The sequence below is a fragment of the Necator americanus genome, chromosome V, assembly GCF_031761385.1.
Source record: "Necator americanus strain Aroian chromosome V, whole genome shotgun sequence".
NCBI lineage: Eukaryota > Metazoa > Nematoda > Chromadorea > Rhabditida > Ancylostomatidae > Necator > Necator americanus.
In genome coordinates this window covers 27,389,395-27,440,536 of record NC_087375.1, presented here as the reverse complement: position 1 = coordinate 27,440,536, position 51,142 = coordinate 27,389,395, and the positions used below count along the sequence as shown (strand labels likewise).

Below are 51,142 nucleotides of genomic sequence, written 5' to 3'. Positions count from 1 at the left end.
CACGTCAGTGTTATGAATTGGCAAACTCTGAGCAAATGTATAAGTTAAGACGTGTTTCCAACATTCATTGTTATGCTTTTGAAATTGAAATCAACCACGATCGCGACTGAGTTACAAATGTTTCATGATTCTGCGAGCATAACTGTACTGTCGTATCGGAGTCGTAGTTCTTAGCCTGTTAAATGAAAGGAAATGTTTCGCACACAATCCTTAATTCCAGAGCAGTGTTTCGTGACGTAACGTTGTGATGCCAATGCTTTACTTAAGACAGGTCGAAAGGGACGCGAGAAATTTCCATAGATTTTCAATTTAGTCCTTCAAGAAGCATATAAATAAATAAATGAATTTATATATGTTGAAAACTATGAATATCTAGTAGTATCATTGATACAATGCTGAAAAACTTTCTAAAATCAGAAAATTAGTGACCTAGGGGAGGCTTTTTTGCTACCAATCGGAGAAAAATCCAGCTGTAATAGTGGCTAGGCAAGGACCAGTAATAAAAAGAGATTGCAAAAAAGGTGAATCGATGGTGATTCCATAAAGCATAGATGATTACCTAGATGATTGTTGCATCGTTTGCTCAACACAGTCGGTGTGGTTTAATCTTCTCAACCAGCAGTGTGCACATTAAGTTCACAAGAAAACTATACAAAAGTGATTGAGCTATATGAATGTGTCCATCTATTTACGGTCTGGAATATGGAACACTAGGTGGTGTCGCAAACCCACTAGCCACATTGAGGTCCACGATACCACAGTTTTTTTAAACGCATCCTAGCAAAGCGAAAAACTTGTTCATAAGTAATATGTATAGGACTGCGGCAAAAACAGTATCATAGCCAAAAAACAGTCCGTAGACCTGGCCTATAAGGCACCAATATCTAATAGATGTCCGGCTAGAAGTTGTGCCCTCCGACCAGCAGCAGGAGCCTCCTCTCAAAGATCCAGCCTCATAAACGGTCCTCAACGTTTCATTCTGTTCACCTTTCCTTTTTGACGATGTCTGGAAAACAACACGGAGCTATCTACGTCAAAATAACGTGAAGGTTGTGGAAATATCATTATCAGATTTCAAGCGACGGAGAAGGTAAAAGCACGGAAGTGACCCACGTGGTGATTGTGTGATGGGTAATACACACAAGAAACTGTGCACTCACCACGTGTTCAAGCAAAGAAGCATCTAGCGTTTATATCAAAACTTTGCACTCTACTCGAAGCTGACCGAAAATTGACATACCTGATTTGTACGACGAGCGGAAGTTACAGCTTAAAAAGTCTATCCGCATCTTCACCGAGGTGAGTGGTGGTCAAACTGGTGGTGGTCAAACAACGCCTAGTGTCCTCACATGTTCTTCTACCTCCTATGTCCAACCTTTGGCAATTTGCCGAGGGTAAACTCGCAGCTGAAATTCTTTGAATATGGTGGTCAACCACAAGCGCTTGCTAAAAGGTTTAAGTTCCAAAATGGCTTTGATGCTTCTTCGCTGAACTCCCCTCTCGTAGCCGTCTTCGTTTTCAGCATACAGCATAAACGACAGAGAATGAACGACATTAGCAAGTTCAACAGACTGTCTGTCCACCCTTATTCCCATGGAGTGAACGACAAAAACAGGATCCACATCTCCTTGCATTTGTCAGAAAGTCGCATTCCGTATGCTGCAGCTAATTTCGATACAAGGTTCACAACATTTTACAACTTTGCGAATATTATTACATCGTCGGCGTACTCGAGTTCGACCAAAGAACGGTGTATTGGTGCTAAAAATACGTCATAAAGACACTGGTGGCGAAGTTGGAACGTTAGGGAACATCTGGTTGGTGTTCGAACTGCACCAGTGTTCTCCTACTTATATCGTTAACCATCATCTGCATGGGTTTCGTATACCGTTGCCATATTTCTATCACTCTCTTGGCGATGAACACCTGGTCAGTCATAGATAGACCGAGACAAGACCCGTTTCGTTCATCACGGATGGTCTTGTCGGGATGTTTGATAAGGCGATCTATGATGATCCTCAGCAAGACCTTTTACATTACAAGCAGCAAATCTTCCTTCGATTTTCTTGAGTTCTGTGACGTGGAGATACTTTATCGTCATATCTTTATGTGGAGCGGAATGACGATAAAGTATCTCCACGAGTGAGGTATTCTTCCCTCAACTTATTTTGGACGGATGATTTTCGTCTTCTGACGAATTATATAAAGGAACAAAAATTTTAGTATTTTTGAACCTATACCATTGTCCTCACCAGACTTTCTATTTTCTCTTTTTCTGATACAGAGCAAAAGCTCTGACACGGCCGGTGGGTTACTCTCTGACCGCGGTGTAAGTCGTTTCTACGTTGGACGTGCACGGCTCTGGTCAGTTCAGCATGGTGTTGAAATTTCCTCTCCCGATGAGTAGAGTTGATTTTTCGACGGCGACTCTGACCTGTCGACCCAACTTGCCGCTACACTGCAATTGTGGAGTATAGGCTTTCGTCGGATTCCTATCTTCCCATCCTTTTCAAACCTTTTTGCTCTTGGCGCCAATTTACTCGCACGATCACGTTTAGCTGGATACGCAACTCCCTTCTCAGGTGCTTCCCCTAGGTAAGCCCGCAAGTAATGCGGACGAAACAAACAAAATTGTAGTTGGATATTGTCTCTGCAGATGCAAAGGAGAACTTCTTCTTCGATGTTAAAAGCGGGAATATTTTCCTTGTCCTGGATAGATTTGGTGAAAGAGTTGGCGTCATCCTCTTTCTTCCTGGTCCCTACTACAACACTAGTCACCACTCGTTGGTTCTTTCCGCCATTCATTACTTTTCACTACCACTTTGTGCTCCGATTAATATAAACTCTTTAGCTCCATTTTTGAAACCATGCCGTTGAGCTGAGAAATAGGCATTGGTCGGAATGTGACGTCCCAGAGAGCTCTAGATTTTTGAATTTCCTAAGGTCTACTTCTTTTCAGAACTTAATCGAGCTAAAGTTTAGGAAATCGCTTTTCCCCTTGCGCTGTTCTTCTGGTGTTTTCGCCACGAAAGCTGACGGCGTCGATGATTTTTCCTCACCGTAGATGCAGTAATGAAGCTCACAGCGAAATATGTCTAAGAAACTCCGAAACCGAAAAGCGTGGCCTTCAAGCTTTCAAGAGATTATATAACAAAGAACATTGGAGGCATTTTGGATGAATGCTTAAAAACTAAAAATGAATTGGAAAAAGGTGAGTAACAAAAGTAACACGATATCAAAATCCTCGCCGATTCTGATTTAAAGACAGGGGGAACCTTTCCGGTCCGTCGTAAAAACTCATGTGATTCATGTTTAGCTGTGGAGCGAGGTGGTCTGCTGTGTTACCATCTCCAATCACATGCAGTAAGCACTAAACAATATGTTGCTCGCTGAGTCGTTAAGCAAACACTCTGAATGCTTTCTGTACGATGATGATTGATTTGGAAGGAAGAGTGACTCACTGCTTTGAATTCTCCAGGCTCTGACGACGGCGACAATGTCGAAACGTTATCTGCTGGTAAAAATCGCAGTTCAAAATTCAGTAAGAGACAACGTATTCCACATTCAAATATTTATGGCCAGTCGGACATGGAAAATCCCATAGACATCCAGCATCTTCACTTTTTCAATGGGGAACAAAAAACGCACTGTATAAAAATAACATTCATTTTCAGGCTCATCAATAGACAAAAACCATGTTCACCTACACAACGTTCACCTAAACGTTGTTCAATCTCATTAATTAATGTTGAGTTTAAATAAGAAATGCAGTATGTACATATGTCTAGTGAAATTCGACGGAAATCACTAAAACACTCTGACGCCAGCTGTTGCAACTACAAAAATTATGGTCCCCTTGTTCCCTGCAAGATCTCCGAACATCCGTTGGTCTCCAGCTGGCAGTTTGGTCTTAAACAAAATGTGACAACATCCAGGATTTTAGTAATCGATATTCATCAGTCAACGTAATACTTAGGAAACTAGAAAAATAACCCACTAGATCCGTCCGATGATTGATCCGTGTATTAGTGTAATAGATTTGGATTTTTTGAAGGGTAGGGCTGAATGGAACAATAAATCGTATGGATGGCGATGCATCAAAGCAGCACATCTTTTATTTTTATTAATATATCTGCAGCTGGCCGCATTAATCAAAATCGGCGAAGACGGTGAAATAGAGTTCAAAATTAATGGAAATTCGAAATTAGAATAAATCTTCGCTTTCCCTCCCGTTCCGCACTAAGCCACAGCACGAGTTCAGGGTCTTGGTGGAAAATTTCGCGAAATGTACACGGTCAATCAACGAATTCACTATGGAGAACTATGCAGATAAGAACCTGCTCGAATTCACCCTTAGACACAAAAAAGTCGTTAGTGGTTAATTTTAGGTTCTCTTCTCCAAAGCATCTCAAATCAACGTTGATGACCGTACAATCGCTTAAACAAACTGCCATGGGACCTATGGGGCCATCAACTGGCATAGATCGTTGCCTTGTTTACAGGTGAAAACTAGCGCTGATCTAAGCTCATAAGTTGCAGAAGAACTAGAAAATACTTACAGTTCTTTCTCCAATAATGTGTAAAGACTACCAACATCTCGGTTTGACGGTGCTTCAAAGTCAATTTGTCGACGAATAATGCCAGTATGAACCTATTATTCTCATTATTATTCATTGTTTTTAAAAACAATGAATAGAGTAGTAACTACTCGCTTTAAAGACAGCCTATTATGGATGTTAGGATTTCTGCACACTAGATAGGGGTACGTTTTAATCTCACGAGTATAAGAGGGATCACATTCGATTTTCCCTACAAGTTCAGAATAAAAATGCGTGTGTGATGTGTTATCGTCTCCTAACGACGAAATTTATTAAGCGGCAAGACTCAGGCAACCCAACCCTCGTCAACTGCTGTAACTCAAATACGCAACAGAAGCTTCAACACCTTCACAACCGAAGATGCGTTGTAAATTGCCAGCTTCCTCTCACCGGTAGTTGTGTAGACGGGATACCGCAAATTTGTTTCACATGTCGTTTTCTGGATTACTAGGCAGAATTTAGAGTGATTACTTCAATACTCGTGTGCTAAACCGTAACTACTACTTACTCGTTCAGAGGTCTCGACATTTAAGAATTTTGTGGTGCGCTATCTTTCAGCTGCGAAACGTTGGATCACTGGTTTTGAAATGTTACGACATCAATGGTTTTTTTTTTTCGTGAAACAATGTCCAAACAAAGCTCTTTTTGTATATCTCTTTACAACTCTCACTTACTGAATCACTGCCATCTTGTATGTTTACAGAAATCACTCCCAGCACTGTTACGGAGTTCTCTTCCGAGACAGCGTATCATGAACGTGAAGTGGTACGGAAACCACGAGGAAAACGTCGGGTTTGGGTTGCAGCTTACGGACGCAAGAGTGGCTACGCTCATCTCCTCCAAGTCGTCGTAAAAAAACGAGGACGACGTTCTTTGCTACAAAATCAACCCCTTTGCGCACGCGCCGCGTTCGCGAGCGAGCGGTCGAAGACAAATCGAGTTATTTCCACCCCCTATTCAGATAAAAACAATGAATATGCTGCCGAGGGAGCCGGAGCGTGTAGAAAGGTTCGCGTTCTAATGTGCTCCGTAGGAACTGAAGCGGTTCCGCGTCGTTCTTCAGGACAATTAGAGGGAACTGGGCGAGCTCACGCTCGTTTCCGTGGTGTACAACCAGCGTTTTTCTTCTCTGTTTCTCAGAGGTATCCATACCACGTCAGTTCCGTGCCACGCTGCTTTTAACATGAAATTTTTCGTACCTTCGCCAGGATGATCACACGTATTGACAGCATCTCCAGCAAACTAAACCAGGGATGAGGATTGCGCTAAAATAAGGAGAAAAGTTGAACAATTACATATGTCTAGTCGATTCACAACTATATTACATATGTCTAGTCGTTCACGATTAACAACTTGAATACGGTGTGGTTGGGTAAGCGACCGCGTTCGAACCGACGCGAAGTTTGCGATCAAACTGGGACTATCGCAGTTCGAGTGGGGTTAGAAATGGTTCCACCTGAATCGCAACCGCTAGCCCTATCGCGCCGCTTCGATCCTACTGGCATACGCAACTTACGCAGGGCTTTTGACCCAACTACATATCATACTACTTGGTCAAGGAATGAAGGGAAAAGCACGGTTCAAAGTCTTTTTAAAAGAAAAATTAGCAAAAAAAAAGTGTTGAAAGTGATGTATTTATAATTTACAATTTCACTTTCGTCAACATTAGTTTTGGATGTAGTTTGATGCACAATTTTGTTTTTTTCTGAGAATTTATTTGCTTTTCCAGACCTCAGTTAATGATTATATAGTCATCCGGGAAAATACATTAATGATTCAGAAGGTGGCCATAAGTGCTCATTAATAGCAAATAATAGTAAGTGATGGAAGTCGCAGCTACTAATTATACGTAACAATTTTTTAAATTTTATTTTTTCTCAAGCCGAATCGCTAACTCTTGTACTGAAGATTGAATCTCCCAGCAAGCGAAATTCAAGAAAGTATTGATACATTTTTTCGCACTGCTATGAAAAGTCAGCTGGGAAAATTTTGCGCCGAATTATTTAATTTAACTTATCTGTAATTATAATTTATTTATTTAATTCTAGAGATCTTTTTCGCTTTTTAACTCGCGGGACTACATTAGCAACACTGCATAGACAGAAAAGCAGGTTTGTTCAAGATTGGAGGAGGTGGCAGTACTACATGGATTCTAAAAAAAAAATCTTGTAGATACTTCTCTTACCTTTCTTCTACCTGCTCCAGAACGAAAAAGAACAGAACCATTTGATTTGTTTAAAAAAAAACAAGTCAAAAAATTTTAGAATTTTAAAATTAAAAGAAATGTTAAAGTGATTTGATGTCATAGATGTTCACCTGTGTTACTGTGGTGGATGCATAACTATCCGATAGCGTAGAACTGCCAAAAGTGGTTCTATCACCAGCGGATGATATCCTAAAAGAGGGGCTGCTGGTTCATAAGAGATTCTCAACTCAAAGTTTAGGCTATTTCAGCTGACGTTAAACAGATTAATTTGGTAATTTTACAAGAATGAAAAGAAAGAGCACGTTCAAGGGCTATCAGCGAAGGACCTGAAGACTAAGACGGTTTTAAAAACTTGAGATATAACGCTTAGAATCACTCAAAAAACGAAACAGTAGTTATCGAATGTTGACAGTTCTTCCATTGGAGAGCGAAAAATGAGAAATCCATTCATTCCATCCTCGTACAAGCACCTTCTCCCATAAGAATGACGAACACTTTTTTGAAGAAAAATCAGAAAATCTTACCGATCTCTGCTCTGAACCACCAGATTTGTTGTCGCTGCATCGAGACTTGCACTTGGAGTACCGGTAGGATTATCTGCAAAATTATAACGAGCAGGGGATAAAGTGCTCAGCGTTGATCAATCTTTCTGAGATGCAGCAGTACTGGAAGCTTGACTTTGGTTAAGAATCATGGCAGTTAATCAACGCATATGCGGCCTTCATAGTGACATGCGGGGAAGTGGGATGAGATCTTTCCGGATGTATTGAGTTGTTTTTATCTTCTCAAACAAATTTGATATACAGCCGATTGGATTCTCTTTCCGTGTAAAAGAATTTAGTTGCACGACACGTCATCGCCCACTACTGGTTCAAAAGTACAGAAGTAGGGTAAAGCATGCGCAAAATTCGCACCTGCTTACCAGCTACCGCACTTTTTAATTTACTCTGGGGATCCTGTTTTTAAATTTATTAAAAATTAAATTGAATTCAATCAATAATCTTAGGTATTACTCCATAATTTCTAGCCGCCTGTACCTAAAGAATTTGCATTTCTACACACATCGTTTCACGAATGTATTCGTCGCCACGGCTAGTGCAAGAAATCAGATAGATTACAACGGGCCCCAAACAGTCTTCTCGTTTAAAGGCTTCACCCCACGAATCTGGAGTAGTACGGATTTCCGGTTGAGTATTCGTATACGGTATCGTGGATTATTGAGAGAAGGATGATTCCGTACATTTCTTCCTAATTGTCGTAGAAAACGGCCCGGAAGATACGGCTTCGAGCGTTTCGGCGCACCATTTTCCACAAGGAGTTCGATTTTAGCGCGCCAGCCTTGAGCACGCACGCATCTTCCGGGCGGTTTTTTACGGCAATTAGGAAGAAATGGACGGAATCACACCCCTCTCCATAATCTACTATCCCGTGTACAAATACTCCACCTGAAATCCACCTCAGATTCGTGGTATGCTGCCTTTAACTGTGGGACAAATAGTACAGTCTAGTGTCTGGTTGAGACTACCTAATCTCCCACAATTCTTGTTACGAACCTTCTGAAGGCCGCACTGATTCTTCCAAGCTAGCACCAATGTTCCCCCACAAGGTTTCAGCGTAACTTCTACTGGATACGGAACTGCCGTCGTTTGCATTGGAGCTACCTAAACCGAACGTAGAAGGCTTTTCGACGATGAAATAAATCGTGGAAAAACTGATGCAGAGAAATTTACGAGGATTTGTCGAAGAAGATGTGAGCTGTCGCCAGCGGTCAACCGCTCCCTCGTCTTCACTTATCCATTTTGTGTTGACAAAATATTTGCACCTGAAATCTCGCTATATATACACTTACATTTAGATTTATATTTACTGTTACCCGAGCAAATATAATATAAAGAGAATGGAGAGATGGTCTTTGTTTTTTTTCCTAAGATTTCGCGAACCTGAGATCGCATCTAGTATTTTTGTCTTAAGCAAATAAAATACGATGAGGAAAAAACCATCAGCCTTATCCAACTTTGGTGCTCAATACTACACATACTTGTCCATCCTAGACTCGGTGCAATGGTATTCCTCTGCGAGACACAAGCGTTGTCGAGTAAATGTAACCCACCAGAGTGTGTATATACACTTGAATAAATAATACTGGATACGGTATCTTCAATATATGATGTTACTAAGTGGCATCAAGGGGCCATGTATGCAGTTCCTATTGTTACCTGCTCGTAGTGACCTTGTTTTCACCAAACGCAATCAGGCACTTGAGTGTACTACTTGGGAGAGTACGAGTTATATAACCTGCACTGCTATATGACAAAAGCTTTCCATGCACTGCAAAAAGGTGATGTCGTCCAGCGCCATGTCAGTGCCCACACCCTGAGAGGTCAAATGCCTGAGGGAAACATGAAATCTTTGCCAACAAACAACCGTCTCGTATCACTAAACTGGCAGTCGTTATCGCGTGAACTCCAACAAGGCGCGCTATCCAAATTTCTGCGATCTTCATGCGCCGTACGCTGCATCGCTGGAAACACACATCAAGGATCACCTCATCTTTGGCATCGACAGTTATTACTTACTTACTTAATCGGCGGGCTGATGTCATCGCCTGACGCGATTACCCGCATCTTCGCCGAGGTGTGCCGTCCTTGAACACACCTCTGTCCAAACTTCTCGATCTTCTGCGAGAGCTTGCACAAAATCAATAAATTCGTCCATATTCTGCGAAACCTTACGTCTCGCCTGAACTGCCTATCCACGCCGAGTGTCCTCAGGTCCTCTTTCACCACCTCAGTCCAGAACTTCCGTTTTCGGCCGTGGCTTCTTCCAGCTCGAACCCGACGAACTCCTCAGAACTCGTTGAACAAGGCGTTCTGCCGGTCTCCTTAATATATGACCAAAAAAGCGAAGACGATTTACTTTAACCACTTTCGATGGCGGTGCAAGATGTTGATGTCTTCCACGTGTCATCCGCCGGTATACCACATCAATTTCTACGTAAAGATCTTCATTGTGACATACCCTAGGCCAAAAGTAGCCAAGTAGCCGTCTAAGCAGCTTTCGTTCCGTGTAGTCAAGCCTCTTCATAACCGTTGATGGTGCTGCCCAAGTCTCCGATCCGTACATCATGATGGGGCGAATTGCGGATAGGTAGACTCGCAGCTTGACTTCGTTAGTGATGGGGGTCGACCACAGGCCTTAGCGCATCTTTACTGAACATCTCTCTCGTAGCTGTCATTGTTCTTCAGCGTACAGCCTAGGTAACAGAACTCATCGACGAGTTCTATCTGTTGTCCGTCCACCCTGATTCCCGTTCGAGGTCTCGAAGAGATCCACATCTGCTTGCATTTATCAGGGCGCAGACGTAGTCCATAGGCTGCAGCCAGCTTCGATACAAGGTGGACAACATGTTGAAGTTTCGTACTGCTTTCCGCGAATATAACAACATCGTCGGCGTACTCGAGGTCAGTAAAAGGGCACCCTGATGGTGCTAAGACAATGTCGGCAGGACACTGGTCGACTGTTCTTCGCATAATGTCGTCGATTGCGAAATTGAACAGGAAAGGTCCTACCACTGCTCCTTGTCTTACTCCAGTTACCACTTCAAGCGGTGTTGTACATCCGGCTGGTGTTCGAACTGCAGCAGTTGTTCGTTGATTCATGTCATCAAGCAAGCGAACGAACTTTCCTGGTACTCCATCGGCGCGAAGCGCGTTGAAAAGACGGCCTCGGTGGGGAGAGTCGAACACGGCCGAAGCAACGCTAGTTGCATTGGCTTCGAACACCGCTGCCAGATTTCGATCACTCTCCTGACGATGAACACCTGGTTAATCGTAGATCGGCCAGGACGAAAGCCAGCTTGCTCGTCGCGCGTTGTTTCTTCGCGATGTTTAATGGGTCGGTCCAGGACCTTGTAAATAACACGCAGCAAAAAGATTCCTCGATAATTCCTTGGGTCCGTGACGGATAACTTCTTGTGGAGGGGAATTATGAAAGCGTGCTTCCACGAATCAGGTATCCTTTCGATTAACCATATTGAACGGATGATCTTTGTCATCTCACGAATCCCAGACGGAGGACGATATTTTAGCATTTCTGCGCTAATCCCATCGTCTCCACCAGATTTTCCATTCTTCATTTTCTGAATACAGACCAGGACTTCCGACTCGGTCGGTGGCTCCTCGTTAACCGCATATGTCGGTCTATGAACGTGTTCGAGTTCAAGAGCTGACGGTGCTAGCCGGTTCAGCAAGGTCTTGAAGTGTTTTTTCCAAATTGGAAGGGTTGCTTCACCGACAGCTACCCCGTTGGCAGTGTTGAGGACAGGGGAACATCCTTTCATTTTGTCGCTATACTGTTTTAGTAGAGCATAGGCTTTCCGCGGGTTCCTGTCCTCCCACGCCTTCTCAAACTCCATCGCTCTTGATGTCCACTCGTTATCGCGGTCTTGTTGCAGTTGACGACGCAGCTTCCTTCTAAGACGCTTTTCCTGGTTGGAGTCACCAGCACTGCGCGCGACACATACAGAATTGTATGTGGATTTTGTTTCCGCAGATGCAAAGGCAAACTTCTTCCGCGGCAATAGAACCGGGAGCGTTACCCCTGCAGCGTGCTGGATGCACTTTGTGAAGGAATCCGCATCGCTAAGCTTCTTCCTGGTCCGTACTCCAACATGAATAGACACACGTTGGCGGAATTTTGTTCTGCATTCATCGTCTTTCAGACCTGCCATGTCGATTTTCGGTTGAAGAGAAACTCCTTGGTTTCTCTTGTGGAACCGTATCTTGAAGCTGAGAAGAACTGGGCGGTGGTCAGAGTCGAACGCGACGTCCCAAACAGCTCTAGGTTTTCGGATATCTGACTGAGGAATGTTCCTCGCCAGAACGTAGTCGAGCTGAAGCTTAAGAGTCCTCATCTTCCGCTTGTGCTTCTCTTCAGGCGTTAAAAGGGTTGACCCCTGCCACGTGAGCTGATGGCGTCGATGATTCCTCTTAAACGTGGAAGCGATGATGAGGCCCGTCTGTTCGTACAAGTCAACCAGAGGGTCACCGTTGTCCGACGTGCGCTCTGCTGCATAGTATCATTTTCCTAGCACATCAGATTGCTGTTCGAATCCCATCTTGGCATTTGCGTCGATTCCGACAATGACCACCTGCTGGCCTGGTATTTTAGACACCAACGCATTGAGTTCATCATAGAAGGCGTCCTTACTGTTGTCCTCAGCGGTTTCCGTAGGTGCGTGAGCACTTACGATCCAGAGTTTACGTCCTCTTTTACGTCTGCGATCCCGCAGACGTAAAAAGGCGCATCTAGACGACGCTGAGCCAAATTCCTCCACCAGATTCTTGTAATCGTTCCTCACAGCTATCGTGCAGCCACCTACTCTGTTCTCATCAGCATCGCCGCAGTATATGGTGTAATTTTCGATGCTGATGACGGACCGATCCCTCATGCGTGTTTCCTGCAGTGCAGCAAAAGGCACACAGAGATGTCGCAGAAGTCTGGATAGAGCGGCTTGTTGGAGTTCACTCGATAGTGTTCGGCAGTTCAGCGTGACGAAACGAATGGTTGTTGTCAAAGATTCCATGCTCCCTTCAGGCGGTTGACCTTTCAGGTTATGGGCTTTGGCGGTGTGCTGGACGACAGCATCTTTTTGCAATGTATGGGAAGCTTTCGCCATATAACAGTGCATGTTATATAGCTCGTACGTTCCCAATGCGTACACTCGAACGCCTGATTGCGTTTAGTTAAAGCAGGGCCACCACGTGCAGGTAGCAATCAGACTCGTATACGCTGCCCCATCGACAGTTATACCATCTACAGCGGCGATGCTAATGAAAAGGAAGCAGGAGGCTGCGCCATAACTGTGAGGAACGACTACAACAACTAGGTGGAGTAATTTGGATCAACGCCGTCAAAATGCGCCTTTGTATGATTGCAGGATCGCAGGCCGATGGTGTGCCACAACGAAGAACTTTACTCGGAAGTGTCCAAGTTGTTCCGGGGACGCTCCGAGACTAAAGATTCTGCGAGCTCTTGCTGGAGATCGAAAAGGATGGGCTCGGATACGTTTAGGAACGACACGTTAGGTCGCGTTAGCCGCGTTAGGTCGCGTAACGTGCGCCGGTACACGCCCACTCCAAGTAACTCCACTCTCAGTCGCGTAACATAAATGGCATCGTTATATGACAGACAGAAACGAGTCCCTATATGAATTTATCACCACCGGTGGAACACTGAGTAACAACTTTGGTTGTTTTCATGGACTGTGCAGCTAAGAATGGCTGTGCTGTGTGAGCCGCGACGCGTCTTTTGCGCACAGTGCAATTACTCTCTTCTGCCCAGTAACCTCAATGTCGACATGTCCAAATCATACACACCACATTGTTCACGTTATCGATATGCATAGAATGTATTTGTTCTTATTTTTGCCCAATGAAAATCTACACAATTTCAACGCATGTAACTCTAAGGAAGTTGGAATCTGAAGAAGGCAAAAACAAAAATTAAATGGATTTTGGCGCACATCTGGTATTTTTCCTAATGTATTCAAAATTTCTGCACCTAACAGTGACACCACATGAGAGCACATAACACGTGCAGCAAGGTTAGTATTATCATATTAATGAGTCAAGTTCCGATTCCACTCAGACGTCCGTTCATAACAACTCTGAGGATAAAAACAAGAAACAGTTGAGATGAGATGACCTGTTCCTTCCAGTGGCTGGAGAGCAGTTTATGTTCACCTCTTGCACACGCGCATTATTACCAGCGAAATATGGTAGATGATCTTGAAGTGAGCTAAAATAAAAAAAAACACTGGGAGAATGAAAGATTGTAACTATTTAGAATGGAAGAAAAAGGGAACATAAACAATCATTTCGAGCCACCACCCACTATCGTTAACAAAACACAGGACCTAACTTAACTTTAACTGGTAACGTACACTCACTGGGATGATTGAATGGTATTTGTTTCAATACTTTTTGCACCGCTATAAAGATGGCAACTTTTCCTAAAATAATTCTGTTACTTATCTTCCCTATGATTATGTGAATTATAGCATACTATATTCAATCACTACGTCATGAAGTTCGGTGCAGTTGCGTAAGCAGCTACGATCGAAGAAGAGCGACGGATCTAGTGGCTGGAATTTAGGTGGGACTATCGTGAACTGCACAAGTGATGGAATAAATGGTACTAGAGGGCTGGACAACATTTGTGCATCAAAGCTCGTCGGCTTATGTTTAAAGGATCAGAAGGTGCATGAACGCACTGTGCATGCTCCATTCCCCTCAGCAGCCTATTCATTGGTTTTAATTGAGTAGGCTTGTGAGGAGATCTCATTAAAGGTGTCATCCCGCAAATCTGTGGTGGTATGGATTTCTGGTGGCTAAAGACTATACGGGGTCGTAGATTGCAGAAACCGGTGGAATAACGTTCATCTTTTTCTAAGTGCAGTAAAAAACGGCTCGGAAGATGCGGCGCGTGCATAAGAGTGGCGTGCTCCAACAGAACTCGCCGTAGAAAACAGCGTTCCGGAACGCTTGAAGCTCTCTTGGAGCGCGCTTTCGGGTCCTTTTCCACGGTAATTAGGAAGAAATGGACGGAATCATCCTCGTCCCCATAATCTGCAACATCCTATAGGCATAAACCATCTGAAACCCGCACCACCTCAGATTCGTGGGATGATGCCTTTAATCAGTGACCGCTTACTCGCGGGAGTGGCGTATGTATGAGGGTAGCGCGTTATGAGGTATCGTAGAAGTTTCCCATGCCGTTTCTCGGGTCTACTAGATAGACGTGAGCGTGAAGACGCTCACAATCATGATCTACACCGTTAACCCCAAATTGTCCATAGGGGATACCAACGTCGTCCATATTATGACTTTAATCAACGTAGAACGCTTCACTGGTCATCCTTTCTGAACCACACCTATCTGCGAAACAATGGAAATCTGCGCAAATATTAGGAAAAGACTAAAGCTAATCCTCACGCGTCCAACCCCACTTGCCACTTTTACATCTCAATTAAACTGCAGGTTCTTTTTCCACACGCTGGTCAGAAATTCGCGGTCTCCTCACTGTGCTTCAACGCGCTTCGATATACAATCGACGCAAGGTGGCGCTCGCATAACTCTGGTATAACTCTGGTGAGCAGCAGAAGCTGCTTCACCTGCGCAGTCACAGACCCGTTGTGAATTGTCCGTGTTCTTTTACCCGTAGTAGATTGCGCCGTTGGAAAGAAGGGATCATACCGGTCAAAACGACATGAAGTTTTGTGGCAACTGCGATCGGAATGGGAGCCAAGATAGCACTACTGATCGCTGCAGTTCGCGATGGTCCCACCTCGATTCTAACCGATAGCGTCACCGCGCCGCTTTGAGCGTAGCCGCTTATGCAACCGCACTGAGCTTCATGTGGTTTTGACCCGACTATACTTTGGTCGATCTTTGGGTCAACATCGAGAATGGAATGAAGGGTACATGGGTCTTTACCAAACAAATGACTTGCTTCAAGATAAAGATCCGCCAAAAGACTATTCTCATAGCTCGCTCTTTTTTTTTTTTTTTGAAGAGAAAAGTGTTTTTTGGAAGTTGGTAAAAGTTTCAGTCTTTTCATGACTCTCAGCAGATATCCTGTTGCAAATTTTAAGTCGAAATGGGGCCGATGGAGCTGCGTGGACGGCTGCGCTCGAAGCGGCGCGGTGGGAAGAGCGGTTGGAATCGAGGTGGGACCATCCCGAACTGCAGCGATAAGTGGTGTATCGCGCTTCATTTGGTTTTACCCTACTATAGTCAACCCCATGCAATGGTACCCGCAGCGTCGACAAAACGAACCTTCTCCTTTCAAATTATGCAGGCCCAACAGACCTACCGATCATTAGGCGATTCTTGAGAAGATCGAGGTGTTGCTCTGGAAAATGGAGGTTCCTCCAGGTATGTGAGTTCGATTCTGAAAAGGTGAGTTGACTTATGGACTATCTAAAATCTGGAAAAAAAATGTGAGTGAAAGAAATTTGCTTCTCTTTCAAACACAGAAGAGAAGAGAACCGAGGTTATTTAGCACGGCCTACACCTTTCCATACAGGAAACATTCCGGAACTGTATCAGCTAAGGGTACTTTCAATCCAACGGCGGTATTCATTTATTGCGACTTTGCATTAAGGCTCAGAGTTTGCAGAAACGACACCTGATGGCGTGTCAACCAATAGGTGATTATCGATTGTGCGATGCGATAGCTCCTGCAAGCTCTGTGCACAGCCTAACTCCGAGAAAGTTTATCGTCTACTCACCCATCGTTACTCGACATTCTCGAGTGCAACACTTGATAGAATGATCCTACCAGTACCACTCTGTATAAACTTCAGATAGTTTTATCAAGTGGAGAATCACAACTCGCAGTATGTTTACTCAAAACATCCTCAACAGCTTAGTGGAATCTTTATTCACTACTAAAGGTGAAATCGCCTTCAATACAGTTATTGCGGAGTGCGAAAGCTCGACCTTCCTTGAATCTTGGCATAATGACTGCAGCTTATCTAGCTTATCGTCACTGTAAAGCAATATCCATTTACAAGAGCATCTAAATGAATGTTACACTCGAATGCAGCGATCGCTCTCGGATCTTATTGCAGACAATGTCACGAAAATGTTAATTCCTCCATATCTGCCACGATCCTATCGTATGAACCCAAAATTTTGTCTCTCGGAACTTTATAGGCGTTTTGGATAAACGCAAAAGGTCCAGAAAATGAATAGAAAGGAAGATTGTATAGCCGTGACCAATGAGCTGACTCTGTATCAAGACCTTTGCCGGTTCTCATCTACGAGAACATATGCGGGTCGCATCTTTGTTTGTACTACCGGGGTGTATTCCCACCACGCGGAGGTCCGCTAACATCACGGAACGCGGCTGCTGAGGTAAGCAAAATGATTTGGGTTTTTTTGGTTCTTGCTTTCGTGTGTAATTTCATAGGGGAAATATCTTGTTCTGGATGAGGATATGTTGTAAATGTCCTGACTTCCCAGGCTGCGACGAAGGCGACAACGCCGAAACCCGTAGCCGTGGTGGAGACAGTTAACAATCTTGGCTCTTGCTTCACGTTGACAGCTGACAAGTTACAGTTACTGTCGTTTTCTACTCTACTTACAAGTTCTGTTTGAGACTATAGCCACGAAGAAGAAGAAGTCGAAGATTTCTATGTGGACCTGGAGAAGATCTACAGAGCAGACTGTTTCTGCTAGAAAGCATGAATAAACCCTTTATCAAATTGACAATCGCGCCCTTATTCAAAGTCAGATCAAAACGAACTGAAGCTTGATGCAATTGCACAGGCTATTGTTGGTGGTGCGGTGGGTCCGATGGGACCCTCGTTCAGCTCCACAGCCGATTGGAGCTTGGAAGAGTCCTATCGCGAACGCAACCGCTTACGCAGTTGAACTATGGCACTGCTGATTCTGGTACGCTTGTAGCTTCCGTAAAATGTACAGCAAAATAGTGTCATTGTTGATCTCTCGCATTGAAAAAAATCACTACCGGATCGTATTGTTCACGGTGGCAGTGTTTTCTCCGGGAAAAATGTAGTTGGGGAGGAGGGTGGGTACTCATTCGCGTCCTTATTTTCGGACACTCTAACTTACTTTTTTCTTCTAGCAACTTTAGTTTACATGTCATAAATCCTCTAAGACTAATGCTGCTTAGGCCTTAGGGCCGCAACTGGTTTCACTATTTACTTCGAGATATAGGGGCGCCACTGTGTACCCTCCCTCCAACTACATTTTACCCTTTTCCCTGCTCTTCTTTCTTCCTTCTCTTTTTTTTTTTGTTTTTCAACCTTTTCTTTCAAGTAAATGAGTGGAACTGCATACACAAACACATACATTTTACGCAAAAGTTCACATGTGGATTCAAATGCGGCAATAAGTTACGTGAATTGATGTGGAATTCCCTTACAGTACACTGTTATTCCCTAACGGCGATGAGCACATGATTTCGCGCCCTGTTGCCGCAGATTACGTGATACTCAGCCGAAGTTGGGATACGCAACGAATTGGATTAGCACTCTCTGAATCTGCATGTGAATGAGTTCTAGATCTATTGAGTTCTACCTTTTTTTCTCCGTTCCGGGCATTTCAAATCCTGTTTTCTTTCTTTTGATTGTGTGGAGTTTTATGGACTAGAGATGCAGAATTTCAATGTTTCCCATGCCATCGTCATTTTTGTTTTTCTTTTTCCCTCCAAAGCTCTCTTTCTAAGCTTAATTTCGTGATTATATTTTAAAGAAAGGCATCTTATTTAGATGTGTCATTGATTAACAGACACTCATGAAGCCTTCAAATGCATCAATTTTGCGACAATAACTCTGAAAGATTTGTCATGGATCAATCACAGGTGCACTTCCTAATTTCTACTCCTTTATTGATTTAAGTAAGCATCTAGTAGGGTCTTAGGTACTGTCTTCCTTGTTTACTTTCTCAGATGTGACTGACTATAATTCATTACTACCATACCATACTTGCCTACTCTGTATAAAGAGAGAAGGTATATGTGTGATTTATTTTATATTTATTTATTATCGGTGCAAATTTAAAATGGTTGTGATATAGCTCAAAGTTCCTCACACATCCTAAGATAATTTTAAAATTCTGAGTCAGCAGAATTACATCGCGAACTAGATAAGCGTATAGAATTCGCACTTGCGCGAAAGTCGAACAGCACTCCACACCCTGTACCGTTGTTTTACCTCAATATAAGTGCAAACGCAACAAGGAATTAAATGGAATTTTTGAAATTGTTCATATCAAACCGGTAAAGGAAATAGAAGGGCAAAAGTAAACGTAGCAAATGCATCTAAGTCGTAATAATTGAAAAGAACAAGGAAATCCACGTAAAGCCGCCATATGTTATATGTTTCGAAATATGCAACATTATATAGTTTGCAATTCCACATACAACATATTTTGATATTCGGAATGTAACCTCGGGAGACTTTTAGCGGGTGCGAATTCTATAATTCTCCACGAACTAGTACTCTTTCAGTCGGAATTTACAACGCTGGTCACAGTGATATTTTTAAAGTATTTAATTATGAAATCGAATATTCGTTATGGATACTCCCTTTCGTAGCGTTAGTTATACGAATTCGGTACAGTTTTAGCAACCAAATGGTGAAGACGAGGTAGTGAGCGGGTCCGTAGTGACCCGTCCCCGAAAGAGTACTTGGCGTCCACTGCCTATGGAGGAAGCGTTATCAATAATCGAAAACATTGAAGTACCTAAATTCGTGAAATACATCCCTGTTCCGGCAGTGAGGGTTGGTAAGTTTTTTTTTTTTGGCTGTTCGTGACCTTTTTCTAAAGTATCTTGGCCTCTTCTTCTTGCCCTATGACATAAAATTATTATTACGGAAATGAGTTCGAGTTTTTGTTTGTGAATGTCAAGTCAACCTTGTTATTATTAAGAACTTTGCTGTCATTCTATAAACGCTGTCAACCTCCAATAATATATAACCACTTTTGTAATATCAAAATTAGGAAAGCGAGAATTTTTTCTTCTTTTGAAATCCAAGTGTTATGTTCTTGCAGGACAGGTTCTGGCCGAGCGGATTGTAGCAAAAGAAAATGTACCGGAAGTGCGGACTTCAATCAAAGATGGTTATGCAGTGTTAGGTATCATTTCCATTTTTACATTCTAGTTTTTTTTTGGCCAGAATTTTATGAGGCGTCCATTTTGTTTGATTTATTTTGCACCAAGCTCATCTGTTTTCATCTGCACTTACTTTTCTTCCGAAATTGAAGCAGATTGTCCTTATTGAATGCAATTTAGAAGAGCACTGCCGTCTTTTTTTTCGATAAGTGATCACTGCATTCAGCAATTGATCCACCTGGTAGACGCATAGTTATTGGCTCGTCAACGGCAGGGGCGCCATTTGAGGGAGCTGTCAAGAGCGGCGAATGTGTTCGTATCAGCACGGGAGCAGCTGTACCTGATGGGGCCGACGCTGTTGTGATGGTGGAAAATACAAAGCTTCTAGAGCATAATGTAAGTGATAATCAACTTAGCCTTTCTGGACATGACTGACGTTTAGAATGAATGTCATAAGCCCAGTGTTTTTCTTGCTGTTTTGCAGTCTATTTTGCGCTACAGCTATACATAATGATGCATTGATGAGACTATTATTCTTTACGTTATTTTTTCGCTATATTCAGAGTGTTGAGGAAGTTGCCATTGCTGTTGACTCCACTGTTAACCCTGGCCAGGATATAAGGTTCCGTTTTTCTATAATATCTGAGCGCTTGTGTACTTTGAAAAAAAAAACATTTAGAACTTATGGAATTTCAGAATGCCTGGTACTGATATTAGAGAAGGAGATTTATTGTTGGATTGCGGATGTGTGTTGGGATCAGCAGAAGTAGGAGTCCTTGCCGGAAGCGGTAGACGCTGTGTGCTCATGTATAGGAAGCCGAAAGTTTGTGTTCTGTCGACTGGAAATGAGGTTGGAGTTTCCTCATTTCCGAAGTTTTTCCTTCCAGCCAGCCATAGTTACGATTAAGGTTTGGGTTTGGGTCATGGTTTGGGGAATCCAAGGTGTCTGAAGAGAATTCCTAATAGAGTTAACTTTGTGCAAGGTGGCTCTACATACTATGAAGTAATGGGAAACTGCGAGAGAGATTGGACCTTCTGGAATGTGTTATTTAAGTTCAACTTCAATATAAATGTCTAATTGTTGAGATCAACCCTTATATATTAATTCGCTATGTATAAGCTTAGTTAAAGATCGTAAGAAACAGGTCTTATCTGAAAGCAACAAAAAACTGGTTTGTGTCAGTATTACAGTGATGCATCACTTTTTTTGCGCAACACAAAAATGAAAACTTTTGATCTGCATTTTGATTTGAATTTGATTCGTATTGCTCGGAATGTGATAAATTTGAGGGTTTCATTCAGTAATGTATACTGCAGGAATGTTTCATACACGGACTAAAATACTCTAACCGGTATGAGTTACTTAAATTGTTGCAAAGTCAGCTGCACTATCTCTCTCTAGGCTAGTACTCGGTTGAAGATAGTGTGCTCATCTCTATCGCAACTGTGTTCCTAACCTGTCCGCTCATGCCCATCAACCTTTGACCGCTTACGTTCCCAATCAACTCTTTGCTTCTTTCTTCAGCTCGTTGAGTGCACATCCGATGAAATACCAAAGGGACACATTCGAGACACCAATCGTCCACAACTGATTGCACTATTTGGTTCTCTTGGATTTAAAGCAATCGATGCTGGCATTGCTGCAGACAGGTACTATATTAATACAGCTTGATTTTGTCAGTGGCCTATTTCCTGCTTTTATTGAAGTTTTTACAGACGCGAATGTTTGGTTGAGGCTATACGTATTTCGCTGCAGTATGCTCACGTTCTTGTTACCTCTGGCGGTGTTAGTATGGGCGAGAAAGATTTGCTGAAGGATGTGCTTGTGAGGGACTTTGGTTTCGAGGTGAGTGATAAATATAGCAACAAATGAGTTTTTAGTTGTCAATGTTACAAATGTTGAAGGCTGTTTATAATCACTGATTCGAATTACATATCCAAATATTTCTTAGCATATTTATCACTACTGATACTGCTCATTCGCTAAAACAGGTGAAACGGACCTTTATATTTGAAAAAAGTTCGAATACTAGTCGCGAGAAGTACACGAAGATGCTGGTGTCATTCCATTTTATGTCTGTCTTGTTCGCAGCGCGAGCCGAGTAGGTCTTCTTCGTATGTTCTTCGCTCACGTTTGCATTGATGCTTTTTCCGTCTTCCCACAACATCATTGCAGTGATCATTCCTTCGATAAGCACAGAAGAAGGCAATGAATTTGAGAAATTCCAAAAACGAATCTCACAATACTGCTGTAATCTACGTCTCATTTGAGATCATTTACCTTTACTATTGAGAGTAAGGTAAATTGTTACTGTATTTTTATTCTAGTACACTTTCGTCGCTTCTTTCCTCTTCACTCATCTCGAGGTCCGAAACTTTGAATTCGAATTTTTACGAGACGATTTTTAAGCCTCGAAGAGTTTCACTCATAGCGTACAACATTTTTAAAGATCGCTCTCATGTTTAGCGCGTATACGTACATATTTGCCCGTGATTGAGAGTCCAAAAACCGGTGGGATTTTCCGCTTAATGGTGAAAGTGAGCAGACTCGGTGTACAAACAATTAGTTCCACAAATGGAGAATCCGACTATTTCAGACCATTTAACTACTTTCTTAGGGATCAGGTAAACAAAACTGGTAAAATTACTTCCTGTTACATTGTGAAGGAGGTGATCTGCTTCTTTTTAATTCGTTATTCTGGTTAGATAATGGTACTTTTGTTAGTCTATTGCAATGTATGCCATTATAATTTCTTCTGCCTTTTTTTTCTGGCTATGAAGAAATTGGAAAACTGTTGAAACTGACAGTCTTTATTAGCTACTTCTGCAGATTCATTTTGGACGTGTGTGGATGAAACCGGGACTTCCTACAACATTTGCTACAGGTGAAATAGATGGGGATAGAAAATTTGTCTTTGCTCTTCCAGGTTTGCCTTTCGTTCCTTCTCTTTAATTGTTTGGTTTTTCTCTATAATGTCGCTAGAATTTGCAGGGAATCCGGTTTCAAGTTGGGTTGCTGCGCAGCTTTTTGCTGTGCCTCTGTTGAGGAAGGCAGCCGGTCATACGCGAATTTTCCCTCATGAAATTAAGGTTCAGGTGAGGTGACACATATTGGTAAAAGCTTCATTAATTCAAACTGATACAGCTTGCCGAAGATATGACTTTGGATGCTAGACCTGAATATAAGAGAGCCTGGCTGCAACATGGAAATCCCGTGCCACTTGCAATTACAACAGGAAATCAGTTATCGTCGAGGTACTGTTAGTGTACTTTTAACTTTCTCAAAATGTTGTCGGTGTTAGAATTTGTCCAAAGAACCTTTTCCAGGCTTATGAGTTTATGTGGAGCCAATGTGCTGCTAAAAATTCCCAGTAAATCCAAGGATTGCGATATCCTCAGAGTTGGTGAGGTAGTGGATGCGCTTTGGCTTGGTGCTTTGTAAGGACTTTCAACTGTATTTTTATTACGATGTGATTTCTTACTGGTGATAGCATTATTTCCATGTTTTATATTTTCTCAACTTTCCTTTCACTTCTTAAGAAAATTCAATATATCTACATATTCTATCATACATAGTAGACAGATATTAATATTTCGTTAGCATTATAAATGTAGGCGCATATTATTTCAAACAAACACCTACGAGTTCCTTTGTACAGTCCTCCTTTTTTCTTTCTCATACCTTGTGCTTAGTTTCATGTTACGAATCCCCATTCTTCTGTGAAAAAAGAAAACTATCATCCTTTTTCATAGAGCCTACGATTAAAAAGGCCAATTTTTGCAGAATTTGAATAAGACTTCGCTTTTTTTATCTACTTTTGATTGCAATTATCGTCAGTTTTGATTCACTTATTATTTTACGGAATGTTTTATTCTATTTGTGTAGTGTGTAGGGGCATAGAAATTATCTTATAGTCATATTTACTTGACGAGAAAAAACCTTTCTAAGCCCCATTTCTCGCCTTTCTCAATTTTAGTTGAATTTTGCAAGATTTCACGATAGCTATTGATACTTTTATGATGTAAAAATAGTTTCCAACTCCGGAAATTGGGTCCACTTCTTTTACAACTTTCTTAGCGTGGATTTCGGGAAACGTGCCTGTGTACGTATTTTCCGTATCCTTTAAAACACCTCTGATTCGCCAATTCACCATATTTTTACATTTTTCCTAGTGTCTCTGTGATACAGCTGTGCGCTTGTTATACTGTTTATTTTCTTAGTGCTTATTGCGTGTTGTTGCTTCTTCATAATGATGTTGGCTGTTTTGTGATGTTATGTTAATTTCCGGTGGATGTGATGCTGTTTCTAGTTGGATCACTTTATGTTTTCACAATTGATAATCCGGTTATGTGTTTTCGGTTCAACAAACTGTTAGTGCCTTGATAATGATGATTAAAGCATTTGTTTTCTTGAGATTCTGTTATTTGCTATATGTGTATGCTTCAGTTCGTACCTACTTCTTAATGCCAACATTTTTTTGGTTGCCTACCGTAATTTTGCTTTCGGATGGCTACGGAGGCGTTAAACAAGGACATCGAGCGAGTGCAGGAGAAGCTGCGCGAACTCGAAGGTTCGATTGCAAATTTAAGGCCAAGTCGAAGAGAATATGATAGGTATGCTTTGACGTCCACTGCGATTTTTCTAGAACTGTTTTATCATTCTTACTCCTTACGACACTGATTGCTTCTGTTTTAAATTGATATTATTGTGTTGTAGCGGTATTGGTCTCAAGCGTCGTATTTCTCATGAAGGTTTTGGAAATGATCGATATTCTAATGGCAGGTTAGTGCGAGGTTTTTTCATCTCAGTTTATCACGTAGTATTCCAATCAGATGTGTATTTGACTGTGATTGCTTATCGTAATATTCTTTTCATGATTTCGAATTTGTGTTGTTTATACTGTACTTTTCACTGCTGTCAACCTCAACCTTTATCAAAAACAACTTTTCAGCGGGCGTGTTACTGTTGTTAGTGATGCTTCACCGATGGGGTTCAATAGACGTAGAATTGAGTGAGTTTCATTTCCATTCAATTTTATCAACAGAAGCATCTGAAAGCGATGTGTCACACTATTACTGTTGCCGGGAATTCTCAGAAGCTACACAAATTCGCTTACTACCTTTTTCAATTAGGATCCCAGATTTCCGGGGGAAAATGAAAATGGCAATCGGAAAGTTGTTTGCAACAAAAATAAAGTCATGTTACTGCGTCATTGTTAGCACAAAACATTGGTTTGGGCGAGAGTGGTATTGAAATGTATGGAATGTTTCAGGATGGTTCGTAGCGATGAACGCCCTGGAAAAAGGCAACGCATGGATTACGACGATGTGGAGGACGAAGATGACCGCGATGCTCGCCCTAAAAGGTGCAGGTCACTTTCTTGGTATGGTTTCGTGTGGAATTCAATGTCGTAGAAATTCAGGACATTAGCATCGACGGTGGTGATGCCGTCAATCGAGACGAAGAGCCGCGAGGAGAGGATCGAGGAAATGAACAAAACTGAGAAGAAAGAAGTTACTACTAGGTGGGATGATTTTATATTATTTTATATCCTATGGTCGAATAATCTTCTTCTTGTTTCTTCTCAGAAACTTTTAAGAAGTGCAACTTGTGACAACGCACGCTCCTTATTCGCAAGTATTTTGTTTTCCTAACATCTTGCATTTAATCTAACTTCAGAAACCGTCGTATGTTCTCGAACCTCCTCATGGGCACGCTCACTCGTTTTCAAAAAGACGAGAAAAAAATCCAAAGTGTTGAAAAAATCCAGGTGGGATTTCCCTTTTTGCTTGAAATGAAGACTCCAGATAGCGATATATAAATTACATCATTACTTTAAGGCTGAAAAACAAAAAGAAGTTGAGAAACGCCTGGAAGATAAGAAGCGCGAAGACCGTGAAAAGGTGCTTTGTCTTTCTTTATGTCTTGCATTCATTGTGGTCACCGTGCCGATTTGATAACTAGCAACTTTTTAGATCATGGCTGAGCGCCAGAAGTTGTTCGATGAACGTCGTGAACAGGAGAAAGAATTGCGTGCTCTGCAACGTAAAAAAGCGTTAATACAATACGTTAGTTATTCGTTAGAATAGTTTGTTTTTAGTGTTTATGTGGTAAGCTAGCAAGTTTAGGCAGAGGCAAAGAAAGAACATTACAAATTGCTGCGTAACTTTATTCAAACGCAAACGAAGCCTACATTATTCTTTGTGCCGGCCAAGCATTCCATGCGCTCGCTCGAACTGCTCAAGGCTTCTGAAAAGGCCATCGATGGTAAGATACTTGCTGAATTAGATTTAGTTTGGTGTCTCTTCGTAAACGACTTACGTTGCTGTAACGTTGCCTGGAGTCAACGATTGAACTAAGCCTACCTTCTTAACTAACTTAGTTTTTCTCATGTTTTCTTATTGTCATGAGGCGACGTTTGCGTGCTGATGAAAAGTTGCATGCTCCTCTCTTTCTAATTGCACAGCCTACCAATTTGGTTATATTTATTTCTTTGCTGGGCGGGTATAGCGCAGTTGGTTGGAGGTCCCACTACCTGCACGATCGATCGGAGTTCGAGTCCGCTCACCAAGCACTCCCTCTAGGGTCGATAAATTGTTACCAGACTTGCCTGAGAGGACAAAACCACTGACTTAACACATCGGCCAGTCCCCGCAAGTCATTGTATAGGCCACTTACACGTTCGTGAAACCTCAAACAACTCTGAACTGAAGTGAACGTGGTGGCACATGCCAAGCATCCTCCTCAACGCCAGACACCTCGTCCTTTTTTGCGTTTGCTTTTTGTGTTTGCTAAGAACGTGGAACCTTCTTGTGAAGTGATTTCAAAGGCACTTTCTAAAAGTAGCGTATCACAAAGTCTGACGATGTTGCGATTTGAGGGCGAATGTATAGCTCGGAGTGTAGATTGCGAGTATGAGCTGGCCTCTTTCTATTTCTCCTAGTTGTTCTGAACAATGGCGTTGGAAACGGTATCTGTTTCTACGAGGTACACTCATCCAGACACAGCTAAAATCAACGTCTTTAGCGGCATATTCAGTTAAAACGGATGAATAGGCTGCTTAGAGAAACGGAGCATTTACAAGTGCGACGCATTCTAATGCACCTCGTAGAAAAAAACGTTCCTACGCCGTTTTCTAGAAGGATTAAGGGACATCGAGTGGGACTGCGCTCATCCTCGAAATATACACACCGAACTCTGCATTTGCTGACTGAGACGACCTCAACATCGTCAGTTTCATGATACGTTGCTTTTAATCCGATTTCGAATTAGGTTTTTTTGTCCCTTGCTCAAATTCTGCTAAGAATGGGTTGCCTCACATTTAATGGACTACTTACTACTAGGGCTATGGTTAATCCTTCTCTCTGGTAGGAGCTACTGGTAGTTCACATGTTCGCAGCAGAAAATTTCAATCCGCATATACATTCCTCTATGTGCATGCTACTAACTGCAGATTAAAATCTTCAGTACATTACTATCTAATAAATGGTATTAGAGAATCTATGCCTCGACCAATGGCGAGGAATCTGTGCTAAGTGCACATTTCTATGTTTCCAATCTCATTGCAAACGGTATTTTCAAGCACTGCCGCGAAAGATTGAAAACTATGTTTCAGTAGTTCCGTCGTGAAACGCAGTTCGAGTACTTTTTGACCACAACGTGAAATATTTCTTCCCAGAAATGTGTTTTGCGACTGCCTGTATTCTAATTTATTCCTCAGCAATTTTGGGAAACAGAAACATGTTTGGTCATGGCAAACCAATTACCAACACCTAAACAAATCTCATGAGTTTTTCTTGAGACTCCTACAAGACAGCGTGATTTTTCTGTCTGTATGACAAATCAGGTCCATGGTTTCAAATGCACTGTGTAGCCTTTCCCCCTGTCATGATACCTTCCTCAAAGATACTTTCGTTTTCTTAGCAGTAGTTCATTAACGGATAATAATTTCAGGTCTTATGGAACTTCGACAGAAGGAATTAGAGCGTGAGCTAGAGAACTCAGTTGAAGATGATCACCAGGAGCATAACACTTCTGGAGCCAATGACGCAGTGGCTGGCAATTCCAAAGAAACCAACTCTAGCAGAAGGCGTCGTGATCGCAGCTACTCTCACAGTGGTGACGAGGACGATCGTGAAAAGAGTCCGGAACAAGCGGAGGAAAAGAGCGCAGACCCTGAGGAGGTTCACGAGAACAACGACGAGGATGATGCGATGGGCGAGGAGGAGAGAATTCAGCCAGATGAGGAGCCAATGGACAAGAACGACTAAAAAACATAGGGTGAGTTCTAGAATTCAGTCGTTTCGACAGGTCATTTTCGTCGTTGTTCTGGGTACCGGCTGGGAACAGAAGCGTTACTAGCGCTGGTACTAGTAGTACTGATCTCAGCCGAAATTTCCATGCTTCCAAAATTTTGTTATTATTTTTTCAATATCATCTGCGCGTCGCTGCTTTTCGAGTGGTCTAAATTCACGTACCGTTTAATACAATATTGTTCGCGTGACGTAAAGATCTGTAGCAAGCATTTTGCGCGCTTTACTCCATTGGTTATGTGTGAAGTTTTCTATAAGAAATGAAGTGTTTCCTTGTGTACAATAGCCTAAATTATCCACTATTTCATTTTCACTCCATTATGTTGACTGTTGTTCATTGGTTCGTTGTGATTTGTTGTGCTACATATAGACAGCCGTTACAATAAATTATCAACGTTTAACCAGACAAAAACTATTTACAATAGAATAGTGTGGTCAAAGATATCACAATTTCAATGCTTGAAGCAAGTTATACTGGTTACAGTAATCATGCAGCACATACACATGAAAAGGCGAGTTGACGAGAGATCTGAGGTTTTAATCCTAGCGCTACTGACATCAAAATATTTGTTCGAAGTGGCACTAGGAGAACACGCTGTTAAACAAGTCTTAAGTAGTATGTCGACGGAATGAGAGGTGTGAACTCAAAAAGACCTGTGTTCGAAAATTAAAAAAAGGAATACAATAACCTGAGTTAACAACGGAAAGGAAAGTGAACAGCAGGTTCTTTTGTGAACTAAAATATTATTTACTAAGTATTGCTACAAATTTATATAAAACGAGGACATCGTCAGAAGGTATTGTTACAATATTTAACCGAATTTAGCTTTGTTTTCGTATGAATCCACTTGGTATTTCAGGAAGGACGAAGGAAAGTGTGTTTTTAATGGACTTCACTTAATTACCCAGTCTGAAAACTTATGTTGATAAGACTTCGGATTGTTGGGGTGAATTACTCCCAAATGCCTTAGAGACTAGGTTTATTTTGGCGAATTGTAGAGTAATGCAAAACAATGAGCCATAAAAATTACTGGACCCTTGTGCAATTCAAGTTTTGCCGGTTTTCCCGGTACAGAAACTGCCCAGAATGTCTGGCTAATTTCATTTCACTCTATAGCATTTTAGACTGCACCAATCATTTATCTGAGTTTTTTTGAACCCGACTTTTCCAAACTGATTTCAAAATTTGCACTTATCCGGATAATCTGTTGGGCGGTTGTTGCGTTAAGTCTTTTCTTCTCATCTTCATATGAGTTTGGAATAGATTTTGGAATGTTTGAGTTTTGAATTGTTTGTATTGTTGACTTTGGCCAGTGTTACCCAAGAAATTTTGATATTTGGAGGTGTGGTATACCTGATATTGCATATGCTTCTTTCTAAACCCGATTGTGTACTAAGTTTGACTTCAAATGTCAAATCACAGTGTGAGGTGGGGATGTATGATTATTGATCGCTTGCGAAACAAGAGGTGTATGCTCGCCGTGCCTTCGTGGTCCATTTGCTCGATGAGGTTGTTGTTTGACTTGATCCACCGATAGCACACCTCGTCTCTTTTTTGGCATCTTCGATCGAGCTTGTGTATGTGAGTAGAACATCGCAAAGTTCGATACGATGACCTGAAGAGTAGGTGGTTTCTCGGATAAGAATACAAGCGAAGATCAGCGGCCACATTCACTATCTAGTTTGCCCCTGAGTAACTTTGGTAATATCTACTGATCTTTTTTGAGTCATACAACCTGAGTTTCATGACTCAAGACCAAGGATCTACGGATCAGTACTCTTTAGTCGAGTTGGTTAAGATGAACTCAATCATAGATGCGACCTTCGAAATTTATAACTCACAGGCACCGGCAGCGCAATCGTCAATACTCCGGCCAGAGCACAGATTGACCCAATTAATCGTCCTAGATACGTGTGAGGTGTGATGTCGCCATAGCCGATGGTGGTCATTGTTACAATCTTCAAGAAAATATCTTTGAAAAGTATTGCATCATTTTTGCAGGGAGCAACTTTTTATCTGTATTAGTAGAAGTGCAAGAGCAGAATCGGTCAAGCACTGCAATATTCAAATGCCGGGAACTCCTGTCTCGGAGATTTTTTCCGCTAGCAGACGGGTTTCGGGAAGATGGGTTTCAAATATCGTAACGAAAAAGATCGAATATCGTTCATAAAACTGGGAATGAAATAATGAATTAACGGTTGAATTACCACAAAAAAGAACTATTTACAGCCGTACGAGTAAAGAAATCCGCAATCGCGCTTTCATTTCACTTTTTGTACAGGCGTAAAGAGTTGTTATCCCCACGTAACTTGAATTCCTGATGCTAATCATCTGCCTGCTCTCCCTAGTCTACCCTATCTGTGATGGGTGCTTCGTGATCTCGTTGTAATACCTACAAACTACGTTTTGAAGTGTATTGGTCACCTGGAGAGAAGCCAACATCGAGAACTCCCAATGCAGCCTTTGACCCCAACGAATCAACTGGTTACTAGTACCGGCTAAGACTGTTTCTCAGCTCACAAGGCTGTCATGGGGAAATTTTTGCGAAAGGTAGCATTCCAGGGTGTTGTGGTTTAAAATGACAAACAGAGCGAATTAAACAATTATCAGCACTCACTGCCCACCACAATCCAATCGGTATGCTCTGGAACTGATTATCCGGATTCGGTTCGACCCTCTCTGCATAGTAGACCAAGGAGGCGAACACTACGACACCCAAAACGAGGAAGAATACGAGAAGCATGAGTTCCTTCGCAGAGGCTCTGAAATAGCATTTTGATGTCGCGAAACAATTACCAATTAACTTTAAAATGAGGAAATTACGAAAGTGGTTAGGGCAAATGCCAATCAAATCATCGGGATCTACGATAGTTTACGATTCTTCCAGCTAGTCTATACGACGATGGATCAGTTACATGTTAACGTCGGTAAGCTACTCAAAACATTTTTTTTTCGGAATTTCCCTGTGTTATTTCCACATATCTCTGCATGATTAGGATCGTAGAGTCCTGACAAAACACTGCTTCGTTAATTTCTTGTTTTGCTCCTTAAAGGCCGCAAAGAGTTAAGTTTCTGAGAATCAGACTTTTGTACCATTTTTTCTTGTAATAGTGCATAATTAGTGTTCTTGGTAGTCGTTGTTCCCAACTACGACCGCGAGAAACCCTAATCGTGCTCAGTGATACGAAAAAAGTGGGAAAAATCCAAATTCCATTCTAATCCATTAATGAAATCTGAAGTTTCAGGGGAGTCTTAACAACGGGACAATACTGACGAAAAAAGTTTTTTTTAAGACTATATAATCGTACTGATAAAATAATATTACATAAAATGTATGAAAAACCATCCAAAAAACAGACGAGAAGTGGGACTGTGATAGTGATAAAACTGTTTCTCTTAAGAATAATTCCAAAAGAATCTACACAGTTGCAGAAAACGAGAACTTCACCAAGAAAAACCGCTTCAACTCAGTAAAGCAATGAGATCACCTGAACGTATGCATGAGAATCTTCAACCCGCTGTTATGATGAGTGAGCTTAAATAATCGCATAATCCTAATAATAGAGAAGAATTCCAAATCCGCTGAGGCACCAAATGTGTTAAATAATACGTCCATATAGAATGTAACCGTAGCAACGATGTCGATCAAATTTACCGGAGCCTAAATTGACGTTCTTGTAGTGAATTGTTTTATCACTTATGAGTTGCCTGGATCGGTCTCACCTTCAAATATTCCATGCGTGATGGACAACATATAAACCGGACTAATATTTCAATTGTGAACCATACATTACACAACGTCTCAACCATCTAAAAAAGCTTAGGAGTGAATAAAACTTGAATGAAGTCCTAAGGAGAACACGAACAGCGAGAAATCACTGCTAAAGAGCAGGTGGGTCTGAAGTATGTGCTTGTTCGATGATCTAATTTTGTTGACGGTAAATACAAGTGCGAAATTTGTGAAGGGGTTTCATCGAGGAGCTCACCATTCATACAGTAAGAAAGTTACTTCAATATCCAACATACCATAAACCCTGGATGAGCTTTGGAATTGGTTTTGTCCACAGTGAGTGAGGCCGGCCGATATTTGTAGTGATTAGCGGCTCTTGCTTCTCGTGACAAATTACCAATGCCGGAAATTTCGGATATTCGAAGACCTGGATGGGTTTTCAAACAGAATACCAGTATAGCAGTAATTAAGAAGAATACAGAGATTATAGCAACTATCTGAAACTGGCAAATTTAAAATTTTCGGATCAGGATTATCTACAGAATGTAGGTGTATGGAATATGGTTGCAATATGTCGTAGTGAAAGAAAAATCCCTATTAAATCGAAATTTGCGCAAAACTGGTGGAAATGTTGCTTTTACCAGTATTTTTTGCTATTTATCGTGTAAGTGTAAAGAGACTGTGTGGATCTGTGTGGATAATGCCATATTTGCAGATGCTTTTGAGGTGAACACCACAATGGGTCCCATCGATTTTTGAACGAAAAAAAGTGAGCGGAAGGTTGACGAACTTGGACATGATCCGACACTTGAGGAACTGTAAAGGGATTTCAGTAAAATTTGAAGCTGGGTATTAAACCCCTGTGTCTGGTAATTAAAGACGAGGACGTGTAGGGCCAGCATTGCAACTCTTAACATGCTCACCTTTGCCGGTCTGGATGAGCCAGGCTCGTCGAACAACCGCCAAATTTTTGGCTTAATTTTTTGCCAACTGCTCAAACTATCATTATGGTAGTCATCCTCCCATCCAAATCGTTGATAGAGTTCCTGGAATCGCAGCTCACTAGTGAATAGAATTCTTGTTGGGCGTTCCATGTATGCCCTATGAATAGAGGAGCACTCACTGGACCATCGGCATTATCGACCTCAATATCCAGTTCATCCAACGTCTTCAACACTTCCTGGGTGTCTCGTGTCCCCGATAACGTCATCCAACAACATGGCTCGCATTCATTTGAGTCAAGTCCCCAGTACTGTAAAAGGACAAATGATCGATTCTATTACAGATTTTCAAAAGTGCCTTTCAAAGGTTTTCCTGTTTTCAATGCCTCTCTTTTGGCCCTGAATTTCATCAGACGAAGAAAAGCTCAAAAAAGAAAATCTAAAAGAAAGCAAATGTCAGAATAATGTCAGGTTATAAAGAACAATCTTAATAAAAGGAACTGTGAAATTCGTATCGGGAATCCCTGTGTAAAATCAGGGGCGATTTTTGTTAATAATTATAAATAGGAAATGGCTAGAAAAATGTTATCCGCTCATATAATAACATCCTCAAACTGGATTTTTGGGGGATACATACGTCACAAGAAACACCGTACTCTTCATTTAGTGCCAGAAGGATGAGGGAGCAGAGTCGAGAGTAGAGAAGAAGGCGGATGAGTCTCGCTCACACGGTTGAACATAATCTGTGCCGACTATCCATGTGACTTAGGACGGATGGGAACGTTAAGGTTCAGAATCAGAATAAGGATCAAGATAGTTTAATTATTCCTAATTTTCTTCTTGTTAACGTGTCATGGCGGTGTTTAAACATCCATAATGATAATTAGTGAGTTAAGAGAAACCTTTCGTTTGGATTTATATCATGTGCAATATACATGTGTACAGCAATTATAATAACAATAACAATAACATCACTTAAAGATAAATATGAAGAAGAGAGGAAGTTGGAAGTCTCGTCGATGTCCTCGAAAGTATGTGAATTGATATTTCGAAAATCTCCTTTTTTTCGTTATGTGGTGTATTTTCCATTAAATCCCTACTTACAAATACTCATTTTCAATTTTTTTTTGGTTCTTAAGATTGCAGAATCTCTGACACGACCATATCCTTTCAATTCGGGCGTTTTTGCGTTTGGTTTCTCTCCCCTCTACCTGAACCTAAGTAGAATAAACCATAATGAGTATATGAGAAACTTAGAAAATCTTTACGAATAAAATGTCAACACGACAGAAGTCTGGCGCTGTGTTATTTTTTCTAGTCCGGAATTGTATTATTACCCCCTTATTCTTCAGTCTACGATCAATCGGCGTTTGAGGCGACGATCAATCGGCGTTTGGGGCGTACATATGTGTGCTGAAGGAGGTCGTCTCGAGTTTCATTTGTGTAACCGCACAGTTTTAGCATCAGCCATCAGGGATTTCAATTACAGCGTTCCAATGTATACATAGTGTTAATTTTCCCCAGGAACTGGAAGAAAACCTCGAAATGTAGAAGATGGAGAAGTTAAGAATCATGAAAAAAGATTTCTACCGCGCAAATGTCCCCAAAATGTTTCTGGTGTCCAATAGGAAAAGTCCGTAATACTTAATACGAATTTAGTGATACATATTGGATCATCTTGTGAAATATGTAATGTTCTACACTTCTTTAAAGTGTTTTTATCTTCCTGCAGTTCTTTTGATCTGAACCTCAAGAAAGGGATTCCTTAAGATTTTTCGAAGTCCAGAATTGAAAAAAAAACTTTTAAAAACTTTTTAGTGTATCCACCTTGATTTTCTGCAGTTTTCTTCCATCTTTTTGATGAAATTTCAATGTTCCTCTTCCAAATTCACTTGTCTGTGACGAAAAATAGTATAGCAGTGCCGTCAAGGATACTGTATATTCATGGGATGGCCTCATACAGGGAGTAAGGATAGCTTCCCTCGCATGATATCGTCCTTCCCGCTCTAATAATTTAAAAATAATTGGAAATAGGAAAGATGAAATAGTTTTTTGCTATTTCAGCGAAAAATCATCTAACTCAGAATGAGTCGAGATCCGAGATACTATCCTTATAGGACGGTGTTATGGACGGTCTATACTGTAGTTATGAGCGCAGCCACACAGCCTTCAGATGATCGGAAAGTGAGTTTAAAACATAGCAAGCATACTTCGACTCAAAGCATAGAAATTGTGTATTCAAGGACAATGCGTCTACTCACATCAAAGCATGGATCAGAAGAATTCCCGAATCGCTCACAAAACGTAGAAACACATCAAATCTCACCTTTAACTCTTCCTCAAACAATGGACCACAGACATCGAGAGGATAGTGAAGTTTCCCAGTACGATAGTAGTTGAGGATCTGTGAGAATACGCCAGGATGTCGATCAAAAAAGTACTCATTTAGAACAGGATCGTAGTTTGCGAGATTAGTGGTTAATCGGGAAAGTCTGAAATTGAGGAATTCGCAAAGAGAAAATCGTAGAAGACCCCTCAAAAAAATAAGAAAGAAAGAAACCTTGTGGCGGGAATTTTCTTCAATGTGTGCTTGTAGGTTTCATGTCTAACACCGCCAACATTCAGTATTATCCTATATTCGGAATCCATAATGGCGTTCCTGAAAAGAAAACACAATGCATCTACGCGTTTGATTGATACGGTAACAGGGTCAAATAAAAAAGAGCAGGTTTCTACTCAGGAAGAATAGAAAGAGCAAGAATAAACGGGAAAAAAGAGGTTTTAGCACTTAGAACTGCTGAATTCACCTCACTGTCCTTGTTAACGAATAAAGCGACCTAATAAGTACACATAAAAGCCTTCAAGCACATCCCGTTGTTTATCCAAGGCTCTAATCCGTGATATGCGCCATGTTCTTAGGCCAGCTGCTAGAAAAACCCTCCACTTAAGTTTATGCAAAGGAGAGCAGTTAAGTAAAATGTCTGTAGCAGAAGTGGCTGGAAAAACTTGGCTTTCTCCGATTTCTAGAGGTATCTCGCGATAAGCTTTCAAAATGTGGAGGACAAAATGTTGTCATCTAGCTTAGGGAAGAGAAAAAGAGAGAGAGAAGAAAACGAGAGCACTCAGTGACACGCCCACGTTCATACTTAGCTGAAAGGTGAGCCTGAGAGATGAGCCGGTGACACCGTATGCTAAGGACATGGTAATAGTAGAATCGGAAAGAAATTGGTTGTTTATGAAGAAAAACACGATGAAATGTTCGATGCAGTGTATTTTTTTTTTGAAAAATTCCCTTTTTCTCCTTTTCCTCTGACGATTTCTTCATAATCTTCTATAAAAAGAGGTATCTTCCCGTAAAAGTACCGTACTTTGAACTTACTAACTCATCATTTTTGTGTTATTTCATGGATATACACAGATACGTGTACAGAAAACGGAAAAGGTTCTGGTTCAATATTCTGGCGTTTTCCTTAACAATCATCCTGGTTCCTGATTTCCTATGAACCGCAAAGTATTCCTAAACCATCGAAAGCAATACATGAGAGGTATGACATTTAAAAAAATTGAGATGTTTGTTTAGGTGAAGAAGAAAATCGACAGAATTCAAATAATAAGGCAATAATAATTAATTATAACATTGACCAGTCTTTCCAAGGATAGTTTAGAATTGAGGGAAGTAAAAAAAGTAAAACAAATATGATACGCAATACTATATGCAAAATAAAAATGAGTAAATAAATGATTTTGCTCATGATCTGTAAAGGTCTCTAAACATTTTGTGCTGAGAAATGATGGAGCAGAAAGGAAAGGAGGATGAAAACCCTTCGAACAGTACCCAAGCACTCCAGGCCCGCAACCCGCACTTCGCAACCTGTACCTTCTTCGTTAAGGGGCGTGGCTTTGTGTCTTCCCTGACACTTGAAGTCAATTATGTTATTATTGTTAGTTAGGCTAGTTTATTAGTTATTTATTTACTTTTATTGTTTATTAGTTATTTAGTATAGTTTATTACTTATTAGTAAGTATTATTTTAATGATGTCATACCCTCGTTTTTCCCCTATTTTCAAGATTTTAATGAACGGTCACGAGATATCCAAGAGTGATAAAACATATCACAATAAGAGCAGGAATGAGTATGAAACGATTGCATGTATATTTATATATAGCGCGTTTCGAAAGTTCTGTGCTCTTCCCCGTCTCACTGCGACCACCTGGCGCGACGCGGCTGCAACGCGGTCTAACTAATATTTTCCCACCGTTATCGTCTTCCGAACCCCATCGGTGAAGAAAACGAAACGACGGTTGCATTGCGATAAAAAAAGGACAGAAATTTTGTTTAAAATGTTAGTCTTATAGTATTTATGTTCATGTAAATATGTACAGTATCACCTAGAGCTAATAAAAAAAATGCGAAAATAAGAAAACCGCATCGTTTCGTACGCAACTAGCAACAACGCAACAATAATTTTTATAAGTAAACAGAAAAAAAAGGGAAAAAAATGGTGGGAGTAGTGTAGAGGTTAGAGGTTCCGCTTTCGGTACTATCGATCGGAGGTTCGAATCCGGCCTCGTGCTCACCAAGCCTTTCATTCCTCCGAGGTCGCAAATTGGTACCAGACTTGTCTGGGAGGATAAAAACACTGACTTGACCCATCAGTTAGCCTCCGCAAACCATTGTATAGGCTAGTCACGTGTTCGTGAACCTCAAACGATTCTGAATTGAAGTTAACGTTACGGCGCATCCCAAGCGGATTGATTAACGCCAGGAACTTTATCCTTTATCCTTCAAACAAAAAAACTAACTGGTAATAATTCTTCGTTCTGTGAAAACAAACCTTTGTTTGTCGTGTTTCAAAAAACATAAAATATATTTGAACTGAATGTTTGATTTATTCCGAATTCTTGGCAGCTGTCAACGGGAGCTCTTAGCTCTTAGATTGAAATGTCAAACGGTTTTGAAAAAAAAGAACGGGACGACGGTGCTCTGCGTATCTACAGAAACGGAGAGAAAATGCCGTACAAAAAGAAGGCTCGCTACGGTAGGAAATCGGGTAATCCTTATGGAAATAATGCTGAAAAAAAAGAAAGAAAAACAAATCTATAACTCCCTTTACATACATACTCAAGGACCCACGAAGTAATTCAGTACTTGGTCAAATCCAATAAAATTTACCTACACGACACGAGTAGAATAAACTATTTTAAAAAACAGATAAAGAAATAGTAATGAAAAATATAGAATGAATAAAAATAACAGATAAAATGTATGTATTTACTGTGTAAGATAGGATAAATACTCATGTAATATGTGAAACATAAAATAGAATAATCGAGAATTTTTTCTGTTAAGGGTCCGTGGCAACCGTAGTGAAAGCATCTCGTTCAGACCAGGACAAAACCGGTCTCTGCTCACATATGTACTCATTTCAAGGAATTTGATCCATGGAGTTTAAGAGAACACATGTTAAGGCAACAAAAAAGAGAGAATAAAACCATGTGGATAGTGTTTACTTTTCGATGTAAAGCAATTAGAAAGCGCAATGTAAAGGAATTCTACGGAAATTTCTTTAGGAATAATAGCATTATAATACAATAGAAGAATATAATAGAAGAAACGATAAGAAATTAATAATAATATAAAGGATAAAATGTGTGAAGCATAAAGTGTCTGGTGTTAATTAATCCGTTTGCGATGCACCAATCCAGACTCGTTTAGGGTTTAGAAACGCTTCTCTGGCCTAAACGACTTGCGGGAGTTAGCAAGTCAGTGTTTTTATCCTTCCAGACAAGTCTATCCGTTCCGGAAGGATGAAATGCTCAGTTGGCACTAGGGCGTATTCGAACCATCCATCGATCGTGCAACAACAGTGGAACCTCTTACCGACTGCGTTACAGCCTCTTTCTACTGATTAGTAGTATAATATAAGAAATATATTCAGCAGATATTGTCGGAAGAAAAACTTGAAATCAAAGCTGACAGATCTGTTATCTCCAAAAGGATCATTGACCTATATTGATTTCCTAGAAGTCGAGCACCAAAATATTATCGATTAGATTTTTTGATTGTGTAGTACTGTAAATAGCTAGCTGTTAGCCAAGGTTCGATGCACGTAGCTGATATCAACCAAGAAATTATTAGTACTTTTGTTTGTTCGAAGAATAAGGAAATCTCTCACCTTTTGTTCAGAAGCATGCAGATTGCGTGATAGGTGCTAATTTCGAATCCTACAATTATTTTGGTCTTATTTTTGTTGCCTACTGTATGTAGTACTGTAGTCCCTATAATATCCTGCACGTTGGTGCATGTACAAGAGAACAACTGTGGTACAAACTCGACATTTAACCTAAACAATAATAGAGACAAATAATAGAGGAACGTTCTCTCCTTCTTCAAGACAGGTTTCAAATAGTTCTGGAATATATTGTGGAAAACAAAACTAATTTCACGGCGATTGCAGAAATTACACAATAGTTCAGTGAGTTTATTTTAAATTAGGAGAAAGGAGAGTTAAGCCTTTTTTGGCGCTCAAAATTTCTTTTCCTCTGGACGATTGATTTACCGTTGGAGCTGTTTAGGAATATTATTTCGTGGAAATTGATGTGCAACTGAGATAGACAATGACTTTTTATTCTTGAGACTATAGAACGGAATGAAGGAAAAGTCTTGAATCATTGTAAAAGCAGCAAGCCATCGATTCAGTGGAAACTGTGAGCTTTTATCCAAGTTTCCTTCTCCAAAAACGCTGGAAATAGATGGAAGGGCAATAAAATCGAGATGTACTTTCGAAAACTTCTTTTGAAAAAAGCTATACGAAGATTGGTGGACGAATCATGCAGAAAACTCCACATAAGCCTTTTTAGAAATCAAGTTTATCATCAACAATTTAAATTTATTACTACAGAGCTTCTGAAACCATAAAATTATTATTTTGCTCTCCTGAAATTCAGTTCGCCTTCAACTCCTTCATGGAGTTTTTTCAGCTCCAATCTAGAACATTTATATTTATTTAGTTTTTTTTTTCTAATTCGAAAAATTAGACATGTTTTTACTGCAGCAAATGTGCTCGAAGAAGTTTATCTATAGTCTATGTACAGTCTATCTGCAATCTGAAGCATGTGGAGCAGTCTCCGGGAAATAAAAGTAGGCCTACTGTACCGCACAAGGAAGAAAGAAAACCCAGAAATGAATGTTGCAAGTAAAAATCTGGTAAAATACACAACCGTAGACTCACTTATTCCATAATTTTGAGATAAAATAATTTATGATATAAGCAACAACAGACGCAGCATAAGTAATAGCAACGGTATAATGTCAGATAAAATTACAGGCGTATCAATCCACTTGAGCTGCGCCAACGCGTTTTTCCGGAATTCGTAATCGTTGAGGTTACGAACGTGTAACTGGGCCGTACAATGACTTGCGAGGCCAGCCGATGACTAAATCACTGTCTTTATCCTTCCAGACGGGCCTGACCCCAATTTACCGACCCCGATGCAAGAAAGGCTTGGTTTGCACTAGGGTGCTTTCGAACCCTCGACCGTGAGGCTGCAACCACCTCTAACCGACTGCGCCACACCCTCCCAAGTAGCGGCATGGATCCATCGAAAACGAAAACGTCACCGATCCTCGCGAAAGAATTTGTAGCTCACTAAAAACGGGGTTTTCTTCGAAAAGAACAAAAAACTGTTTGAAATTTTAGCTCTAATGCATTTATACTCTCAGAATAATTGGGTCCGTTCATTAAATTACATAATAACTGGCCTAAAACTCTACAGATAAGTCCGCTTTCATTTTTGTGGAAGGAAGCATTCTTCTTTTAGCCCTCGTCTTTTTTTTTTGCTTGACAGGGGTCTTCTGATGAGTTTTTCATTTTAAACAAGAAAAAATTATAACGAAAACAACAAAGTACAGCTAACAACTAAGTTGCTGATAGCGATGATCATACTAATAGAACTCACTTTGTAAAGCAGACTTATCTATTGGATTTAAGGGTAAATAAAAATAACTCCTCACATTCACTATATTCTAAAAATAAAAAAAAGCCAACGGCTATCCGTGCAACGCAACACTCTGACACAATACTCGGTTTTATTCCTGGATGTCAGATGAATTTGGCCGCACGGATGAAAACAATCCCCGAAACGAATCAGATGAGAGTGCGGCTAATTTATTTGGCCCTTACGCTGGAATGGCGCTATGGTTGTTTCTCTTTCATTCTGAGCCCTTGTGCTTTCTCTGTGCAAGCAATTACGTGATTGATTCCACACATTCCTGAGAAATTGTCGAAGCATAGATGTTATCCTTTGAAAATTCACCTTTTAAAAATGTGGCACTGAGAAAAATAGATGAAAAATAGATGGTATTATTTCTCCAGGACAAGGAACATTTAAAGGTCTTGTTTAATCCAATTTATGTGTCTAAAATTATCATTTCTATGTACTATTATCTATTTATTTTCATTCTGCCCTTAGCACACCCAGAAATGGAGAATTAATTAATCAAGAAATTTGATGATTGTAATGTTTTTTTTTGATTTGTCTCATTTTTAACACTTGATTGCTTTTTTGAAAATAGGTCAGTTAACTATGCTGAGTAACCACGAAAATAAATTTGAAAATAGGAAAAATAGGCTAAAACAAGCAAAATTCTTTAGTTTACTACATGCGATATAAATGCAAATAAATTTAATTCTTAAGACAGACGGTAGTTGTACCTACGTCTATCCCTTTAGTGCTATTATTTCTTTTGAACTGCATTGAATAAAGTCCGAATAAAGTGTTGTTGGTTCCTTTGATGCCTGGATTAGCATAGCCGAGAGGAGTCACTGGGCATGTTAGGCCCGTTGAGCTCTTACATAATTTTGCTACACATCTGCAGTATGCATGGGACTGTCTTGTGTACAAAAACATTTAAGTTCAGAAATAAAAATAGTATAAAAAATTCTAGGATAGAGGAGTTGTAAAATTGCCTTGATTAATTCAATTCAATTCAATAAATAATGTTACGATAAATAATTATTTATTAATTGCAAAATTATCCGTTGAATTGAATTTATTAATTTTGTTAGCTATGAATTTCGTCTTTACTATCAATTGGCTATTCTATAGATTTAATAAAAACAAAGGAAATGGAATGAGGAACGATAGAAAAAACCCGTACATTGCCTTTGTTTTCGAACAGTGATCGTATACAGTTATTGCACAGCGAATGCGATGCAACAAAGATTCCGGTGGAACTTCATTAAGTACCGCTGGAAAACTTAAAATAGTGTGAAGGAGAGAGAAAAATTTGCACGAGGACTTTTATGGGCATAAGATCCGTTCGATTATAGTTTGGAAAATAAGCCCCTTCTATCAGCTTAAGGCATCTAATATTTCATGATTTTTCGTTTCCGTTTTTGTCAAACACAAACTTGACCCATTCTTAAAACTCCCTGCTCCTATAGTGGTTTGTTTTCCAACGCAATTATTTGTGATAATTATTTGTTCCGGAATTCGATTCGGCTTCTGTTTTGTATGAGAAGAAAATCTCTTAGGTTTCTGGGCTGAGGAATGTTTCATCAACTAAAAAACGTTGGATTCATTTGAGTAGACGTTCACTTTGGCAGCACTTTTTTTGGATTATTGAGGAACTTTTACATACCTTATATAAACTACATAAAAATTATAAAGGATAAAATTTCCGGCATTAATCATACCGCTTGGGATCCGCCACTACGCTCACTTCAATTCAGAATCATTTGAGGTTTGCCAACGTGTAGCTGGCCTAAACAATGATTTGCTGGGGCTAGCAGATGTGTGAGGTCAATGTTTTTATCCCCCAGACCAGTCTGGTACCAATTTGTTGACCCCAGAGGGATGAAAGGCTTGGTAAGCACTAAGGCGGATTCGAACCTCTGATCGATCACGCAAGAAGCAGAACCTCTAACCGCTACACTACACTCATTCCTATATAACTACATATACAGTGAAATAGCTAATTCTTCCACCAAAGATACAGAAAACACGACTTCACAGTTAGCGTTTCCACTGCATGTGCTCTCGCATACGCATGCATATCCGAAACTGAAAACGAGCAAATAATCGATCAGAATCCAGTGTCCTCTACCGTATCCCGGCTTCTTTTCATGAGATATACGGAAAAATTTAGGTTTTTTCATGATGTTTTTGAAAGAATTGCAAATGACACAGATGAGTAGATCGCTGCAGTGAATTGTGAAGCTACGATGCTGTTGATATAATAGCTGTTCGTTTTTCATGCCTCACTCAAAAGAATTACGGCTTAATTGAATGGAAGAAGCTCGCTTAAGGCGGGGCCTCGTGGATGTTTTCCGTTAATTGATGCGAGTTAAGGAAAAAGTATGAGAAATGACAAGTGAATTCACTTAATCAGCTTGCAAATACATTGCAGACGCTTTCCCTGGGAAAAGATCTCGCATAAAAACGCTGCACACAATTTCCAGGAATCTTTTGCAACAAATACGCGCTGCTATTCGTGCGCTCAAGTTGCGGTAATTATAGATGCTTGCAGCTTTTTTCTGCTTCACAAAGGGGAAAAATTGCTTTAAAATAGAATTTCACCTATAAAACGTTTTCTCTAGGAAATTCTGAGAAACTTAAACAGGAATTAATGAGTGGGACGTTTTTTTTAGAAGCAAAATGTTGCTTTCTACCAATGAAATTGTGCCAAGTTCTTCAAGAACAGTTGTGGAAGAGAAATCAATAAAGATAAATAAAGATAAGAGGATAAAGATAAAAATAAAGAGAATTGATTTCTCCATCGCAATCACACTTTAGTAGTAAATTGTCTTGTATTATACTACTTATGCGATATTATCGGCACACATATGTAAGCCCAAACGTTTTTAAACGTTAGGGAAGATGTCTTTCAAAAACAACGAGATTTAAGTTGTGTTGAGTTAAGACCTAAAATTGAGTAATCTAGAGTTAGATGTAAATATGAATGAAGTCGAAAATTTTAAACATTTCCGCTTAACTCTGATAACTCCGAATTTAGCACCCCCCCTAAGGGCATCATTATCGTGAGCGTCGCCTTTAATATACACCGAATACAATAATTATTTTGTAGGTATCTAGTGATTTGAGATAATTAACGTATTGAAAGAAAAGTATCTGGTTTTTGCAAATTCAGCCTGTCATTGCAGTTTTAAAATTTCCGTTCTCCTTTTCCCAATTTTCCCAATACATATTTTGGGCATTTTATATTTTGGTCGACAGAACCATCGATGTAACTGTTAGTTGTAGTGGTTAATGTGAAAATCCTTGAATAACAGGACCATTCTTGTCGTGAACTCATCTTCACAGCAATGTAGTGATTTTTAAATATTTTATGTAGACTCTTAATGCTATTGGAAGTATGGAGGTTATTTGGAAGTCAAGAGATAGATGATCATCATTTATATTCAGTCTTACATACCAATATGTAGAGCACCAGAAAAAAGAAAAAAAATGGAACACACTTTGTCTGAGTCAGAACATTTTCAAAAAATCAGAAATAATGTTTAAAAAACACAAGTATAAGGCAAAAATACCGATTTAACACGAAACAAAAAAAATCAAACGAGAGAAAGTAGCCCATTAGGAAGAACGTCGGAGAATAAAAGGACGATGATTAATTTTTCCGTTTATACCTTCAAGACTTCCGCGTGTTCTTTTGTTTTAGTTTTTCAGTAAAAAAAAGTGCAGGATTGGCTTCATCCGAAATGGGAAGTGCAATGAGTAAACTTGGTTGCGATAGAAATTGTGCATTTTTGCACATTTCCGCAAGTCTGCATCACGTTTTCCCTTGAGAATTGCATGATGTAATATCATAGCAGAGATTCTTACTGTCTGTGAATTATTATTGTCTGTGAACGTCTTATAAAAAAATCCCATAAGAATATTGCATGAATATGATGGGGTTGTGAGAAATACGAGTAAAATCGCTTGGAAAGCGATGAAAATCTTCTTTGCCCGGTTCTGAGAACCATTGGAACCTTGAATCTTGATTTAAAAAAATTAAGTTTTAGCAGCTGTTCTGTTCTCTTGACATTGTTGTCTACATAAGATACCTACATACAAACCACTATATTGCTGTGAAAATGAATTTCGGGCCGATATTGGTCTTGTAATTCAGGGATTTTGATATTAACAATTACAACTAGCGGTTATATAGATAGTTCTGTCGACCAAAATAAAAAAAAACAATAAAAACCAAAAGCCAAAATAAAATGTCCAAAACATGCATTCAGGGATTTGGGTAAGGAGAACAGAAGGGCTGAAACTGTGACGACAAGCGGAATTCGCAAAAAAAAAGATATTACCCTGATTCAAGTGTTCCAAAACTTCGATATGCCGTATTTTTGTGTGGATGAGTAGAAAATAATTGTTCAAACTTTCCATACTACACTTTTCTAGTAGTAGTGGTGGTGATTCTTATTGTATAATAGGATTTTTTCTCTTGAATAATGTGATAATTGATTTTAGATTATTCAGAACTAAGAATAACATATCACAGATTTTTTTTTCTAAAAAACACGTTAATTATATAAAATCACCACATACCTACAAAGTAATTATGCATTAAAGACGATGCCCACGATAATGACGTCTCTTAACAAGCGTGCTGAATTCAGAATCAAGCAAAAATGTTAAAATTCCCGACGTTATTCATAATTACATCTACCTCCAAATAATTTCAGATCTCAATAGACCCAGCTGTTTTTTAGAGATATCGTACCTAACGTTCAAAAAAGTACGGAGAAGTAAAAGGAAAAGGAAAGGAAAAGCACGTGTGCGGATTATATCACCACAAATAGTACCATATACAATAAATTTACTAGTAAAGTATGACTTCGATGGAAAAAACGATTCACAGCTCTTTATTGATTTCTCTTCCACAGCCGATGTTAAGGAACGCGGCACAGTTTCACATTTTTTCCCTAAAAAGCAACGTCTTGCTCTTCTGAAATCTATGGATACTGATGCCTATTGATTTCCTAATTATGTTTCTCAGTATTTTCTAGAGAAAACTTTTCATTGGTAAATTTTTATTAATAACAAATTTTGTAAAACAAAAAACAAGTGAAGAGTAAAAAACAAAACACTGCACACAATCTCTTATTTTTTTTAGCGAAAATAATCTCTGAAAAAAAGATGATGAGATTCAAAGAAACCCCGAGTACGGAATTCTTCTAATCTATTCCACACAAATAGCTTTTCTCCAAACAAGATCTTCCGTTGCAAAGAATTGCTGTTCTTTTTTTCGTAGGTCAACAGAACTAAATAAACTTCACGAAATCTGTAAATAGCGTTTGTGGATTGGCCACGTTTATGTCATAAAATAAATGAATTTATCTTTATAAGTGATTCCCATCACCGGATCTTAGCAATCAATCTTTTTCAATCTTTTTTTTACGCGTTGCTTTTTTTCCATGGAACTACTCTAAGTTACATGTCTGTATATGCTAGCAATAAATGAATAAATTATTCAAATAAAGGTTTTGTCGTGTGGGTTCACACGATATTCTCAACTACGTAAAGCAGGAACTTTCAATTTTTCTCAACGACCTTTACTACCTGAGTTATTTGGGTCATCCAAGGAAGAACTACCCACATGTCTTATATAAAAAATTTATCGAAAAAAGTTAGCGAGTTGAAGGCACCACCCCACGAATCCTGCATGGTCTGGAATTCCGTTGGAGTATACCTACATCGGTTCGTAGGGCTGGTTCCGCTCACCTCTCCCTGCACCGCTGTAGACAGACGGTTTCGAAATGCAGTTCCTTACAACGTCCCTTCCACTTGCGAGTCTTTGAATGAAATGAATCGTCTATCGGGGCAATTATCCTAATGGATTTTCCACGAATCGCAGGAAGGGGCAGGGCGTAAGGGTGGCGCGTTGCAATAGAGGACGTCGTAAGGAACCGCATTCCGGAGTCGTCTGTTTACAGTGATGCAGGGAGAGATGAGCGAAACCACCCCTGTATTCATAATCTACGACCCATGTAGGTATACTCCAACGGAATTCCAGACCATGCAGAACGAAAATTCATATCATGCCAGATTCGTGGGGTGATGCCTTTAAGCAAATGCCTATGAATAAAATGACTTTTTTGAAAATGAAACAAAAATTTGTGTGAATAATTCAACGGTACCAGATCTATGTGGTTGCTTGTATATTTTATGAAATAAAAAGGATAAAATCATTGGTGTATCAATCTACCTGGGATGCGCCAACGCGTTTTACTGCAATTCACAATCGTTGAGGTTTTGGAACGCGTGTTGGTCAATGCAATGACTTGCGGGAGCCAGCCGATGATCAAGTCAGTGTTTTTATACTCGCAGGCAGCCTTAGCACTAATTTATTGACCCCGGAGGGATGAAGGGGTTGGCACCAGGGCGGTTTCGAACTATATACCGCGTGGCTGCAACGGACCTCTAGCTGACTGCGCCACACCAGCCTTTATATTATATGGAATGAATTGAACATTTGAATAGAAAAACTGACCTTTGAATAAAATAAATCGCAGAGAAAGAAAAGGTCATAGTATCTGAGGACGTCACGACTTCATAGTCCACATTTTGGAACTTCTTATAAATCCGGAATTGATTCGGATATGAGACAGAGATGAGCTTTGTGCTGTTTTTCTTGCCAATAGTTAGTGGCTAACGAACTCAATCCACAGTGATAACGTTCACATGGGCGCACCAATGAAAAAGTACCGCCTAGATCGAAATACTCACTAGTTTTGACAGCCTCGATTGCGGTGAAAATAAAATAACTAACCAGGCGTCAGGTTCAGTAGATTTGAAAATTTTATTTCATTGCTTCAAGATATTTTACCTAAGTTACGAACGCCAATGTTGCGGTGGAAATCATAACTGAATGAAAATAATCTCGTGAAAACTTCCTATGCCGAATGTTTTCAGGTAGTATCGGCAGGTGCTACAATATCAGTAGCATTCGAAATCACCTGTTTAAGTTACAGTGACATAGCTTATTCACGGATTTCATATCCGGCCTCAAAGAAAATTCGAGCAAATTCTGTAGTCTCCACTCTAAATATTTAGCTGTTGTCTTTAGGCATATTGGGTGATTTATGAAGGAAAAATAATCTTTGAGAATAGATAGAGGCGTGGTAGTTGGAATGGAAGAGGACCACGACCGCTCTGGCTTCTCCCCTTGTTGATTCCCATTCAAAAACAAAAAGAACGTTCAAGATAAGTCATTTAATTGTCTGACAATAAAATTGAATGAAACGTTCGCGCCTTGTTTTGTCGCGTAGCTGCGAAATATATTGAGACGCGAAAACGAAATGTGAAATGGCTAATTACGTATGATCTTTGGAAACGTCGGGAAGGAGCGTTTGTGTTAGGTTTCTGCCGAAATATGGGGTTAGAGACCAAGACTCAGAAATATTCAAAGTAGCTGTGTGCTACGCTCCGATTGATATAGGAATTCTAATGAAGTTAACTTAGTCAGAGACCCGTAATGATTCTTCATTCGTGGATTAGGAAATGATGATGAAATGAGATGACATGGAATTTATGTGCTGCTATGTATTAGGTGAGAAATTGCTCTCGTAAAATGAGAAAGAATCTTCCAGATTTCGATTCGATTTTGATTCGAAAATTAAATAAAGTAAATTTGCTTCGACTTTACAAAACCGAAACCGAAAAACAGCCTGGAGATATTGTAACTAATTATTCTGCAGTATATTGTATCACAGAATTTCAGATGCCTAATGTCCTTCTTCTACTGTCCCTACAGAGGTTTTGTCGTCAAACTCCGCTAGCTTACACCCTCCTTACTTCTCCTCTAAACATGTCACCAGATTCTTGAAGTGATCGAACCACGCACGACATCAATGTTCACATATTGTTCCACTTATTGATTTCTATGTTTCCGAAAAGTTTGCTGCGGTAGTAAAGTAACAGATCGGCAGCTAAAGTTAAAGGCAGCATACCACGAATATGAGGTGGTGTGGATTTCAGGTGGAGTACCCGTATACGGACGGGGTCGTAGATTATGGAGATCGGGGTGGTTCCGCCCATCTCTCCCTGCATCACTGCAAACAGCCACCTCCAGAATGCTGTTTTGTACGACGCCATCTATTGCAACGCTCCACCCTTTGCACCGCCTCCGCCCTGCGATTCGCCGAAAATAAATTCGGACTGCTCCGATAGGCAGTAGGAGACGCTACGCGTGCAAGGGTGGGGCGCTGCAATAGAAGGCATCGTACAAAACAGCATTCAGGGGCCGGCTGTTTGCAGTGATTCAGGGAGAGATGAGCGGAACCACCCCGGTCTCCATAATCTACGATCCCGTATACGGATACTCATAAAGCAGGGGAAAATGTTCGGGAAAATGGAACGAGAAATTCATTTTTAACGGGAAAACACCATCTTGTACTAGTAAATCAGAATATCAGGCAGTTGCCTTCAGGCTTTTCGAAACACAAAGAACGGTCCCTGAAATTGCGATGTAAGAATTCCAGTTGTATCAAAATGAGAAAAAGAAGAAAAATACTGAAAACAGGACAGCGGTGCCGGATGGCCCATAAAATTCCAACGAATTACTTCAACTTTATCGAGAGAATAATATTATTTCTTGAGTGCTTGTATTTTCGCTCCGTCTGACCACAACTCTGCTCAACCTTTTTGATCATCAAAACAAAATCGACACTCGAGGCTAGCACGGAATCTATCCATTGGTAGCTAATCCGTGTCCTTTGGAACCTTACGACTCGCTTAAAATGCCTATCACTGCCGAGTGTCTTCAAGTCGTCTTTCACCGCCTCACTCTAGAACCTCCGTTTTCGGCCGCGACGCCTCTTCCAGCTTGAACCCGACAAACTCCTCAGATCTCGTTGAACAAGGCGATCTGTCGGTCTCCTTAATATATGACCAAAGAAGCTAAGACGATTTACTTTAGCCACTTTCGATGGCGGTGCAAGATGTTGATATCTTCCGCGTGTCATCCGTCGGTATACCACATTAATTTCTACGTAAAGATCTTCGTTGTGGCACACCTTAAGCCAACAGTACCCAAGTAGCCGTCTAAGCAGCTTTCGTTTCGTGCAATCAGGTCTCTCCATAACCGTTGAAGGTGCTGCCCAAGTCTCCGATCATGATGATGGGTCGAATTGCGGATAGGTAGACTCGCAGCTTGACTTCGTTGGTGATGGGGGTCGACCACAGACATTTCGTCAAGGAGTGGCCTTAGCGCATCTTTGCTGAACATCTCTCTCGTAGCTGCAGCCCAGGTGACAGAAGTCATTTATGTAGAATAAGTTGTATCTACGGAGAGTGAGGCTACCCTTCTCCACTGATTCCTGTTGGAGATCTAAAAGAGCTACCTACATCTCCTCACACTTATCAAGGAGTTGAAGTAATCCACAGGCTCACGAGTTGGCTTCGATACAGGGTAACCATAAAAAACTTGATTAATTCCGAAATCCCTCGTTCTTCTATGAATTCACGCATTGCATTCATCGCAAAAGTGTCTGCGAAGCTTGCACTCCTGTCCATAATAACCCTTATCTCATTTTCGCCTTGTATTAGTTGAACAAAATTTTGGGGAATTGAGAAACACTCCATAACAGCAGCGGCACTAGTGGTAGTAAACGAGCAAGTCCAACTGACTCCAATAAATGAGTGCGCATCCCGTGTAGTCCTTGTGTATCCATGCAGTGTCTATCTAATTCAGAACCACAAAGAGCATCTTTTTAATTAGGTGCCGCTATACACGTCGCTCAATCAAGCTCATCCAATTTTAACCGCATTAATAAAAAGAAATATACCGAGTAAATTGAGGAAGCAACAAAGCGCATCAGGAAATTACTAGACGAGATTCTTTTGCTGAATTAGGTCATTTGGAAAAAGGAAAAACTAAGGACTGCAAGCTTTCGTCATGGAGATAACACTTAGAAACAATTATCCGAAAGAAATGATAAAAAAATCATGGACGTGACTTGAAAATAACAGATAGCAGTTGTTATTGTGAATGTTTTTGACAACCACATTACGATAAAGAAGTAGGAAGCATGTCGGACTAATTGGATTGAGTGTAGATGATGACGATGGGGGGTGCGTTGATGCATTGGGATGATGCAGCGACTACCAGTGGAAGGAAGAGGAAAATAAAGAGTAGTGACAATAAATAGAATAGCACAATAAAAAGTGAAAGTAAACTGTACGATATATGTGGAAGTCGTATGAAAACTCAAAAGGTGCAAACGTATTATCTATATCGTATAATCTATCGGTATGAAATGGATAGATTTTTCCAAACTCTATTATTATTATTATTATTATTATTATTATTATTATTATTATTATTATTATTATTATTATTATTATTATTATTATTATTATTATTATTATTATTATTATTATTATTAATCTAATTATTACATTATTATCCTACAATCCACTTTGGATGCGCCAACGTTTTTTACTGCAACTCGCAATCGCTGAGGTTTTGGAACCCAGCGAAAAAAAGTCGATGACTAAGTCAGTGTTTTCATCCTCAAGGACAAGTCTGGATACCAGTTTCGACCCCAGAGGAATGAAAGACTTGGTTTGCACTAGGGCGGTCTCGAAACATCAACCGTATAGCTACATCTGACCTCTAACCGACTGCGCCACACCCACTCCAATTAGATATTATTACTCTAATTTTCTACTTTTATGTGACATGTGCT

At 40.3% G+C, this 51,142-nt stretch overlaps 7 protein-coding genes across 11 annotated transcripts; 2 read left to right on the top strand and 5 right to left on the bottom strand.

The window, feature by feature from the left end:
• Positions 1–2,370: 2,370 nt before the first annotated feature.
• On the bottom strand, positions 2,371–2,805 carry RB195_015385 (uncharacterized protein; the record flags this gene model as incomplete). Its single annotated transcript, XM_064206073.1, has 1 exon — positions 2,371–2,805. One exon carries the CDS (start codon positions 2,803–2,805, stop codon positions 2,371–2,373), a length of 435 nt encoding a protein of 144 aa, XP_064061954.1.
• Positions 2,806–3,564: 759 nt separating this feature from the next.
• RB195_015383 (uncharacterized protein) lies at positions 3,565–11,716 on the bottom strand (the record flags this gene model as incomplete). Of its 3 annotated transcripts, XM_064206071.1 has the most annotated exons (16): positions 3,565–3,647; positions 3,704–3,718; positions 3,779–3,807; positions 3,881–3,909; positions 3,998–4,061; positions 4,560–4,651; positions 5,798–5,863; positions 6,915–6,993; positions 7,329–7,401; positions 8,358–8,465; positions 8,535–8,626; positions 9,385–9,522; positions 9,591–9,685; positions 9,823–9,998; positions 10,055–10,610; positions 10,712–11,716. In XM_064206071.1, 16 exons carry the CDS (start codon positions 11,714–11,716, stop codon positions 3,565–3,567), a joined length of 2,700 nt encoding a protein of 899 aa, XP_064061950.1. The 3 variants fall into 3 exon arrangements, with proteins under 3 accessions (XP_064061950.1, XP_064061953.1, XP_064061951.1); XM_064206070.1 differs by lacking the exons at positions 9,591–9,685; positions 9,823–9,998; positions 10,055–10,610; positions 10,712–11,716 and having other exon boundaries at positions 9,385–9,428; XM_064206069.1 differs by lacking the exons at positions 3,565–3,647; positions 3,704–3,718; positions 3,779–3,807; ... (9 more) ...; positions 9,591–9,685; positions 9,823–9,998 and having other exon boundaries at positions 10,011–10,610.
• On the bottom strand, positions 9,592–9,930 carry RB195_015384 (uncharacterized protein; the record flags this gene model as incomplete). The annotated part of the gene is made up of 1 exon (XM_064206072.1): positions 9,592–9,930. The coding sequence occupies one exon, from the start codon at positions 9,928–9,930 to the stop codon at positions 9,592–9,594; it is 339 nt and encodes a 112-aa protein (XP_064061952.1).
• Positions 11,717–11,881: 165 nt separating the features above from the next.
• On the bottom strand, positions 11,882–16,113 carry RB195_015382 (uncharacterized protein; the record flags this gene model as incomplete). 3 transcript variants are annotated; one of them, XM_064206068.1, is made up of 5 exons in its annotated part: positions 11,882–12,436; positions 13,548–13,602; positions 13,754–13,816; positions 15,679–15,756; positions 16,097–16,113. In XM_064206068.1, 5 exons carry the CDS (start codon positions 16,111–16,113, stop codon positions 11,882–11,884), a joined length of 768 nt encoding a protein of 255 aa, XP_064061947.1. The 3 variants fall into 3 exon arrangements, with proteins under 3 accessions (XP_064061947.1, XP_064061949.1, XP_064061948.1); XM_064206066.1 differs by lacking the exon at positions 11,882–12,436 and adding an exon at positions 13,270–13,285 and having other exon boundaries at positions 13,510–13,602; XM_064206067.1 differs by lacking the exons at positions 13,548–13,602; positions 13,754–13,816; positions 15,679–15,756; positions 16,097–16,113 and having other exon boundaries at positions 11,882–12,481.
• Positions 16,114–18,141: 2,028 nt separating this feature from the next.
• Positions 18,142–22,891, top strand: RB195_015381 (uncharacterized protein; the record flags this gene model as incomplete). The annotated part of the gene is made up of 12 exons (XM_013445721.2): positions 18,142–18,195; positions 18,962–19,121; positions 19,389–19,472; positions 19,676–19,845; positions 20,013–20,071; positions 20,146–20,299; positions 20,975–21,099; positions 21,166–21,295; positions 22,280–22,376; positions 22,442–22,545; positions 22,595–22,704; positions 22,777–22,891. The coding sequence occupies 12 exons, from the start codon at positions 18,142–18,144 to the stop codon at positions 22,889–22,891; spliced, it is 1,362 nt and encodes a 453-aa protein (XP_013301175.2).
• A 1,065-nt stretch (positions 22,892–23,956) lies between these two features.
• On the top strand, positions 23,957–27,720 carry RB195_015380 (uncharacterized protein; the record flags this gene model as incomplete). The annotated part of the gene is made up of 10 exons (XM_064206065.1): positions 23,957–24,063; positions 24,167–24,232; positions 24,402–24,461; positions 24,723–24,815; positions 24,873–24,974; positions 25,130–25,220; positions 25,291–25,353; positions 25,426–25,518; positions 25,579–25,717; positions 27,404–27,720. The coding sequence occupies 10 exons, from the start codon at positions 23,957–23,959 to the stop codon at positions 27,718–27,720; spliced, it is 1,131 nt and encodes a 376-aa protein (XP_064061946.1).
• A 939-nt stretch (positions 27,721–28,659) lies between these two features.
• On the bottom strand, positions 28,660–35,083 carry RB195_015379 (uncharacterized protein; the record flags this gene model as incomplete). The annotated part of the gene is made up of 11 exons (XM_013445722.2): positions 28,660–28,672; positions 29,248–29,378; positions 29,605–29,721; positions 30,381–30,525; positions 31,252–31,424; positions 31,487–31,573; positions 31,790–31,990; positions 32,417–32,539; positions 32,617–32,745; positions 34,761–34,926; positions 34,995–35,083. 11 exons carry the CDS (start codon positions 35,081–35,083, stop codon positions 28,660–28,662), a joined length of 1,374 nt encoding a protein of 457 aa, XP_013301176.2.
• Positions 35,084–51,142: the final 16,059 nt, after the last annotated feature.